Source organism: Rhamphochromis longiceps, linkage group LG12 (assembly GCF_057381845.1).
Source record: "Rhamphochromis longiceps isolate RC_006_pf linkage group LG12, R_longiceps_female_GT1.1, whole genome shotgun sequence".
Lineage (NCBI taxonomy): Eukaryota > Metazoa > Chordata > Actinopteri > Cichliformes > Cichlidae > Rhamphochromis > Rhamphochromis longiceps.
In genome coordinates, this window is record NC_140568.1 from 2,711,386 (window position 1) to 2,783,278 (window position 71,893).

At 41.0% G+C, this 71,893-nt stretch overlaps 1 protein-coding gene across 1 annotated transcript; it reads right to left on the bottom strand.

Annotated features, from left to right (window-relative positions):
• Window positions 1-29,265: 29,265 nt before the first annotated feature.
• LOC146656566 (protein crumbs homolog 1-like) lies at window positions 29,266-60,670 on the bottom strand. The gene is made up of 13 exons (XM_085424331.1): window positions 60,428-60,670; window positions 50,822-51,517; window positions 49,771-49,966; window positions 47,608-47,747; window positions 46,592-46,777; window positions 46,382-46,495; window positions 42,652-43,587; window positions 40,891-41,432; window positions 40,318-40,483; window positions 37,310-38,171; window positions 33,978-34,094; window positions 33,699-33,825; window positions 29,266-33,486 (listed from the first exon to the last, which is right to left on the bottom strand). Exons 1-13 carry the CDS (start codon window positions 60,525-60,527, stop codon window positions 33,265-33,267), a joined length of 4,404 nt encoding a protein of 1,467 aa, XP_085280457.1. The 5' UTR covers window positions 60,528-60,670; the 3' UTR covers window positions 29,266-33,264.
• Between the last annotated feature and the right edge of the window lie 11,223 nt (window positions 60,671-71,893).

Below are 71,893 nucleotides of genomic sequence, written 5' to 3' on the forward strand. Positions count from 1 at the left end.
TAGAGAACAATGGGCTGGGATGAGCCCGCCTCGCCAGGGGGACCGGCCCTGCATACAGCTCCAGTATTTGGCTCCCATATAGTCCCCACTATGGAGAACAATTACTTGTGTTAAAGGAGATGGAAAGCCTAATTGAGTGCTACCTTCCTCCTCAGCTCAACTCTATTTTGAGACTGAAAAAGAAAGAATGATGGAGAGATAGGAAAATGGTCTTTCTGGCAACCTGAATGCCATACCATCCCCCACATCTCCACTGCTACCACCACAGCATCCTGTGGTATCGGCGGGCCAACCGTGCCCATTGATCTGTCCGCTTCTGTAACTCCATTCGTCTTGAAATCATCAACAATAAAACGTGCACGTGAGCATTTTTCCCCCTTAAAAGAGAATTAAATGGATTAGTGCAAACATCAGTAGATTTAGCAGCATGTTACCCTTGCAACATGCCAAACGACAGATCGCAGTCAGGAAACTGGATTAGCTGGGTTCCTGCTCCCCGCCTGCTATCCTCTTTGGTTTGGTTTTTTCTCTCCGGCCACATAAAAAAGTTTTCTTTTCTTTTCATCTCCAAAAATCAACTTTGTTTGTAAAGCAGAGGAAAACTACTTTGGATCTCATGTGTTCTTTCAAGCTGCGAAACTGACGGTCGAAGCAATTTTTGACAAAACCTCTGTCTAGCCAGTGCTCCTCTGTCTTGTTTGGGAGGCATTGATATGGCCAGTGGCGAGTGGCCAGGTGCGCTGACACAGACTATTATTTTGGGAGCGAGCAGCACCATCTCTCTGCTTTTTGTGCCATTTTCAGGTCAGGCCTTTAGGTCATTTTCCCCTACAGATTCTACCAGTCTATTTTCTGGTCGGCTGATGGAAAGTAATGACTAAGAGGCTGATGGTGGTGTGCTGGCTGTGCCTGCGTGTGACCATGTCATCTCAGCTCAGTGACAGGGCCTGAGGTGGCCAGCGTCTGCCAGGAAAGCGCCAAGGAAGAGGCAGAGCCCAGCGTCTGGTCCAGGGGGTCAACGTGAGGTGGCCCCCGCACTGACTGACAGGACACCGGGGTTTGTTAGGAAGATTTGTCCCTGCCGCGGATCTCCTGTCGGCCCGGTTGTGGCATTCGTGTCAATTTGCACCCCACGCATGTCGGCAGTCTAGTTGACAGGTGAGCAGCAGTATGGCGTCCTGTCCACCTAATTGTACCCCGCAGTCCTGCCTGTGTGTGTGGGTGCAGAGAGGATGGAGGCCCAGGCCTGTTAAGCGCCCTGCTTGCCCTAGCGGCCAGGCCCAGAGCAGCCTCCTCAGCATGAATGCAAGGTGAGGGCCTGTCGCTCTGTCAGCTGGTTGTCTGCCAAGTGCAGAAAATGATGGATGCAACACGATATGTATTTTGAGCACACTGCCTGCATGCTTCCGTGCACATCGAACATGCATGTGCAACCGCACACACAGACCTGCTCACAGTGCCTGCACACAATAAATCAAACTGCATTTACATGAAATCCAGAGAGAGGCAGATAGATACAGAAGTGCATTTATGTCATGCCTGGTGTATTCTTCTGGGAATCTGAAGCTTTGAGTGCAGAAGTGGGGGGCTGAGGTAGAAGGTGGGGGGAGGCTGTAATTGTCAAATTGTCCGTCTTTGAATTCCCCAAAGAACTTTGTATGTAAATATGAATGTTTGGCAAGTCCTGTGTTTTTTCCCTCAGTACATGAACAAAATGAAGAAAATAAAGCCAGTCATTACATAATTGACTGTTTCAACTTCTCCCCTAAGATTGAAAAAAAAAAACCAACTGACATGTGTGACAGACAAACAGCAAATGAAACCTTTCCTAATCGAGCATTTGTTTCCTCCCACTGTGGCTTTTTTTTCCCAAAGTGAATCAATGATCTTTGCTTGTTTGATGAACAATGTGCGTGTGTGTGCGTGTGTGTGTGTGTGTGTGTGTGTGTGTGTGTGTGTGTGTGTGTGTTTGAAGAAAGGTAGGCTGTAGTTGGGGAGGTGTGCCATTTCCTGGCTCACGAAGACCTCGATGCCAGCTGCGTGGGGCTGGTGTTGCTTCCTGGGGGCAGATGCCTGCAGTGTTGCCTCCATGATCCCAGCTCTGTTCCTGCACCAGCCCCTGCAGTCTGCTTCATACCCTGGGGTGGGGGTGGTGTGTGTGTGTGTGTGTGTGTGTGTGTGTGTGTGTGTGCGTGTGTGTGTGTGTGTGTGTGAGGTGGTGGGGGGAGTAGTAGCACACATAAACACACATGTCTGTCAGATGCTTGTGCACGCACAGTCACACAGAGCACTTACAACAAGAAGTGCAAAACACACATACACACACACCTCCTAGGCTCTGGAGCATTAATTAGGCATAGTACAAGTCTGCCACACCGTAGTCTACCTCCATCACATGCTGGAAAAACAGGCAGAGAGGATGAAGAGGTACTATTCAGTGCAGAATTTGGAGGAAGTGGGAGGTGCGGCCGGACCTTGAAGAGAAGAAGAAAAGAAGAGATTCAAGATGCTTTTTTCGCATCTGAAAATCAACTCCTCCTCTCTTTCAACTGGCTCGTCTCTTGTTTTCATAGCCCCCTCTCCTCCCCTCTCCTCTCCTCCCCTCTCCTCCCCTCTCCTCCCCTCCCCTCTCCTCTCCTCTCCTCTCCTCTCCTCTCCTCTCCTCTCCTCTCCTCTCCTCTCCTCTCCAGGCACACTGTTACTGACACCACACTGGCATCCAGAGGCTGCTTCAGGTACTGCAGTGTCTCATCGTCAGACATTGTCTACAACAACCACAAAGTCTATAAATAGGCACTAATTAACCACTGCACTGTACCTTTGGAGATGTTGTTTGGAGTGGAAGTGTGTGTTTGTTGTCTTGTATCTATAGATGTGGCTCCTCTGTGGGACTGAAAGAGGTATGAAGGTCTCTGTGCATTTCGATAACAACACGCAAGTGTAAAGTGCATGCGTGTGAAAATAAAGTTGGGCAGTTCAGTTCAGTCTCTGAGTTTGGACATGAAATTCTAAAACACTTTTGATAAAATGGAAAGAACAGTTTCATGACATAATACATGTTGGTCAAAGGTCTGGAAGATCTAAAAGTGCACAAAATGTTCCTTAACACTGGTCCTATTACTCCTAGTTCATTATATTCTAACCCAGATCCTGTATTATTTAGCCTACACATGTATTTTTAGTACTTAGAAAAATAAACATGCAACGCAACAAATGGGAAAGTAAACAAAAAGTACAGACAACAAACCTATGAATGCACACTTTGACTCACACTGTAGTCAGCTGAGTTCAGTTAGTGTGCTGGAGGAGGAAAATAGTGGTGAAGTCTACAGTGTGGATGTGGACATTAGCTTGATTTTTATTGCACAAAAGGACAAGAATGAGATAGTAAAGTGCAAAACACATCCAGATCCAGCCACACAACTGTGGCTCTTTGCAAGTACCTGCACAGACTGCATCCGAATGCTAAGCTAGCCAAGAACCCAAAGTGATATTAAAAGCTGAGCGAGTGCCGACCCAGCAGCCACACTCTGAACTTCAACAGATAACAAACAGATGAGCAGTCGAGCCGCCGTTTCTACCTGTTCATGATTCTAAAGTAGAATCAATGTGGGGATCATTGTAAAGTCTCTTTGTGCTGGTTTTAATCTTTGCTTTGTGAGAGAAAGATCATATATGTGTCCTCATTAGGCTTAGTGTTGGTGTGTGGCACTGTAGCCTATAGGTTTATATTGTTAAATGGAAAGTAATGAATGGCATAACAAATTAGTAATTAAGCATCATACCGCATTACCTTTAAGTGTTCTGTGTTAATATGTGTAATGGAAACAACAGTGATCACAATAAAGAGGGAAATACATTCAACATGAACAAACCACGCAGCATCAATTAACTGGCACAGATGTAATGATGCTTAGTGACGTTGGTGACACTCAAGGGGAGCCGATGAGAATTGATAAGGATCAATAGGTGATAGATTATGGACTGGCTAAATTCTTATCAATTTCCTGTCCATCCTTAGCCACGGTCAAAGGTCCCTTTGGCTTTATCTTTATTTTCTCGCTTTATTATCTCACGTTAAACGGATTCTTCAGATTGTTTTACTTTATTTGAATGAAAGCAACAATAAGAAATTTATGATCAGAAGTTTATTTTATTAAAAAGCAAACTAAATGCATGTGAAGAAGAGATTTTATTGACAAATAATCATCAGCGAGGATGTGCTGCAGCAGTGACCTTTGGATGACAAATGCATTAATTTTATTTTTCAGTTTAAAGTTCAGAGTTAAAGTCCTTTGACTGGATCAGAAAGCCATTGTTGTCTCTTTATATTGTAGATTTGGTTTTCAGATTTATATACAGCTAAAAACCCGTAATGAGAAAATATGTCATTTAAAGAAACCTGGCATGTCTCTGTGATATTCTTGATATTTTTAATTAAGTGATTTTTAGTGCTATTTCTTAAATGTGTAATCTGTAACATGCTGTATTATTTTGATAGTCTGCTACTGTAACCACATAATCTCCTCAGGGATTAATAAAGTATCTGATCAGTATTCATCATTTTCATTCAGATTATTTCAGGAGGAAAGTACACAAAGTATGCAAAACTGCTACATCATTTGTTGTAACGCACATTTATCTTAAGTCACATTGTATTTCTTTATGAATACAATTTTTCACATTTCCCAGCAGATCTGGCCTTCATCTCGAGCAGTCTAATTGATGAAATCAATGAGAAGTGAGCAGAGTTTGCCTGCTGACAGTGTGGACGTTGCCTCTCAGCATGAAACAGGGCTGGCTAAAGAGGGCTGTGGCAGCTGTCTGAGCGTGTTGTTTTGCCCATGTGGGGCAGAAATGCTCACGGTGCACTGATTTCCAATAGGTCTTCACCTCCTCTGCTGCTCATGGCCTGCGGCTCCTTCCTCCTTCCTCCTTCTCCTCCTCCTTCTCCTCTACGCTCAATCAATTGACTGATGCCGCTGACCAGCTCCCACAGCACACCGCCGCGGTAGGAGTCATGTGGGTGTGTGTGTGAGATACAGATACCTCCAGTGGGGTTGTGCATACAGTCATGTTTGAATAATCTCTGAGTAATCTGCAGCTTCACACAGGAAAAATTACTCACACACTCACAGAGTCTCCAGTGAGCTGCTGTGGAAGGTTTAATATGGTAAGCACTGTATGTGAGTCGGGATATTTGTAAGCTTTTGTTTACATTTGTCTTTGGAGAATATATACATGCAACTCCTTTAAATTACTATTAATATTTATATTAAGGTGGGTACTGGGTGCATCTGTATCTAAGAACATTTTTATATGAATATTTTCTTATATAAATAGTCCAAGTTCACAGAGGTTCAAGGTTCAAGGTTCTTTATTTGTCACATGCATAGTTATACAAGTATAACACACAGTGAAATGTAGCCTGACACGCTCCTCGACATGTGCAAAAATTGGGGGGGGTGTAGAGGAAGAACATTATATATATATATATATATATATACACTGGGTGAATGTGCAGTAGTAGCAGCAAGCAGGTGAATTCTGTACATTAATATGAATAGATATCTGACTATTTTACAGAGACAGTTGTCTAAAGGCACTTATATATAAAGACTGTACAATGTCTCAGAGAGAGCTCTTTTTGAAAGTCTACATTGTGTGACAGTGGGGAGAACGAGCCTCATTTAAAGAGGAAGAGCACTCAGGGAGACATACCATGAATTCAAGGTTCAACTTATTAAAATGAGAACAGTGGTTAGAACAGTGCAAAAACTACATCATTCTGAGTATATACATACAATATCAAAAAAGTACAATATAAGAATAATAAATTGCTCAAATGAAGCAAGCTTAATCAAAAAAACATGACTTCTAAAAATTTATCTTGATAAATGATTATTTATCATCATAAATCATTTATGCAGGGTTTTAACTATACTTATTGTAACAATGTCAGTATAGGTTATATCCCAGGATTATTACATTTGAGAGGGTTTTAACATACAGTATATATACAGTTACATCTAAATACAATCTCCAATATGTCCTCAAATAAACGTATTTATGTACAGGTGTTTGTTAAGGACACGGAGATCAGAATGATGTGTCATTTTAGACTAAGATTGTTGGATTTGGTCTTAAAAGTGAGAAACACTGTCTAACCAGGTGCTTACTCTGGATGGCATCACTTTGGTTCCAGTGGTACTGTGAGGAAATCTGCAGTCCTGATCAGGATATAGCCAATTGTTGGTTGTTTTGTGGTTTTTATGGACACAGCTATCCTCTTATCCTTCACCCTGTAGTAGTAACAGGATCTCTGTGATAAGTTGAGCCGAAGGACTCCTCTTATTAAAAAAGTAGGAAATCAGATCTGAGGAGGTCATTGCAGTTATCTTTCAAATATTGTGGGGCCTTAACCTTCCAGTACTCAGCAGTCTTCACTCTGAGATGACTGTTGTTGTGAAGACGATCCACAGAAGGACTGATTTCTAAAACTAGGATTGATTTAGTTTATGTGCGTGTGTGTGTGTGTGTGTGTGTGTGTGTGTGTGTGTGTGTGTGTGTGTGTGTGTGTGTGTGTGTGAGAGAGAGAGAGTGTTTCAGGTTTCTTTTTCCCACAGTCTCAAGCCTTTCCAAGACAAAAACATATACACTGCTAGTTTGTTCACCTGTTTTGCTGTTGTGAGATTTCACCTTTGAGACAGGGGAGCTGTAGATACCAGGTGTGTGATAGAGAGTACCTTCCTCGGGGAGCACAAGGTGCCTGCTGTCATGGCCACCAGCACAGGTGTGCATGTGTGTGTGAGAGTGTGTTAGTGTGTGGCCAGCCCCCCGGGGAGCTGGTCAGCTGTTGTTTCATGCAGGAGATTACACAGCTTAATCAGGCAGCCTGATCAGGTACAGCTGATGCTGTAGCGTCCCACACAATGCAACACACACGCACACACGCAGACACACACACCTCCCTTTACACCCAATTAGCCCTGTTACTAGGCTCTCCACACCAGGGGACCACAGACACACCCACTATGTAGAGGTAAGCAAAGTCTCACTCATGCAGGCCCCTGCTTGTAATATAATTGTAGTATAATAGTGTGCACACACACTCACACACAGCACAATCAAAAGGTCACATGAATTTAAATGACTGCAGTCATTATATAGCACTCGTGTACAGCAGGTGATTCAAGCAGGACTCACACAGTCAGCATCATCATATGATCTGTGCCGTGGTGACAAATGTTAGTGTTTAATTGTTGAGCTATTTCATCGTGCTGCATCTCACTGAGTGGTGAACCGCTGCTTTTACTTCTTTAACACTGGGCTGCTCTTTTTCCATACCATAATGTTACTGACCTGTTCCCAGTAATATAACAGCTACGGACATGTGCCACCAGAGGGGCATGGGATTGTTTTCAGTTTCAGTATCTGAAGCTATTTTCAGTTTATACAATCATGTGCAAAGTCTCCGCTTTCCTGGAAGAATGGTTGTGGAGACATTTTAATTGGTGAGTTTTTATTTCCCGTTTTTTTGTGATCCACAGAAATAGCTGCAGTGTGTGGACAGGGGAATGTTGTACATAGGTGCAGCAACAGACAGCTTTTCAACCGCCACCGCCTGTGCACGACGACAGCGCTGAGTTACGGTTGACACGGCTATCAACGTTTACTTCGTAATGACAAGTTAAAGCAGAAAAAGTCACATGCCATTTTTTAACATATTAAAATCATTTATTTACCCACAGGGTTTCATCACCTTTGACAGAATGAGAAACAACAAAAAGAAAAATGAGTTGCCAGCGCCTGCCCTTGAACCCCCCACCAAACCGACTACCCCAGCACCCTTCCCCCAGCTCAGTGTACAGCCATGCTGGCACCCTTCAAACTTCAGCCCATTTTTCTGTCCCTCTGTATTCTATAAACCGAGACTTGGGAGTCCTCCACTGAGCCAGCGACGGGCCTCTGAGATCCAGAGCGTCACAGATTTTTGAAGACTCCTGCAGTGTGTCTTCTGATGTGTCCTGAGGGCTGACAGGAAGACAGACACAGCCTCTGCTTGGCTGTCGCTGCTTGTGCCTGTTGTCTTTATTTTCCTGATGCACTCCTCTCTCTCTTCCTGTCTCTCTTCCTCTCTCTCTCTCTGATGCCATTGTCTGTCTGGAGATTAATTAAACGGCTACCCAGCCAGCCGCCACCACATCAGCCATCATCAGGCTCTCCTCACCATCAGTTCCCTGCTAAACTCGAGAGAGTGCACGTATGTCCGTGTACGTAAAGCTACACTTGCCATTAAAATGTCTCTGTTTAGCTGTGCATATGTGTGTGTCTGTGCTTCCTCTTTGATGTATGAAAACTCACACATGCACAATTGATTAAATTTGTTAAAATGCGTTCATGTTTACTTGTAATCTCTGTATGTTCATGCATCAGGGTGTGAACGGAAGGAAAGTCTTTTTGTCTGTGTGCAAAGTTGGACAGTATGTAATCAGCTGCACATAATGTATATTATTTAGTGGACTTGTGCATGTCTGCCACTTATGTACATTATCTGTGGATGTGGTTTCTCCACAGTTTATTCTGTGAAATAGTAGCTCCGGTGCCGAAGCCGTCAAATCTGGCAGCAGAGGTGATGACAGTAGGTTGGTTACACGGCATGGTGTGCTGGGTTAGGGGCTGCGGTGGGAGTTTGGATCTGAGTGTTTATTATTTGCCATTATTGTTGTCATTATGGCTAGCACTGGCATCAGTCCCATGCATGATCCAGTCGGTGTTATCATTGCAATCCTGCCTCGCTGTGGTTTTCCAATTGTCAATTTAGTGTACAGTTCCCTCTCAAGAATTTCCCCAACTGTCACATTGTTGAAGGCTTCCTATTTCCTGCTCTATACACTTTCCCCTATTTTCTTTGTTCTTTGCTGTGCTTTAAGGAAGCTGGTGGACACAGTCTGTTTGTGTGTGCTGAGGCTTTCAGGAAGGGGTGGGTCAGTGAAGCTGGCAGCAGCTCTGCTCGGCTTTTCAGGCCTTAATTGAGACATACTGTCAGAGTGACACACGTATTTGCATGCAGTGTGTTTTTTTTTCTTTTCTTTTTTTTCTTTACTGGCCACTCACCACTCTGTTAATCACCTCTGCATCAACTACATGCAGAAATGTTCACACAGATGCACTTAGGTGCATATTTATACAGAATACATGTATATTCTTTATATACATCTGCATCAGGAGCAGCCAGGATGGACCATCCTGTTCTCCACACTGACAGAAGAAGAAACATTTACAGAGGATTGATTGAACTGATATATTAAACCAACACAGGTTAAACATTTGGAGATTGCATGCTATGTTCATTATAACAATGTCAACACAATTAGCACATATAGGACAAGATTTACTCAGTGTGGGAAATTAACATAAAGTCCCAATGTACAACTGTTGTATAAAAAAAAGGATCTCGTTAACAGCCACCTGTTTACATTGTGACACCTGAACATCATACATCACACTGTGTATTCAGAATCTATATCTATATGTTACTAGAGATAGTAACATCTGTGAGTGCACTGCTACGAAAACAGGCTTTTTGTGCTATTTTCATTACAGACATCTCTGTGCAGCAATATGTCTAAGAGCCTGAAACACTACAGGTTGTAAAAAACATAACACATCCATGGCTTGAGTGCATCTTTTATTGGGCAACTGTTTTAACTCTGCTCTTCTGTTTCCTGTTAAGTTCCATTCTGTTAATTTAAAGCAATCACTTGCATCAATGCTTGTTCTGTTCTGATTCCACATCCATCAACATTTTATTGTGTAGAAATTCACAATAAAATTCTTGCTGCAACCTTAGTAAATCACATTGTTTGATTCATTTAAATAAAACACATTTACATATATGGAAATACACATGGCAAAAAAACACTGTAACCTTCTTGATCAAAACTTTAGGGCCATCCATGTTTTACTATCATCAAATTGAGAAGCCACTCCCGCATAGATGGTTGGTGAAACGGATCCAAACGGAAGCAGATAAAGTGTTATAAGCAAGTTGGAACTTCACATAGCAGGGGAGGAGAGGAAAAATAAGAGCAAAGATGATGGCTACAAAAAAGGCATGAGCAGGTCTATTTCGTCAGGTCTGTTTGGGCGTGCCCATGTACTCCCCCAGCTGTGATCTGTTAGGGGAGCAGCAACATACTGAATAAAATGTCCAGTTTGCAGCCAGTCAAAGAGCCAGACCAGAGAGAGATCTGCCAGATGTATTAAGATATGATGATGATGGTGATGATAACATCCTCACTTCAGCTGATATGTGATAAGCAGAGTTTTGCAGTAACGCGTTACTTGTAACGCGTTACTGCAACGCGTTACTGTAATCCGATTACTTTTTTCGAGTAACGAGTAAAGTAAGGGATTACTATTGCAAAAACGGTAATTAGATTACCGTTACTTTCCCGTAAGCACGCTGCGTTACTGCGTTACTAAAACCGGGATTTTTTTGCGAGAATGTCTCACGACAGTGACGTAAGCGAGTGCGACATTCGTGACAACAGCTGTGTGCAGATCAACAATGGATCATATATCGAGTGCAGAGAGAGTATGAGCGTGCAGCGTTTAAAGCGTGGAAGTACTGACCTTACTTTGAGTTTGATTCCATAAAAAGTGACAAAAACATTAGTGTCCGCTGTGCGTGGGAAGAAAACTTCTTTTTACAGCGAAAAAAACCCCTAAACTTCCAACAAGCACCGAGTAGCTACGACGTGATGGGAAACTCACAGAGAAACTCACGGATTCTTCCACACCGCTGCACACCTGCACCAGGGTAAACCTCCGCCTACCCAACTCCTGCTTTACAGGTGAAAATAGAGCAACAGGACTGCTGAGTCTTTGACTTTATTTATTTTCTGCTGTGTTTTACTTGCATCTATTTGAAAGACTGAGTGTAAACACACAAAATATTTTATTTTATGTGCTGGAATGTGCAGAAAATAGGTTTAAATATTAAACAAATTTCTTCCAGTCAGAGAATGTTGCATATAATTAAATGTTTGCTTGATGCATAAAGTTAAAAGATTAAAACTAATAAAACAAGTTTTAAAAAGAGACTTTTCCATTTGATTACATTTTGTATGATGGATTATGTAGAAAAAGTAGAATTGGGCTGAAAGATCTATCACTTTATCACCTCTTCAGGTTGTAAATCGTGTTTTTAAAAAGTAACTAAGTAATTAATTACTTTTGAAAATAAGTAATCAGTAAAGTAATGGGATTACTTTTTGGGGAAGTAATCAGTAATTAGTTACTGATTACTTTTTTCAAGTAACTTGACCAACACTGGTGATAAGTAAAGTAAATGTCATTATCATGTTCTATTAATTCATTGAACAGCCAATTGTAAAACCTTCTGTTTGAAAAGGTCTGAGCAGAGTTTAGTATCAGGGGCTGATTGTCTGAATGTGAAGGCACCCATGTCTGCGTGTGACAAGAATTTAACCTGTTGGACATTTGAATACAATTGTTTTCCAACAGTGCAGCTGAAACATTAAAAATCACATCACATAAAAAAAAAAGGATTCATTAATCTTGAATTCTACACTTTGGCTTCCATTAGATTATTAATTTTCAGTGTACTCATTCAATCTGGCTGACAGGAAGGCATCGAATCTATCAAAGTTCTTAGTGTCTACGTCACTGTCAACATCAATATATTCCATGAAATCAGTGTTACATTGTAACAAACTATCAAGCAAACAACCTACTTGCTGAGCTCGACTTTGAGCAATGAGATCTTTCACATTGCTGACATGCAGAATTTTTCTTGCAAATCAATTTCTCTTTAAAAGTGTTGCAAGCACTTTGACAGAATCCATGTTGTCACATGTGCGCTGAAAAAAACAATACATGGCTAAATAAGCAAGATCATTTGCATGGTAATGACATACAATGTTGCTGCAAAGTCTTTTTTTAAATGGTAAATGGACTGATTCTTATAGAGCGCTTTTCTACTCTCCCGGAGTACTCAAAGCGCTCTATACAACATGCCTCATTCACCCAATCACACCCACTCATACAAGCACCTCTAAACTCAAGTGCAACTAATAAGCATTCACACATATTCACACACATTTACACACATTCACACTCCAATGAACGCATCGGAGGGCAGGGTTAGTATCTTGCCCAAGGATATTTGGCATGCAGACTGGAGGAGCCAGGAATTGAACCACCTGAGCCACAGCCACCCCATTAAGTGACACTGTCTATTACTTGGTCAAAGGTTCTGCATTTAAAAAAGAATCAATATGTCAGGATGTTGCAACAATAAGTCCTTAAAAACAAAATATACATAAACTTATGTATAGGTCTTAAGAAAGAAGGTTTTTTCAACAGTGATCATAAGGTGTGAAAAGCTTTTTTTTAATTTCTTTCTGTCAGTATGAGGTATATGATATTCATTCATGCATATTAGCTGATAATAAGTAATTACACCAAATATCACAAGACTGCTAACTGTAGTCTATTAAGCCTGATAGCATGTGGCAGAGGGGTAAACTGAAGTTAGTCAGTCTTTATACAATACAACACATAGTTGTGGTGATAACTAAATTTTCTACATTCAGAGATAATGTTTTACATGATATGGCTACGGTTGCATACTGGCACCAGGTTGCTGTGACACTGTGAGCTGCTGGCTCAGCTACAATACTGATTCCAAGAGCCTTGAATGTGCTTCTACTGACTGTCTAACCGCCAGCAGACGCTCTGTATTTCCAGTGGGAACAGTTGTTTCCAGATAACACACTAACCACTGTACTCATCTGTAATGTTAAAGCACAATGGCTCGGCGAAGCCTATATAATGCGTCCCTTAATTCAAAATGATGTGATATAATCATTATTGAATGAAACCGTTTTCCATAACTCTGCAGTGCAAGTGAAGCAACGTAATGTTACTGGAAACATTAATGTTAATGCTAACTACAGCCTGACAAAGAAGGGCAGTGACATCAGAAGTGAGGAACGGGTGATCAGCATTGCAGAGCCCAAAGCCCGAGTGGTGCTGAAGAGAGTGAACACCAGGACACCAGACTTCAACTAGTCCCAGGCAAAGTCCATGGTACCCACATGCTTCAAGAGATCCACCATGGTTCCCACTGCTCAAGAACAACAAGCCCTCATGCCTGAACGTCTACTAGCCAGTTGCACTGACTTTGGTGGTAATAAGGTGTTTGAGAGGCTGCTGAAGAACATCATCTCCTCCTCCATTCGAAGCACCACAGACCTGCTCCGGTTCGCCTACCGACCCGGCAGATCCACAGAGGACACCATCTTCCACATCCTGTACACCAATCTCCACCACGTGGACAAGAAACAGGGTAACTATGTGAGGTTGCTGTTTGTAGATTACAGTTCAGCGTTCAACACAATAGTGCCCAGTAGGTCCGAGCCCCACGAAAAAACCGTACATGCTGGACCTGAAAGCAAAGCTACACACTTTGAGGAGGTTATCACACAGAAATTTACTCTAGGCCCAGCAGCGGCAGCAGAGCCTGTACAACAGAAGGGCTAGACTCACCAGGAGATAATGTGCTTGTATTGCTCTCTTCTTCCAGCTCAAAATTACTCGCCAAGTGGCAAGGACCGTTCATGGTCACACGGCGGGTGGGCGGCGTTGACTATGAGATGGTATGGTCAGACAGGGGAGGAGCCACACAAATATATCACCTCAACCTCCTTAAAGCATGGAGAGAGGCTGGAATCGCATCTCTGGTGAGCCTGGTCAAGGAGAGAGATGAGTTGGGGCCGAAGGTGCCAAATTCCACGATTCCCACCTCCCTCCATTGTGGTAATCATCTCACAAAGGCCCAGAGAGCCAATGTTGCTGTATTGCAACAGCATTTTGCAGATGTGTTCTCCACCTTCCTGGCCGTACTTCGCTCATTGAGCACCATTTTAAAGAATGCAGCCGGGCGTGACGGTGCGTTCATGGCTCTACAGCAGGGGTGGGCAATTCCAGGCCTCGAAGGTCGGTGTCCTGCAGGTTTTAGATGTGTCCTTGATCCAACACAGCTGATTTAAATTGCTAAATTACCTCCTCAACATGTCTTGAAGTTCTCCAGAGGCCTGGTAACAAACTAATCATGTGATTCAGGTGTGTTGAACCAGAGTAATATCTAAAACCTGCAGGACACTGGCCCTCGAGGCCTGGAGTTGCCCACCCCTGCTCTAGAGGCTACCTGAACAGAACAAATAGTTCAGAGGGAATTGGCTGATATTGTGTTCATCAGCTGGGAGCTAACTGACCGGGAGACCCGGTACAGTATGTTAGAGAAGAAGTGCCTGGCCATTCGGTGGGCGGTTGACTCTCTTTGTTATTTCACCCTCTGCTGAGGCCACGCCCCGCTGCAGTGGCACCACTGCAGGAAGGATGCCAACGTCTGGATCACCTGGAGGTATCTGGCTCTACAGCCCCTTAAGTTCAAGGTCCATAGGCCGGGGGCGCAGGTGGTTGTGGCCAATTTCCTCTCCCACTCGTGGGCGGAGGAGTAGGTTCGGGCCGATGGGGCCCCGGCCTCAGTCGGGCAGTGGGGGTCTGTGGCAGGGGTGTGGTCTCTGGAGTGGAGGGGCGGTACAGTGAGCTCTTAGGGCGGCTTTGAGGTGGCAGAAGAGACAGGTGTGTGTGCTGGGACTAATGACTCTTTCTCCGAAGGAGCCGCTTTCAGAGTTACCTATGCTGAAACCAAAGTGAAACTGCTGAACAAGCAAAAATAAATATTCCCAAGCACGTCATTCCTGTGTGTGTTGGGTCCTTTTTTCACATTCAAGTATTTAAACTAGGGAACGTTTAAAAAACATTAACTAAAAATTTACCAAAAAAAGGAAGAAATCAGGAAGGAGGCAAAGAGTTTTTCACAGCACTGTAGGCCTGCTTATTTTCTTTTCAGACAGTGGAATCAAAAAATAATTACTTAGCTTAGATATTCATTGCTTAAAATAACATTGTAATAACAGGAAATATGAATCGCATACAGTTTTACTCCATTTCAGAACAACATTCTTTGTTTTTGGTTTTTCTTGGTTTTATGTTTTTAGGAAAGTGCATAAATCTGTATGAAAATTTTGAGTACAACAAAATCCTGCTCATATTAAATAGGAGAGCAGGTTTCCCCTTTATAAACATTAGCCATACTTTGCAAGTTGTTACCGGACAACCTAACTGTAATGCCTTTATTCACAATCTGCCGTCTCTCCTCCTTTGTCCACTGACCTTAACTGTGTGTCCAATAAAAAGCCTCCAAGGCACCAAATGTATTATGCCTTGCATGTATAATCACATTATATCTGAGCTAGCTTTATTCCTTGAACACCTACATTCACTGAGGTCCAAACTAAGCAACAGTGGGAGAATAAATTGTAATGAATGCCAAAGCTGAGCACTAAGAGGTATTTTGTTCTTGAGGCTCTTAAGGAATATGGATTATGAATGAGGGCGGGATCAGACCTGCAGGGGTTTCAATATGTATGAATCTTTTCATATGCACAGAGCCCAATCCTTTATCTGCCACAGCAGGTGAGGATCAGGCAGCATTTCTGACACCAGTGAAAAGCAGTCATGTGGGTTAGGATTTTTAGCTGTGTGCTCTGCTGAAAAATATGTATTCCACAGACCTGTTTTTATCCAAGAAATCATGTTTTTAGTTATTAAATGATGCAGCATTTTTTTAAAAGAGAAAGTATAAGTTCTTTTGTGCTATCCCCCAAAAAGGTAATAATTTCATCACAAACTGAAAAATACTATGGACAGTATTCAGTAACATTAATATGAAGAAAGGCAGTTCACAACCATCATAAACATTTAATTCTTGGTTTTTGCAGTCATATCACACAAAATACTTTGCATACCCTAGAGTAGTACTGAAGAAGGTATAAAGAATATACAAGTATAAAGAGTTACTGTAGCTGCTGTGCACCAAAGGATACACCTGGGGGCATAATTAAATAATGAGAAGAGCAATGTTTTTACTTTGTGCAAAAAAGAAGTACATATACAAAATTACCATTGGATGTATGAAACCTGTGCACCAGCAAGCTGCATACTGCCATGCCCTTTTATAGGAAAGTACATTTACCTTCCTCCCAAAACAGCCTGCACAGTTCTTTAGTCGGATTGAACCAAAATGAGCATGCAGCAATCTGCATGTTATGTTATGGCTGCTAATACCAGGTCACTAGTGTTTATTGATAATATGACTGCTGATAGCAGTAGCAGGATGAATTTGATAGGTGCAGGGCTATGCTTTATGCTCAGATTCAGCCAAATGCTGCAAAACTGGAGGACGGTGCCTCAGGGTGCAAATGGACAATGACCGTACTGCAGCAGCACCCCAGTACTTTAGCATTGTTTGTTCTGTTATTTCAGTTTGTTGGCAAGTGATTGCTACACAACATGGCAATATATCAGTTGTTCAAAGCTTAGCTGGTTTAGGACCTGGAGAACTTGCCATAAAATTGATGTAACCATGAATTTGATGTAAAATGAAATCCTCATCTAAAACCTGTCTAATATTCAGATTTGTTCGATTAACTGAAACATGTATGTGTGACAAATATGCAAAAAATAAAAAAAATAAATCAGGAAGGGGACAAATACTTTATACACTCTATTATAGTTGAAGAATAACATAAAAAAAAAGAATAGAAAGCCAAGCTGATTTGACAAGCTGGCATATAGTGGCCCTTTGAGCCCCAGCTTAATTAAACAAGCTTCTATGCTGGCTTGCCATCCCAGTCAGCCTATCTGTCTGTCCCTTTTTCATATGCTATTTCTAAAGTCTCCTACTCATCTAAAATTAAGCGATGTTTGGAAAATTTGGCACATTTGGACTCTTTCTTTTCCCACAGTTGAATCTGGAAGAATTGTTTTTGCAAATCTTTGCATTTTGCCATCAGCATGTACTTCTTTCTTTCTCTTAGAGATTCAAATGTTTTTTTTCCTTAAGCAAGTAAAACCAGGCATTGCAGTTCCATTCAAGAAGTATTCATGAATTTGTTTAGGTCTGCTTTTTATCATCATGACTATCTTTTCCTAACTTTGCCAGATAGATTTTGGTGCCTTCCCTTAATCAGCCTATAAGCACAGTTACACATCAGGCCTCAAGAACACAGTGTAGACCAACCATAACTGAATCATATGTTTCTCACTACATCTTGGATGTTTGTATATGTTGCTACATTTGCTGAGCAAGCTTGGATACTTTTTGCTGGAGTGCAGTGCATGATCCGGTAAGCATGAGCCCATCCTCTCAAAAACAAGACTTTGTGTCAACATCAGAGGGGGACATAGCGTTAAGAATGGAAACATAGTTAAATAGGAAACAAGGGTTCCAATAGACCTTTTATCACTGAATGAACTTGCAGACCATTTTAGTGTGCAGCTTCTTATGTTTTTTAACTGCCCCTGCAAGACCTCTTTCAAACCTGTTAACTTTTATCGACTGGAAAAAGCGTTCATCCTCCAGCTTCACTGTTTATATTATGCTAACATAGCTGTGTCGCTAGCGATCACGTAGCACATCATTATATACCAGCTAGCCAAACTTCAGTAACCCTACAAACGTCACTGCTGTTTAGTTTTCTGTCTTCATTTATGTTGGAAGTGATAGCAGAGCTGTACGTTTTAATTTGTTTCAGAAATCTCTCAGTCAGAACATGCTATATCATGTTTAGATAGAAGCTAGCGAGCTAACTTCCTGCTAACTTCTAACTCCGTTAAATTTCATAAATCCTGTTTTCATGGATGCCTGGATGGTAAACTTAATTGTTACACTTTGTAAAGCAGCAATGCTGATCATTTTATTAAAGATGAAAGAATTTAATCACCTCTGCAACTCATCTGCAGAACAGCTGTTTATTTTTTATTTATATATTGAAGTCAAAGCCTAAATGAATATGACCCTTCTGCACCCACCCCCAGCTGCTGACTGCTTTGAGGGGTGTGTTCTACTGAGCAGACTTGCAACAAAAGTTGTGTTTGTCATTAGCATCTGGGTAGACTGTACCTGTACATGTAGCCTTTAGGCAACGCTCAGGGAAGCGAGTTTTAATCTAATTACTGAATTGGTATTGTTAGTGCTTCTTCCAGTTACTGATTGGTGATCTAAAACGTGCGTTTATAAAAGTGTATACAATTTGGAACTTTCCAACAAAACGGTAACCTTAACATGCCCAGTGGAATGCATTACATACTAAGTGAAAAAAAGATCAAAAAAACAAAAAAAAGCAAAGAAAAAAATGTAATATCTTACATCGCTGATCGTCAAGACCAAATTTTAAAAACTTGCTTTCTGTCTTTAAAGATGAAGATTAAATGATTATGACTGCAATTGTGGCAACTGGGCAACAATGTAGCAATAAACAGCGGTTACTTATGTTGGCCTTAAATTCATTACCTGTAATTTCCAAGTTACTAAACAGTAGGATTGTCATCAGGTGATGTAAAAGGTCTCCAGCTAAAAAATGTGAAACTCTATTTGGCCTTCACAATGAACAAATCTGGCTCCTATAGCTCTATTTAAAATGATAAAAGCTTGACGCAAACAATATACAGCTGGTCATCTTCCTTGGTTTTCCCCGACCTGCTCTAAAAAAGATGAAAATGCGATAGTGTTGTAGTATATGTGTCTGGTTCCAGCCAAAACCATTTGTCATCCTATTTATTGCTGTTTTTTTCTGTCCACTAAATCTGTGTGATATGAGCTGCTGCTTTGTCACCAATGATGTCAATAACTGATTTTGAAATGATTTTTACAGTTTTATCATAATTTCTTTTAATTACTTAAATCTGGGAACAAGAGGACACAATCACAAAGCGAAGACAATAAATTAAAATATATAAGTTCTCTTTCAGCATTTACCTGGATGCTGTGCGTTGGGTGTTTATCCTTCTTGTCCAGTTATATGTTTAAAATGATAGCAGGATTATGTTGTGTGTGAGGAAACATGCCTTTTAGGTTGTGTATACATGCATATCTTCAGTGTGTGTGTGTGTGTGTGTGTGTGTGTGTGTGTGTGTGTGTGTGTGTATTCTGGGCTGGGGGATCCTCTCCTGCAGGTCTAATTACTTTAATGAGGGATGTCTCCCTCTCTATCAGCCCTACCCAGGGGTACACATTAACATTCCCCCCACATAGTCATACTCACCAACACTCACAATTAACCACAAATTCATCAGCAGAGTAAATAATCTCTCTTGCGGTGAGAAACTTACTTCTATCTTAAACCCGTGTTTCTGTGAGAAAGCAGCCCCCACCAGTCAGATGATTCAGTCCAGACTTCACTTGATTCCTGGGGTGCTTTAAGTCTGTCTGCCTCACATCCAGTAGACACTTAAAGGTGAGAAGACACCAGGGTGTAACAATTTTTTTCTTTCTTTCTTAACAGATCAGACAGTATGCAACAGAGTCATTATTTGGCTATGGTGTATCACTCTCATCCACTCATCCAATTTAGAAACCAAGAAAGTGGCTGACAGTTGGGTATCTAATGATGTTTCTGTTGTCATCCACAACTATTACCCGTGCCATGTGTATTTTTCTGGGTTTTTATGTGTGTCTGTGTATTTAGCTTCAGAGAGCAGCCTAGCGTTTCCAAGAGACGGTGCAGGCACCACTAAGGGCCACAGCTTTATTCATGAGAGAGCTGTAGAAGCTGGGATGGTTAGTTATTCAAACTGATCTGATGAGCAAAGCCCAAGGATGTGAAATAAACACGTTGAAACTTGGATGTTTTCCCACTGCATATCAGCAATCAGTCCAGGTTTTGTCTGCCCTCTTCTGTTCAAAGCTGGGAACAGCAACACTGAGTCCACTTGTGAGGATTCACAATTTAAAAAAATATATGCAGTAACAGTAATTTCCATGCATTTCATACTCACTCACATGTGTGTTTAGCCGAACAGCTTTTCCTGTCTATATGGAACACAACAGATAATTAATGATTAATGATCAATTGTGGCTCAGTTGTTCTTAAATATAAGAGCCAAAAACCTGTGTTGTTGTATAGATAGACAGATAGATAGATTACTTATTTATTGTTTAAACTACATTGAGAAGCAATATGAAAAACTAAGAAGAAAAACTTCTTACTTCTTCCAGGACTAACATCCCAAGCACTCCAGCAAATGAAAAAGAAAAGAATCGAGGTAATGGCCCGGCTAAAGTCCAGGCCTCAACCTGTCTGCAAACCCCAATGAACTGAAGCAACACTGCAAAGAAGAATGGGACAAAATCCCCCCACAAGATGCAAGAGACCACTAAAGACATACGGGAAGTGATGACTAAATGATCACACCATAGAAGTTAGCACTGTTGCCTCCATTGTCAGTGTCTGGAACTGTAGTGTGACAGTGCATTACTTTTAAGAAAAGTAATGAGTAATGTGCAGTACAGACTGATGATACATAAAAAATTTAAAGTTAAATTTAAAGCCTCATTTAGATGTGTTGTCTCAAAGTCTAATCCGGCCGTCTTGTAGAGTGTAACCAGTGTGTGCATCTTACTGTAAACCCTCTGTATTTGTATATGAACTTCATTCAAGAAGGTGAGTTAATGATGACACATCTATTTCCTTAAAAGTCTTCCTCACATAGCTTGATGTTGTGAATTTGTATTTCTAGGGGTGGCTGTAGCTCAGGTGGCAGAGCAGGTCAGCCACTAATCAGAAAGTCGGTGGTTCGATCCCAGGCTGCCTCCTGGCTGCATGCCAAATATCCTTGGGCAAGATACTAACCCCATGTTTGCCTACTGGTGGTGGTCAGAGGGCCCGGTGGCACCAGTGTCCGGCAGCCTCGCCTCTGTCAGTGCGCCCCAGGGCAGCTGTGGCTACAATGTAGCTTGCCATCGCCAGTGTGTGAATGGGTGAATGACTGAATGTAGTGTGAAGCGCTTTGGGGTCCTTAGGGACTAGAAAAGCGCTATACAAATGCAGGCCATTTACCATTTCTTAACCAAGAGAGGAAATTCACACTTTGATGATGTTAATGGGTTAAAGACTTCAGGCAGTTATTGACTGCAACAGATTTTCATGCAAGTATTGAAAATAATCCTTATGTCTGAATGTATGTTAATCTGCTCACTTACTTTTGTAGTAGTAGTTGACTATGTACAAAGAAGGCTGTAAGAGAGACTGTTCCACAGGACTGCTGATTCAGAACTTGGAGACAAGGATCACAGATTCAGTCACAGTTGGCTAGCTGTTGCTAAAAACAGAAAGTGAGGTATTTCTTCACATGAAAACATTGTTTGCATATTCTGATGTGGGGATAATCAAGCTAAGAAGAATACCCGAACATATTAAAACCAATGGAGAGGTTTAATTACTAGACACGTTGTTACAGAGTCGCCGATTGAGAAATGGATCAAGTTGAATGTTGTTTTTCTACTATCGTTTCAAAATGATTTGTTCTTTTAGTCTTTTATGAGCTATTTTCATCCAAACATTTTCTTCTACTTGTTCAATTCAGGTTTAGTGGGCGACCCATCCCTGCTGCCATAGGGTCAGGTTACACCCTGGACAAGTTGGCAGTCTGTCGTAGGGTTAACACAACTAGACAACTATGAATCCTTATATTCACACCTAATGGCCGGTTTAGAATAATCAGTTAACCCAACCCCACACATGTCTTTGGACTGTGGGAAGAAGACACAGTACTCAGAGAAAACCAGAGAAACACAGACACAGTTGGAACATTGAGGTACAAACAGACTGGATTCAAACTGAACACCTTGCTGTGAGATGACAGTGTTAACTAGGGGTCGACTTCTCAATTCAAATCGATTTTAGTTTAAATAATGTGATATCCATTCATTAAATCCTAAATCGATTTTTAAATATAAATATTTTTTGCCCAAAATGCCAGAATCTCAGGTTAAAGCTCAAAAACCTTTATGAACAACCACCAAACAGCTAAAACAGCAAATGAGAGCAGGTGAACATATTCCGCACAAAGATATAAACACAAAGCACTGATCCGACAGCACGTACGTGGACATCTCACAGATGCTGAAGCTGCAGGTCTCACCTCTCTCTAACCAAAATTCAATGAACGAGCAGCAAAAGAACATGCAAACGACACTTCATGTTTGATAAATATTATCATGAATTCCCTCTGAATTGGGCTGTTTGGCTTCTACAACTATAAAATCAAACTTCCTCCAGTCTTTCAGTGTGCTTCGAGACCAGTTTACCATCAAAAGTCTCTGTTTCCAGCATTGTTCGCTTGCTTATTGTGCGTTCATGCTTTTTACTCACCAGTCTACCATTGTGTACAGTGCTGTCACCTGCTGGGTTTTTTTTTTTCAAAAATGTCCTCCGACAAGAAAGCCTCATTTTTGCTGTTCGAAGTTATTTAAGCTTTTACACATTACAAAACGCTCAGCTGTGTCTCTAATCAAACCTCTGTAACTTTGCTTCATTTCAGCAGCATCAGGTAATCTTCAGATGTTGATTCATGGTTTTCTTCAATTTTGGTTCTACTGCAGAATATTTTTAAAGTTATCTGCTATAAAAAGCCAGAACAGGAAAATCTCCTTCATGTTGTTCTGTTTTATCCTCAGTTACTTTGACACAAAGGCATCTGTGATGTTTACACCTCTGATGAAATCGCATAAGTGTCAGCTTTCTTTTTATACACAGACATAAAAATATGGATCTGTACTGATAAATGATCAGAATTATAATATTTCTGTCTAAGTCAAAATGGAATCAGTCATAGGAATCAGCACCTCATATCACACCCAAAATATAAATGACAACAGTGATAATAAAGGTCCTGTTTTTTAACCTGAACATGATTTTTAAACATATGCAACCTAACCTGACCTAAACTTTTCTTCACCGGATGCTCCTGCAGATAACTGTGTCAACCATAAACAAGTAAAATATAAGAATAGTAATATAGTAATCGTTTTTAATGTCCAGCATAGGATGAATAAGCATAACAGATCTTCCTCAAAGAAGACCTTTTCTCATTAACTGACATGGTAAACTAACAAAATAAAGACCAGCAGGTGAGCATATATTTAATTAGCAAGTAAAATCAATTTTGTCTTTTCACACAACAATTTTTCCATAAAAAAATAAATAAAAAAATCATTCCAATAACATTTTACTCCTTCACTTATACACAGACCTACTCGAAGGATTATTTGGGATTAGACAGTTGCTCTGTGTACACCTCAGAGCAGTGGAGGGTCACATGTCAAACCCCACCAGGGACCATATATGGGAATCAGAACACAAGCTATGATCAAAAACTTAGCAAGTAGGGAGAGAAAAACAACTCCCTTTAAACAAGAAGAAACCAAGTATGGGCGTAGAACAGCCTTAGGTTACTTTTTGGATTTTACATGCAATAAAGGAAAAATCATAAGTGAGAAATATCTCTTGCTAGTACCTGTCAGTACTCTTGTATCAGTGGGAGGCTTTTAACTCCTGGGACATCCAGAGAGTAACTGTAACTGTAACACATAGTATCTGCAGTTAAGTGTGTGCACGTCATACCAAGGACCTGGATAAAATGATTTCTTGGCTACTATTACTTGGACAGAGGAAATATTCACAGGGAACAGCTACAGAACCCAGGAGAGTGTGGGGGTTTTACACTGAGAAAACATGGTTTAATTGATCCGAATGTGCTGCTTCAGTAAATTCTTTGTAAATGAAGGTCATTGTTATTTAAGGACATTTCGCCTATTAACAAGACAAATATGACTTATAGGGTCTGATGTATAATGAAACTGAACAGAACTGCACTGGCATTTTAAGCACCGCAGAAGACTGTAGACTACAAGCTACATTTAGTTCTTCACACACATGCACTTAAGTACTTTATCTACCTTGCATTCACACTTATGGTAAATTTAGAACTGACAAGTAACCTAAGAGCCATGTCTCTGGACTGTGGGAGCAGGCTGAAGAAGAACCCCAAAGAAAATCTTTCCTAGATGGGTATCACATGTTCACAAAAACCACTTATACAGAGTTTTACATAATTTCCTTAGAGATTATTAAAGTGTTCTGATTCTGATGATTTATAAAGCACATGATGCCTTTAATGTTACTATGTCCCACACAGGCAGCACAGCACTAGGATGCCAAAGCACACCAGAGACACCCAGGCAGGGGTGTGTGAAACAGGGCTGTACGATGATGAGTGGGTGTGCCCCACTGTAAAATCTAATTAGTTCCCAGAACTTAAAAAAAAATTGTAAAAAGGTGTTAATGTACAAGATGACTATGACTGCTGTTAAAATTGGGGCAGTGGGGGGAGCGACACAAAATGAACCAGGTGAGTTGTAGAAAAAGGCAAATGTGAAGTCATCGAAGAAAAGATCGATGGCTACGTGAGGAAAACTATAACAAAAGAAACTGTTGCAAAGCTTGATTAGTTATGCAAGAAACAGATATAAAAAACCCACGTTGATTAACTGATCAGGGACTGGTTGGGAAAAATAATAAAGACAAGAAGAAAACTAAGGAATAAACAAGACACACACACACACACACACACACACACACACACAGTGTTGGGATCCCAGTCAACAGCTGTCCACCCTCTCTTCTGGCTCCTTCCGGCAGGCATGTTTTTGACTCATTAGTCTGACTCCCTTCTGATTCCAGGCAAACACAAAAGAGGACAGAAGAGTAAATCATCACTGTGTGTGCAATGACTCAGCAGGGATAATTAACATTGCACAAAAAATATTAATAATTATTTGACAGCAATACAGCCTCACTGCATTGTTGTCTTTTCTTTACATAAATAAAGATATTTCCACCATAAACTGATGCAGAAAAGGTGCCAAATGTTGATATTTATAATCTCCTAAAACATCTCTACAGCCAGGGCGACTCTGGAGGTCATCTACTCATCATAGAGGTTGGTGGGTTTTTGTTTTGTTTCTTGTTTATTTCTGTAATATATTTTAATCTGCATATTTCCTGCGGTAAGTGGCAGTCTTTATTTTCTTTGCAGTGTTGTTTGAATACACAGCATTTGGTGTCACGCTGCCTGGCCATATAGGCTTATGTCACATTAATAAAACTCACAATCCTGAATGTAATATTTGTAGCAACTTGATATGTAGTGTTTGGATTATGTACTTATTAAAGTGATAATAGCCTCCAAAAAATTAATTAACAAGCAAACAATAGGAGCAAAAGGCACAGCAGAATACCAGATCGAATCCAGCGTTTGTCAAAGAGAGCTGAGATAGAGAGCTTGCAAAGAAAGCCCACCTGGCTAAATGAATAGGCAATGTTGTCAGGGTTTAGAGGAGTCAGTCGGCTGTGAGGCTGCCATATAATACAGCAGCTGTCAGCGCTGACAAGTCTCAGAAACACACACCTCTAATCTCAACACCCCACCCTTCCCCCCGATTTCTTCTCCCCCTCAACCATAAAAAATGACACACTCCACAAATATTAAACATCTTCCAAGGCCTATTCCAACATCTTCTTTTCTTTAACACAGTCCCCCTCCTGCTCCATCCTTCCTGCTCCCTCTCCCTCTCCCCCTCCACATCTCTCTCTCTCCCATCTTGTCTTGTCCTTGTCTCCTCAGAAGCCCTGGCAGCCGGATCATCTCCGTCTCTTAGTGTCAATTAAAAGTGAAATATCTGCATTTGTCAACATATCATTTGTGCTGGGCCCGTGATGCACTGCTGATTTGTCGGCCGATTCCTGACACTGGGGAGGGAATGCCGAGGCGGCAGTCTCCCTCATTAGACCTGGAGCTGGCACCATGATGGCTGACACTGCCGGGAGGCTTCGCTCCCCACCGACATGATACTAACCCAAGAACAGGCCTCGTCTGTCAGTCTTGTCACTTGCCAGCCAGCCATCCAGTCAGGGAGAGCGAGGGGCAGATGGGTAGAGGAGGAGGTGAGCGAGGGTGGGAAGAAGCTCCATGCACACTTCTGTGGGGGCCAGGCAAGGAGAGAGCTTATAATGAAGTTTATTTGTTTAGCACAATGTCAATAAATGTCATATTGTTTGAAAGATGTGTTCACAAGGGTTGACAAATTGTAAACAGTTCTAATAACCTCGTAACATCCACCAGGTCACCAGTGACCTGTTTAGCATTAGGGTTGGGTTTTCTTTTAGCTCCTCACTAAGATTAAGGTAATGTAAGGTATGATATTTGCATTTTATAGCTGAAGGTTTGTTTGTTTTTTATCAGAATTAAGTTTAACACATGAAACATATTTTAGATACGCACAGAAAACAGTAATCAGTTGATTTTTGAGCACGTAAACAGGGTAAAAGGGAATCCAGATTATTATTTCCTCTTAAATGTTCTTTTTAAGTACCGCCAGTGCTGTTTAAATTAAATGAAGTCATTTAATCTTTGTCCTTAGATAGAAGGAGGTGTTGGATTGATTGTCACACATCCAACAACATATCCATAAAGTCAGACCTGCTCGGGAGCAGGTTTATAACCTTTAATCCACATACAAAGAACAGGTCCTGGAAGTCTAAAGCTCCACAGCAAATGCTCTTGCATTTCAAATTTAAAATGAATTTTTTCCTCCTGGATGCAAGAATCTCTTCAGTAAATTTTAGCATCATATGCCCATTTTTGCTTAGCAACATGCTGCAGCTCACAATCTTTATACAACCTGATCCAGCTCATTACCAACATTTAATGCAATAACCTCAAGAAGTTCACCTGCCTCCACCTCCCTAGATCCAAACTACCATCTGTTTGATGGAAACAGGCCCAATACACCTGGTTCTGACTCTGTATCCTACTGGACCAAAGAAAATTGGTCCACAGGTCCTGTGTTCATACCTGCGATGGACAGAGCTGTTTTCAGTAAAGCTAGGTGGACCTGCACAATTATAAGCAGCTGTCTTTAATCAGTCCTACTTCTGCTGTTTTTGGACTGTGTGAACTGTTGTGTGGCTCATCCTGTGAAAGTCACAAAGGACACTAAAGGGGAAAAAACACAATAAAAATAAAACCGAATCAATTGGGTGGCAATGACCTACTTAAACAGGGTCTAAGCAAGTCGTTAGACCAAATATATTATAACTATACTTTTTCTTCTGTCAGGAAATACCATGACAGGACTGGACCAAACCCCCAGACCTCAAACAACAAGCCAAAAATAGATGTATTTTTATTCTTATTTCTTGTTTAATCAAGAAGCACAGTCAAAAACATCTCGGACAGCAAATGTGCATGCGACACTAGGTCTAATGATGCCTCCTGCTCATCCCAGGTTAAACCATCTATTTAGCCAAATTGCACATTTTGTAAAAGTTGCAAGAAAAGGCAGAAAGTGAAGACAGAATTAAGAAAACACATCCTGGTTAGTCAGTTAGTACATTTAAATAGAAAAGAGAAGCTTGGAAGCAGGTTAGCAGAACAATTAAGAATTGGGCAAAAAGAATAAAAGAGCAGTCAGGAGGTAAGACGATACACATGCGTGAGGCAAACTGACAAGGAACAAAGGCAAGACAGCAGGTGAAATATACAGCAGCTAATTGGAGAATAGAACGGGTGAGGTTTGTCTGTGCATATATGAATCAGGTAATTGGGAGCAAGTCAGAGGACATCTGCTGGGTGGAGCAAGTGTGACAAGCTGCAGAGCAAGAAAAAACGATATCAAGAGAAACTGCTAAAGCAAACAAATATTTTATGACTTTTTTACCACCTTTCTCTAGTGTTCTGACAGTTTGTTGGTTTTTAAATATTATTTTTATCCTAATTTCATATATCTGCCTCTGATATTTGCACCAACTCAACATAATGGATACCTAATAAGTTTGTGGTGCTTAATTCATTTTTTAAAAAGTCTCCATGTTGTGGTGACAGAAAAAATTGATACATCAACTTTCTAATGGCTTATGTTTCAGTGAAAGAATAGCTTTGCAAGCTGCCTGCTGAAGTGACTGAGACATACGTGATACCTTAGTTTTTACTTTGGATTGTCACAGCCGAGCTAGACTTTGATTATGGAATTCCTGGCTCCTCGGCCCCCACACTGCAGGAGCAGGGAGGAGGAGGATGCTTGCCCTGCTTAACTTGCCATCATTATGAGGAAAAGTACTGACCAAGCTAACAGCTACCCTGGGTAGGAGTCACTCAGAGACACAAAGGAATGCACTATTATAGCTTCAAAGAGTAGGGGGGAGAGGAATGGGGGAGGAAAATGTGAGAAGGCTGAGCAGCGCATAGTGGGAAAAGAAGATGTTTTTTTTTTTAAAAAGGAGTAGGACTGTGGACGTGGTTCAGTAGTCATATTTAATATATATTTTTAAATATACCATATTTAATAGTAATGTATTTTTACCACGATATAATTCATTTCAATTCAATTTATTTATACAGCATCAAATTGCAAAAACAGCCGCCTGAAGGTGCTTTATACTGTAAGGTAGAGCCTACAATAATACCTCCAGAGAACAATCATATGACCCCCTATGAGCAGCACTTTGACGACAGTGGGAACAAAACCTCTCTTTAAACAGGAAGAAACCTCCAGCAGAACCAGGCTCAGGGAGGGGCGGGGCCATGGGTCCATATTCCTGCAGACCGCCGTGTTACTGGGAGATTCAGTGTTGCAGCATTTTTTTTATGTCCCCTTCCCTGGATCTGTGCCTCCATGCAAACCTATCTCCAAGGTCCACACACAGTTCTTTGGGTTTCATGGCTTGGTTCGTGCTCTGACATGAACTGTCAACTATGGGACCTTATAATAAGTGTGTGCCTTTCATATAAGTTCAATCAACTGAAGTTACCACGGGTGGAGTCCAATCAGTTTGTAGAAACATCTGACAGATCATCTGAGCTCAATTCTGAGTGTCATGGCAAAAGCTGTGAATAAATATGTACATGTTCTGTTTTTGCCCTGCGACAGACTGGCGACCTGTCCAGGGTGTACCCCGCCTCTCGCCCTATGATAGCTGGGATAGGCTCCAGCGCCCCCCGCAACCCTGAAAAGGATGTTCTGTTTTTGTTTTTTACCTTCAAAGTGTATTCACTTGGTCATTATTTCGAGGTGAGAAATGTATGTAATTCAATATTGAATAATGCTGTAACACGACAAAATGTTGACTCAGTGAAGTGCTGTAAGCACTCTCCAGATGCTCTGTACTGAGAATGTGTTTAGCATTTAGATGAAATGCACCTGAAGCCTGACATGGTGGATCTTCAAATGTAAAATACACATCACTGACGTCACAGAGAAAAAAAGATCATCCATGTTATACATTTTGTGTTTTATTTTTACTTTAACACTGATTAAGACACATTTCAAAATAACCTGATCCCATATCCAGCCTCGTTTCTCTTATATACATAAACAAACACTGTAACCAGAAACATTGATGGGAAATATACATTTAGCTTCACACACACGAGCTTTGTAAGACCGTTACAGTCTCAGTGTGCTGACCCATTCATTTCACTCATAAACCAAATAACATTTCTAAACAACAAAACCAAACTGTCAGTGCTCTCTGAACAGACTGTAATCTTTTGGAGTCGGGTGCCTCGTGCACAGATCTAACATGGCACAGTTTCAGTAAAAACACCACCAGTGTAAAAATCATTATTATCATTCTGTACGTAGTTGAGATATTTACCTACCCTGTGCATATTCTGTTAAAAGACATTGTGTAATACTGTATGTATACTTTAATCAACATGTGATTAAAGTATTATATGTCATCTCTAAGATGCAAAACACCTAAACAGCTACAAATAACACAGGATCCTATGAAGGCACGTACCTCTACATTCACTTTAAAGGGGCCAATTAAGGATTTCAGGCTGTTATGAAACACTATGGGAGCCCTGCAGAAATATAAACAAGCCTGACTAATAATTACAACACAGTATGATTATTTCCACAGAAAACTTCATGAATAACCACATTTATCTCACCAGCATAGTCCAGCCAACACTTACATATTAAAGGGCATCCAGGTTGCAAGACTTGCAAATAAAGCCTCTGAATTTACAGTAAATAGTGCAGGAATATTTTTATTCTGTTAAATTTGCCTTGATGATTGGGATGTTTGCTTGGGGTGTCTATTTCTGCATTTACGATTAAACTCTGTGCATACAGAGGACACAAGGTAAACTGTAACTTAAACTCTAATGTTTTAAATCTTCAAAAAATATACAGATAATGAGCAGAATTATGTGGATATAACACTGCTTAAGATAATAAGAAAAACTCTGAGCATTAATGTGTAGGTGTAAAAGCTTCCCTCCCCGTAGTCCTCATTGCCCAGCTGATGTTTATCAACAGCATTTCATATTCAGGTCGAAGTTTTGGCTTCCACTTCCTTCCAAATGTGCTGTATGGGCGTGAGTTCTTCCACAAATCAATTAAGAACATTTATGTTTGGAATTAACATACAATGACATGTAAAACAGAGATTTATAAGCACATAACTGAACTGAAATGTTCCTTTAGCAAAAGAAAAGACCAAACCAAGAACAAGTGTAAGAGTTGTCGGAGCACCAAAACATCTGAACTATAACACAGTCTGCCAGCACGTTTCTCTTCTACACATCCTATGCAAAATAAAACTAAGCTATGATATATAACCATCACTTGGGTTGGTTCATCGTGTTTATTGTAACCTCACAATCGGAATAACCTTCCTTAAGAACTGTCTCGAGTAGAACAGCAGCTTTGCTCCTCAGTGGAAATCCGGCACCTCACTAACCCAATAAAACAGAAACGGATATGAATATACTTTTGGCCACCGATCTGTATTAGGGCAGATGTAATTGGCTGGATGAAACAAAATCAATGTAAACTTCAAACATGAAACATTCACAATATTCAGCTGTCACTTGTTTGTGTTTTTCCATGATTTTTAAAGTTTTACATGAGTGTATGACCTCTGCACCATCCATTAACTGTAAAGGTCAGCAGCACTGGTGAATACAGAGTAAAAGGCAAGCGAGCAGGTGAACAGGACTACAAATGCACAGACTTTCCAACTTTCAAATTTTCCTGTAAATGTTAACTTGAATGAGGAATTCTTTACATTACTCTCAAAGTCAAATTCAGTCTGATCAGTATTTATGAAACAATATAAAACAACAGGCTGAAATTAAGCGAAATGATTGGTCGTTGGCCACAGTGGATAAACACTGGAAGGTATAAACATGTAATAATGGTATGTGTGTGTTTCCTTTGTGTATTCACGTCCACAAATACAGGTGTGACCTCCTCGGACTACAGCAGTAACATTTCTACAACAAAACGCTCTGACACGAAAAATACATCAAAATAAACAAACATAAAAACAAATTCAGTGGTTTCAACTTTTGCAGCAAAGTAAACACAGCAAACAACAATGACATTATAATTACTCAATAATAAAGAATGGTGTGGTTGACTGTGTGGAGTCATACAGTGCACATTGACAATATAATACAGCAGTTAGTTTTTTTTCTCCTACTTAGGCCACAGCGACGTCTCGCCACAGCGACGTCTCGCCACAGCGACGTCTCGCCACACGCTCCGTTTAGAGTTCTGATCTCATTTTCCATCACACAAACTTTCCAGAGATTCTCATTCCCAACGCGTAACAGACCGACGATCTGTCACGGACCGAGGTGTCTCAATGTAGCGTGAAATGAGACGCTCCGGATTCTTGAATCCAACAGAATGACGCTCGCGGCGCTAACACACGCTTAGAGCAGAGGATCTAACCCAGGGGTGGGCAATCTCAGTCCACGAGGGCCGGTGTCCCTGCAGGTTCTAGATGTGTCCTCGAACCAACACAGCTGGTTTAAATGGCTAAATTAGCTCCTCAACATGTCCTGAAGTTCTCCAGAGGCCTGGTAACGAACTAATCATGTGATTCAGGTGTGTTGACCCAGGGTGAGATCTAAAACCTGCAGGACACCGGCCCTTGTGGACTGAGATTGCCCACTCCTGCTCTAAGCCTAACCCTATCAGACAGTGTTTTCTAAAGTGATTCATGGTCAGAATGTAAAACACATTGACATGTAGAGATTCATTCCAAACGGCTCTCATGCCTCTGAACATGCCGAGGATTTGTCACGTAGCGTCGGTATGTTACGTGTTGGAACTTTCTGTACTGTTTTATTCACACAAACCCGAGCCAGATGTGCTCCGTGAGTAATACTGCATTGTACTTTAACCTCTTAACATCCACCAGGTCACCAGCAACACAACTAAGGTGAGGGTTAGAGTTATGTTTGGGTTTTGTTTTCTGAAAAACTACGACGAAGTCTGATCAAATCCTTTGGCATTGCAGTTTTTGTTTGTTTGTTTGTTAATAGCATTTTCATTATTTTTAAATTGGAAAAGTTGCATAAAAAGGTGAGCATATATATCAACTTAGCCAATACCCAACGCCTGACTGTAGTCGAGTCGCTCGTAACCTGACTGATTTTAAAACGTTAACAATGCTCTTTTCCAGTGGGACATCGTTTATATTAGGCAAGTGGAATCCCTGGCAGCATTCTTGAATTAGAAATTTAACATCAAGGTAATTTAATTCAAAATGCATTCTTTCAGACAAAAAAGCTTCACTGTGGAAGGAAAGAAAGGAAAACCCAATATGGCAAAAGACATGACGGATATAAAAATGACGTCTGGCTCCAGAAAAATCTAAAACTTCAGTGTGTAACTACAACTACCACAAATAGTGGGGAACAAAGTAGTGCGCAACATGCACGGATCAGCCACAGCGTGAAAACCTAACGTTGGCTCTCTCAGTTAAAACATGGGGTCTGTCACTGGGACGAGCAGCAGACATTTTGGTCCGTTTAGCTTCTGATCACATCCCATAAAAGCTCAGACTCGATCTGGACCTGAGCACTTTGGAGTTCAGCTCCACGTGTTGGGCTCCGTGGTGCTCTCGCTCTACTCCCGAGCCCTTGTTGTGGTGCAGTTTTTTTCGTCTTTCCTTTTTATTTATGCAAAACAGATTTAGTGTGAAAAGCAACGCCCAACGAGAGCTAAACATCGAATGACCAAACTCTTTCTACCAGCACAGTCTGAGTTTGCCTCTGTCAGCATCCACGTTGAAGTCTTCACCTATAAGTTGTGAATGTCACAAGTTTTTCTAGAGAGAAAATGTGATACTGATTATTTTGTTACCTCTTTCCTTGTGTAAAGGATAACACTGAGGACTATTTGATCTCTCGCCCTTAATATGCATCCTTTGGATGTAAGTCTGTGAGGAAAGGCTTCAAGCCTTAGATAAGCCTCTCTTCTGGAGGCACTTTGAGGACGCTGCCCATTTCCAGTCTGGCCCCAGCTACCTCCTGTGAGCTGGGGCTGTATGTGCCCTCTGATTGACGCTTCTTTCGTGCTGTCATGATGAGAAAAAACACCACCAGGATGGCCAGTAAGACACATAGAGTGGTCAAAGGAATGGCCACTGCCAACCATGGAACTCGCTCTGTTTGTTCCTCTTTCTGCAAGAGAACAGCACAGACCAGCTTAGTTTGAAGTGTGGATAAAGACTGAAGCACAATTTCAAGCACTGCTCTGGAGGTTTAATCATTTTCTCTTGTAGCTAAAGGAAACCTGACTCAAATAAAGGCATTTCAAACTGCAAACCCATTGAGCAGAACTAAGCACATTAACTTACAACTAGTTTTGGTGAATGGAGTTGTGTGTCACTTACATTGCTATCGCAAAGCGTGCCAGTGTATCCTGACACACACACACACTGGAAGTGGTTGAGTCTGTCGAGACAGGTGGCACCATTGAGACAAGGGCTGGACTCACACTCATCTATTTCTGTCTCACACCTGAAACACATCAACAAGGTTTTAGCACAATACTGACTGACAGAGCAGCAGCTCACATGTGCCCTTCTGACCTTTCTACTTAGATGTGGTTCAGATGTACTTTTAAAAGTACAGGGTGTGGAAGAGGAGAGTGTGCAGTGTCGTACTCCTACCTGTCTCCAGCATATCCTGGCTTGCAGGTACAGTTGCCCCCAGAGTCACCTCCAATACAAACTCCTCCATTAAGACACTCAGTGTTCGCATTGCATGCCACAGGAGGAAAACGCCATCTATTAGACACACAAACACATTTTCTCAAGGAGGCTTTCGACAGCAGAGCTTCAGCTAATGATTATTTTTAGTAGCTGAAGCTCATCAGCTCTTCCGGTTATTGGATATTTTGTTCCGTAAAACACAGGACTGGAAAAACAGACTGGAAAAACAGACTGGAAGAACAAGTCTTTCAAAAGCTGGAACCATCAAATGTTTGGCATTTCTGTTTGTTTCAGATGACACTGGCAGATTATTCATGTTGATCACCTAGTTTACTAATTGTTAATTTTTTATAGAGTGTTTAATTCTAGTAAAAAATAATAGTTTTCAGGGCACATGTATATTGAAAAAAGGATAAAACACAACGTTAAATGGTAAGTGTTACCTGAAGCGAGCTTCAGTTATAACATGAGGCCAAATTTATGCAGCAAAGAGAAAAAAAATCACACAGCTGTGGGTGAAAATGAAGAATAGCTGTGAAGAGAAGCAACTTCTTTACAGTTGACAGAGAAAGTCCAGGCGCAAAAAGGAATGTAAACGATGGCCAGCAGGGCAGAGCACTTACACTGATGGTAGCTAATTCTAGCTTGTGTGCTAATGCAATTGGTAGATAACAGATGTAGCAATGTACTGAATGGCTAATAAAAGCTGATTCATCAAAACATCTTGGGTTTATCTTGCTTGCCTTTACTTGATAGGTGCTTTAGACAGTAAGGTTCTAAAAAAAAAAGAAACAATGCCCGCTTTGTGCTACTTAAAGTACAGCGAGCTAGCTGCTTTACTATCTTAATATTTTCAGACATGAAATATTGGTTCATACATTAGACCAGCGGTTCCCAAAGTGGGGGGCGCAGAGCCATTGTGGGGGGGGGTGGGGGGGGGGGGGGGTGGGGGGGGGGGGGGGGCAAAGTATGACTAAAAAGAAAAGACTGCTTGGACAATGCTAGCATAATGGACACGTTATTGACGGGGCTCCCACACAAACATGAGATTTTCTTATAAAACAAAGGGGGGCCTAGCAAAAAAAGTTTGGGAACCACTGCATTATACAATAAATGCTATAACAAACAAAAGCAACTGACAAACCGATCTGAAATAAATCTCTGCATAACGTTCAGGCAGCCTGTAATCATCCTTTGAAAGAATAATTTTAAATTCTTTAAGAATATAAATAAAAAAGTAACAACTGCAGGAGAGATTTCAATATAGAACCAGGCAAAGTTTTACCTGGTGCAGTTTTGCACATTTAACCCTGAGATGCACACGCGGGGTCGTTTTTGACCCCACGTGTTTTGATTCTTCAAAATCTTTAAAATGAAAAGTTGTAATATATTCATATTCCAGGTATTCTTCATAAAACATGTTTGGGACATGAGGCCATTTGCATTTGTATTTACTTTTTCATTATTTTTTAAAAATTGCAGTTCTTGTATCACTACCCCACTCTTCCACAAGTGGCGTCAAAAATGAGCCCAAGCAGTTCCTATGAAATCTTCTATGAGCTTTTCATTTTTAGCAACTCCGACCGTCCCACTTACACTTCTGATGTCAGCAGTCTCACCACCGAGATCATTTTTACACAGCAACATATACAGTATGTAAGTATTATCTCCATTTATGAACTTGTTTTTCATTGTACCGTCCATGTGTTTTTGGGAGTCCTCTGCATAACCCATTGTAAAAGGAAACTATGTCAATTTGAAGATATTTGCCATTTCTTGCGCTTTGATGACAAGAGGACCAGAGCCAACCGACTGAAACAGACCACATGGCAGCTTCCTGCTACATATGGGACCTGTTCCTGATCAACTGCAGGTAGGAATTCATCCCCAGTGATTGTGTCACAGTGGATGAACAACTTGTGCCTTTCAGAGGTATGACCCAGCTTCTACAGTAAACCGAGTAAGCCCACCAAGTATGGCATAAAAACCTTCTGGGTTTGTGATGCACGCATCCCATATGCAATTGATGGGATTGTGTACCAAGGCAGACAACCAGGGGATGACACCCAGAAGAATCTGGGGGAAAACACTGACAGTCAGTTGTGCAGTGGATTCAGACACACAGGCCACAACATCACCACTGACAACTTCTTCACCATCTTGCAGAGCATCTCCTTGAGAAGGTTCTGACTATTGTGGAAACTTTGCGACAGAACAAGCCAGACATTCTTCCAGTCATGAAGGCTTCCAGGTCCAGAGATGTCCACAACCTACATCCCTGATGCAACGGGAAGGTGTGGAGTGAAAAAAGAACGGCTGCAATCCAGCCACAGGAAAGAAGCACACAGGGCCAGCAGAAGAAGAAGAGGTGCCAGTTGTGTCCAAGAAACAAAGATCGCAAAGCCACTGATTGCTGTTTGAAATGCAATACCCCTGTGTGCAATGATCACAGCCAGAAGCAAGTAGTTTGTGACAGCTGCACGCAGTGAGAGGAGATAAGATGTTTTTGTTGTGTTATGGTCTCCGGACCTCTTTTCGTCCTCCAGACATAGGGACAAACATGTTTTGACACCTGATTGATTGACTGATTGTTCAGTGCTAAAATGTAAATGAAAAGTAAACAATGTACATGTCAAAAATGAAATTTCTCTTTTGTTTGAACAAAATATATAATCTTAATCAAAATTAGAGAAATGTCTTTCTCGTGGCTCAAGAGTTGGGAGCTCGCCTTGTAATCGGAAGGTTGCTGGTTCGAGCCCTGGCTTGGACAGTCTCTGTCGTTGTGTCCTTGGGCAAGACACTTCACCCGTTGCCTACTAGTGGTGGTCAGAGGGCCCGGTGGCGCCAGTGTCCGGCAGCCTTGCCTCTGTCAGTGCGCCCCAGGGTGGCTGTGGCTACAATGTAGCTCCATCACCAGTGTGTGAATGTGTAAAGCGCTTCGGGGTCCTTAGGGACTAGTAAAGCGCTATATAAATACAGGCCATTTACCATTGCAAAAGCGCTTTGATTTTGTGGAGGGGGGGGGGGTAGTGATACAAAAACTGCAATTTCTTAAAATTAATGAAAAAATAATTAAAAATGCAGTTTTATGAGGAATACCTGGAATAAGAAAATGTTACAACTCTTCATTTTAAAGATTTTGAAGAAAAACAACCCAGTTTATTGCAAAAACGCTTTGTTTTTATTTGGGGTCATTTTTGACCCCACTCGTGGAAGAATGTGGGTATTGGTAGGTTGTGCATCCAAGGGTTAAAAGAATGCGCTGTAGAGAAGCTGAAGGCTATACTCACTGGCAACGCTTTCCAATGTAGCCAGGAGGACACGAACAGGTGTGAGTTTCCTGTGTTTCCACACAGTCTCCTCCATTCTCACACTTGAACTCCAGACAGTTATCCACCTCTGCCCCACAGTCTTTCCCTTTGTATCCAGGCTCACATTCACACTGGAAGTCTGCCAGGAGGTCTTTACATGTCCCGTAGACACAAGGCGTTGAAGAACACTCATTTATCTCTGTTTCACACAGCTCCCCCTCCCATCCAGGTGTGCAGCTGCAGTTAAACTCATTAAACTGGTCCTGACACACACCCTGGTTGAGACAGGGCTGCGAATCACAAATAGGTGCACCTCGGCACCCAATGCTTGGCTCGTGGCCACCCACTCTGGTGAATCGGCTCATCTGAGGTGGATCTGCTACCTTTATGAGCGGTAGGTAGACCCCACCCAGCCTCACCTCTCCTAAACATCCTGTGTATTTTTCTGCCAGCCAGATTTTGGTGTCATTGAGAAAGTTGAGGTTGCCAGTTGTTCCAAAGCTGACACCAGCTCTCTGTCCATCTACGGTGAGGCGCCAGCGCGACTCTGACTGTGTTGGGTCAACCATGGTGAGCTGAATGTGATGCCATGCCCCATCAGCGATTGTCCTGTCGCTCGTGAAGGCCTGCAGCTCTGCACCATCCCCACTGTCCAGTTTGACCAGCAGGCTGGAGTTGAGCAGGCCCAGGCAGAAGACCTCGGTTGTGTTGACAGAACGCAGCAAGATCCCGTTCTCATCCCGTGTTCGTACGTTCATGGTGATGTTGGTTATGGAGCTCAGCAGGGAGCTTTGGGCAACGTACTGGAGAGAATTGTCCTGGAAAATGGCTTCAGTTAAACCTGTGAGGGGAAAACGTCATGAGAGTTACTGGCACTAACAAACAGGAATATTAGGAAACAATTTTTGAAAAAATAAATGCTGCTGGTTCAGAGACATCACGTTAATTTTCACCTCCACCAAGGAGGTCATTGTTTGATTTGTTTGTTGGTCTTTCCTGAAGGATATGGCTGAAAGTTTGATCAGAGTTGAGACTTCGCCCACCTTAGACGTCTTTTAGAGTCGAATCTTGACTCAGGAAGTATTGAATAACACTGTAAGACTGAAATAAGAAAACTTGGAAGACAGTGGCATCATGCTAAGAAAATAACTAATCCAGGCCCAGATATCCTTCTGGATCAAGGGACCTGCTTTATTCAGCAAGTCTTCTGTGGCAAACACTTTGTAAAAATGGGAGGAAAGAATTACTTTTAGAATTAGATGAGCACTAAAAATGATTCCTGCTAATTGATTAAGTCTCAATCAGTCACACACACTCTTAAAGTGCTTTTATCTAACTTTCACAGACTCGGGGTTCAAGTATTTTGTCCAAAGAGACTTGGACACATGGACTGGAGGATCCGGGGATCAATCCACTGACCTTCTGACTGATGTACCATCTGCTCTACCTAGTCTATCATATTTGATACATCAGATTTTTAGTCTTCTACATCAGCAGTGTGATTTCTTGCTTTCCCTCCAAAAAACCTAAATAAATTGCAAAATTCATTTTTAAGCACAAAAAGAACCAGAAATATCAAAGATTATATAAATTCATATCCAGATTATTTTGATTTTTTAAAGAGCTAAATGATTAGCTGTAGCACCAACAAAGTAAAGAGTAACACTTGATAACTAAACAATATAGTTCTGTAGAACCATTGTCATGTTGCTCTCTGTGCCACTTCAATGCTGCTACACAGTAAAAGCCATCTTTCAGGTCCAGATGACCTACAGTGTGACAGATTGGGTGTGATACAACCATTCCAACCTGCACCTCTGGCTAACCAGCATGCCTGTCGCCATGACCTAGCAAAGAAGCGCCTGAAAAGTGTTTCAGTAAGGCCTTCTAGCTATCCGCTGGGCTCTCCTTGTGTAATGACTCGAAAAACATCTGGCTGTCACTCGAGACACTATTTTGAGGGAATTGAGCCAACCCCATTCAGTGTTTTGGACCCATCGAAAAGGTCTTGGCAGATTTGGGAGGCTATGCCTAACCGTTATTATGGTGCATGGTAAGTGATATGTTTAAAAGTTGGGTAGGACGTTCTGTGACAAACCACTGGTTTGTATTTATGGGAGGGGGTGTTACGGCCCTAGCTGGGCCTCCTGAAACTGCCCTTGTGTGGGCGTGGTGTTTTTCTCCGCCTCCTCCTCTCTTGCCACGCCTACCCCCTCTGTTTCTCTCACTCTCCTCTCTCCCCAGGACACAGCTGCTCTTAGTTAGCCTCGTTTGCCACCTGAATCCAGTCAGCAATCACCTCTGAGGCTATTTAAGCTGGGGATGAGCTGTGAGCAGTGTGGTTTTTTCTCTGGTGTCCTCACATTGGGTGTTGAAGTTGTTGGGAGAGATCCTATAGTGTGGAAGCAGTGTGCAGTGTAACTGCTTCACGTGAGTAGTGTGGGCTTGTGGGCCTCGGCAGCAGTAAAGCTAGCTGCTGCTAGTGACAGGGTGAGCTTGTGGGCCCCTGGAAGTGCCTCCTCGTGGTGTGTTTTTGTTTGGTTGTTGTGTTCTTTGTTGTTGCAACCTTTTTTCCTTTTTCCAAGTGTTATTGGTAAAACGGCGTTGCCGGCTCTTTATGTTAAGATTATCTAAAATAAAGACTATTTTATTTACTAAAAGCCTCTGTCTGTTTTCCTTTCATTCTGTTCTGGACTCATTTCTTACTGGTCCCCTCACTCGCATGCCTAGACCCCTTCGGGGGGAACGTAACAAAGCCATAAAAAACTACTTCAATATGATGCAAAATAATGTTTATGCACCTGCTACAGAGCTGTTAAGGTCACCGAGTCTCTCTGTCAATCTCATGAGAGGTCCTCCTAAAAATCTAATGTTAAAAACTTTAATACAAGATTCCTGATTTAAAAGAAAAAGAGCAGAAACAAATAAACCTGAATCTCTCTGGTTTGAAAAAACACAGTGCCAATCACTGCTCAGGGATTACTCACACTCATAACCATCCTGCAGCTCCATGCAGCGCACTCCCTCGGGGCAGGGCTTTTCGACGCACCACAAGCGAGTCTCGCATAGCTGACCCCGGTAATTGGTGGAGCAGTTGCATCTGAAGTCATTCCAGGTTACCTGACACTGTCCACCATTGAAACACGGTTCATCCTGTGCACAGACAAACACAGATGGATGGATTAGACCATCGCTTGTAAAATCTCTCACCTGATGCGACCGCATAGGTTAAGGCTACTAAGAGGATTGAGCGCTAACTTACAGATCAGCAGGATTCTCAACCAGATGAATGATAATAGGGTTATCACAACCAAGCTATTAGACAGTCCTGCAATTGCCATGAGATACAAGAGCCATATATTTTCCCATAAATCAACTTTGCAGCGTATATTAATCTCTCTCATTTCATTTTCATTTTGTCTGTAGTCAAATAGAAATGTTTCCAAACAGGAAACCTCACTGTGAGGGGACTGTACTTACCAATCCATCACCATAAAAAATGATTATAAATAAAACTGTAAATCATGAGAAATTAAACAGGGATGCACCGCATCCTTTACCTTGCACGTATCATCACTTTGGCATCCTGGCAGCAGGTTATCCTCGGTGCTTGCCTGGTAAACCTCCATCCCCTCTGGATAACCTTCAGCAACCAGATGCTTGTGATCCAGTCGAATGTCCTGCAGACAGCCCTTGAAGTTTCCACCCCAGGCATTCGTGCTCTTGCCTGCAGGGAGCCCTCCAACATATGCCACATCCCCGGCTTCTACACTCACATTTCCTAAGGCACGATTATTGCCCGCTTTGGGAAAAACCACATGGCCACAATGTACCTTTACAATCACCAAATTATTTTTCCCATCAGTAACTGATCTCGCTTCTGAGAGAAGCGTGGTGTGAGGACTGTAGAGAGCAACAGTGCCTTCTTTCAGGTAGATAGTCAGGTAGGCGTCTCCTTCTCGATGGAACTGCAGGAGCATGCCACTGTGTTTGAGAGAGCGCATAAAAAACGAAACGCTAAAGTTGTCACCGTGAGTTTCTGATATGTTGAACATAGAATAGCTGGTGCTGTTTTCATGTCCAAAGGTCCAGGAAGGGTACTCTGAAGTAGGGGGAAGAAGGACAGAGCTTTAGTATTTTATCTCATGAACTATTAGATTTTATTATATTTATTATGCAAATGTGTTAGTTTTTATTTTCATATTAAGATTTTAAGTACTAAACAAATGACGAGCACTGTGACATGTATGAATCAGGCTGACTGCAGAGGTTGGTTAGTGAGCTCTTCAGTAGCATCAGTAGCATTTACTATTACATTCTTTCTTTATGATATTATAATTTCATTATGATTATTTGTGTGATATATCATATAAGATCCTAGAGCAAATAGTAATTTCTTTCATTCAAAAACTAAATGTAATTGGCTAAATTAGTTTAAATTAATGCCAAGTTGTGCAGAAACCACAACTGCACTCTAAGGTCAAATAAAAAGGTGTTACTCAGTTTTTAACTGATGCATTTTGGGTCATTTTCTGCTTTTTTATTACTTTACTTTTATTACTTTTTCTATTATTTTATTACTTTACATTCTGTAATCAGTATTTTTGAAACAATTTCATTCAATTTTCTTTTATTTCTATAGTGTAATTTCACAACAACAACAATCCCCTCAAACAGAACCTACTTTGAACAATGAGAAACCATTTTCAAGACTTGGCCTGGGCTTGAACATTATTAACAGATTTTGACCGATGTTATTATTTAAAAGGAAGCCATAGTCTGATAAAACATTTTTGCTTAGTTTCACTGAGCTGTTGAAAGGTGCTTTGCCTTTATCAATCATTAGTTTGAATTTTCCCTCTTACAATTCTAGTTTTGGTGGAAATTACTCTTAGCTGGTAAGAGGTGATTTTGCTTAATATAACCCTGGAGTCACTTTTCAGTGCTTCTGGTTTGACTGGAATATCTGCTTCTTATAACATATGGCTGTTGACGCAGATGCAGCTAGCATTAAAGCTGTTACTTGTAACCTCTTAACATCCACTAGATCAAACCATGTTTACAGATGGTGTTGTGTTAAGGTTGCATTTTAAGAAGATGTAACATTTGAATCAAGTCTCTTTTTGTGACCTCGCAGTTCATAGTTATACCCAACAGGTAAAATTTCCAAATAAAGGGAGAGCTGTGAATCTAACCATAACTAGGACACCTGGGATTTTGTGTGTTGGGTTACTAAACCTAAGAAGTTTTTCCCTGTTCTGTTAATTTGTCCAGAAAACCCTTTTTTTCAGTCGAAGCAGAGGTGAGATGTTTACTCCTACCTTTTCCACAGTTTTCTCCATAGTACGGTCGATGGCACTGACAGCTGGCACCGACCCACATATCCACACACTGTCCACGCTGCATGCATGGGTCCTCACCACACCAGTCTGGTTTGGTACATCCCAGTTCCAAGCCCGAATTCTCCTCCCTGATGAGATCTTGAGGCAGCAGCAGCTTATAGTCAACTTGAAAGTCTTCCATGCAGCCGATGAATGCCTTTCCACTGGACAAGTTGCCCACATATTTCTGTGGTGCCCCTCCTATATACAGCTGTTGGAAGGAGCTGGATTGGAGGAAGATCAGATGGTTTCGACCCTCATTCTTTACTTGGCATCCTTCCTCACAGCCGGGTCCTTTTACAGCCAGAACCAATCTCTCATCCATGGTCACGGTTACCGTGTGCCATTCTCCATCATTGACTGGGCCTGGGTAATTGGCCCACAGTAGCTTCCCTGATTTTACCTTTGCTTGGAGGGAGCCTTTGACAAGCTCGAGAGAGACAAAGTTCTCCACGGTGCCCCGGTAGTAGAGCACCATGTCAGGAAGAGTACTCCTGAATCGAAGCTGCATGTGTAGAACATTTGGCTTTGTCTTGTTCTTGAAAACAGGCAACTGCATATGGACGTAACCCTCTGAGTTGAAGGAGAAGGTGGTGGAGGTATTGCAGTGATCTCCTGTCCAGCCAGCAGGACACACACAGGTGTAGCCGTGTTCACCGTTCTTGATCAAAACAGGGACGCAGCCTGCTCCATGCTGGCACTGGTGCTGCCGGCAGCCGACGAGCCTGACGTCGCAGTCTGGCCCCCCCCAGGGCTCATGGACGGGCTCCAGCACAGGGCAGTGACACCTGTAGGAATTGGCAGCATCTTCGCAGGTGGCGCCGTTCTTGCAAGGGTTACTGTCACACTCGTTGATGTCTACCTCACAGTGTACACCTGCACGAGGAAACACTGACATTTAGTGTCACTGCAACTTACTCCAGCAACACTCGTCCAACTTTGCCATGCTAAAATACATTCACATGGATCATATTTTCACTACAACATCTCTTAGATATCAAGTCAGTGAAGCACACATGTAGATGAAGACAAGGGATGAGCTTTCTGCGATTAACAGATGAGGAAATGACCTGAGGAAATAGCTGTTAATTTCACAATTAGACAACAATAGGATCTTCAGTCTCCCTAACACAATTAACTTAGTGACTGTCTTGTTGACTGCACCAACTGAACCTTTAAATATTGCATTTGTTAGCTGTGTATGACACACCCTCTGTGTGATCGGTGGTCAGCGCCTTGTCAAACTCTGTTCAACGTTAATTCTCAACAGCAGCAGTCAACTTGCATTAACCTAGTCCTCTGAAACACTCTAAACCCGAGGTGTCCTAAAGCTGCTCCTTCAGGCTGCCAATGCGCCACTCTCATAAAAACCTTGCAACTCTATGCAAATCTCTTCTATGCAATCAAAGAGTGCTGCATCATACCTGTTACCCACCAGGGCCCACAGCAGCAGCACAGCAGCAGCACCAGCCTCTTTTCTTCCATGACCCACTGAGGCACTGGACGACACACAGCTCACACTGGATGAGTGAAGTGACATAACCAAGTCTTCTCTCTCTCTAACATACGCACACACATAAACCAGAGGTGCCTCCTCTTCTCTACTCTGTACCAGGCAGACAGGCAGAAGTGATTACACCAGCCCTGCCCACCTTTCCTTCTGCCTTTTTTCTCCCTCCTCCATCAGTCTGTGAATTCCTCCCTCCCTTCTTCCTCCTCCTCCTTCCTCACTCACACCCTATACTCCTACTCCTATCTGCAGCTCAGTCCTATCAAAGCGATTAGCTCCCAGCCTCCAGCTGGCTCCTGTCAGTGTATGACAACAGGAATGCTGAGCTGCAGTCCCCTCCTTGCTCCATGAGCTGGTTTGTAGTTACTCACCAGTGCCAAGTACTTCCTGGAAAGAGCCAGCAGGAGGTGCTGCATGTTCAGTGTTTAAGGTGTGTGGGCCAGGTTTGAAAAGCACCGGACTATATAATAATATATACAATATATATCTATATTTCATTTTGTTTAGACCCTCTGCTCTTGTATGAATTAAATCCACAGCGAAATCATTAGTAGCAATGAACTGCACGTGCTTCTTACTGAAAGCTGGATTGATGACACTCACAGCATAATGAAGAGCTGATCGAATAATCACCCGCTGCAGACACTATAGTTTTGAACACTGCGCCAGTAAAAACAGGAGCGGTGGTCAAATTACTGTGATATGTAAAAATTATTTTATTTGTAAATTTTTGTCATGTAACAGATATTTGATTTTTACATTTCTAAGCTTTATTAAATATATAAAAATGTCTCTATGTCAACATTTTCTCCTATAATTTGAAAAAAATGATTCATCAGTTAGTCTTGCACCTCTTAACTTGCAACAAAGAACATATGCATGTAGCACGTTTCTACCTAAGCACTCAAAGAGCTTTATACATGTCCTATTCATCCATGTAAGTGCTTTCTAGCCAACATTCACACTCCAATGAACACATCAGGAGCAACTTGGAGTTCAGTATCTTGCCCAAGGAGATCCAATTAGTAGACGCCCTGCTCTACCTTCTGAACCACAGCCAGCCAGGATACTGTCTGAGATACCAGGGGCTTTGACAAAATAGCAGTACTTGACATGCTGGGAACAAGTATAGGATGGACCATTATTTCAGCCACAGTCATTTTCAACCACTACAAAAATAAGAAGTCCTTCAACAGATGATCTAGCATCCCAGTTCAAAAGAAGGAAGAGTCTAAATTCAGGGAAGAACCAAAAGAACATTAAGTGTTGCAAGAAGCATGAAAAACCCGGCACACCAAGGAAAAGTATACGCATAACATGTTTGATATAATCTTCAGATTCTACAAAATAAGAGTTTCCTTGTGCATCATTGTGCTGTTCTAAGTACACCTGCTCCTGGATATAGTGCAGGATGGAAGACACATGACATATGTATCATTTGGATAAGGTCCTTGTTTATTGTCCTTTATTCATTGGACTTTAATTAGGCTACTAAGCAGCTTTGCTGTAATCCCCCCCCCTCCTGACAAGTTTCTTAGGAGACCCACATTTAATGCCTGACATATGGCACCTTCTATTGGCTCTGTTGTTTTCAGCTATGCTTCTCTATATCATGTGCGCTCTCATCCACTCCTTTCCTCTACTGTCATCATTTTGTTAGCAAATACGCTCTGATTTTCTTGATGAGAGCCTTCGGCTGAACTCATCACTTCCAGAACAGATTTCTGGGCTTCCAGATTAGTGATGTGGGTCAGTTTGTTTTCAGTAGTTTGGAAGCACTTTTGTTTGGCATAGCAGATTCTTAGGTAATCCATCTACACTGACTCCTAATGAAAATGTTCAATTTTAACTGTTTAGTTCAAATTGTCACACAAACGAGGACCTTGAGGTAAAAAAAAACAGAAATATTTAAAAGGAAATAAAGAGTTTTTTAAAGAGATACTGTCGTTTCTGCTCCAGCTGACGGTGATTTTTTAGTGCAGGCAAGGCTCAGCACACACTTCACCACTGTGACACCAGATCAGGCTACATCACTGATTCTATATCATCTGTCCTGGTAGATTATATAACAGCCTCTACTTTGTGACACTGAAGGAAGAGAATAGAAAACACAACTTGTTAGGGGGTAAAATTAAATAGCTGATAAGAGGTGTCTCCTACCTGTAAAGCCATCTGGACAGACACACTGATAAGAGTTGACGAGGTCCTGGCAGCTTCCTCCATGCTGACATGGAGCAGACTCACACTCGTCCACATTAACAGAGCAGTCGTCTCCTGCAAGAGGATTATATCAGTGATATTTATATCCACGTCACCTTCACATCAACGAGGCACATGCAGAGAAACTCAAGTGGTTTTTGTCTGGTTTACCAATGAATCCTGGCAGACAATGACAGATGAAGCCGGCGGCCACATCATAACTGAAGTCAGCAGTGCTGAGTTCAGGAAGCTTTCTGTAGTTCACGACATCTGAGCGTTGAAAACACTTTCCACCATTGTGACAGGGATGCTGCTCACACTCATCTATATCCACCTGGCAGTCGTCTCCCTCGTAACCTGCTTGCACATAAACACAAACACATTATATACTTATTCTTATAATAATATTCAGTCTGTCAACATACTTACATGGTGGTAAGAACATCATGCTATATTGCCTCAGTCCTACAATAACTACAAAATAAGAAATATTCAAATATTAAATATATTAAAAAATACTTTCTGAGGAGGATCAAATGTAACCAAAATAAACATTTTACTGAAATATTCAAGCCCCCCAAGACTTTTCTAAAGCTGTTTCTTTAGTTACTCCCCAGAACGACTGTTTCTTTCTTTAGCAGGACATCGTTTCCACTTTCCTCCTTCCATTAGATATGAGATTGATTGTTTCTGAGCAATCAAAGCAGAAAACGGCGCCAGCATGTCAGTGTTTTAAGTGTGCTGAGCAATGCAAAGTTAGAAATAATCTCTGAATTTGTTGTTCAGAAGCTGATGTGATGCGTCCAACACAACAGCATGTTTACAGTTCGTTGGATAGTTTGATTTTAATAATTCATGTGATTTTTAAAAGGCTTTAAATTAGTGTAAATAATCAGACTCAGGGACACCTGCTAAACACAGCTTAGCTTTTCTCATCTTCAGCCTGCGTCTGCATCTTTGTACGTCCTCCTACGTTAAAGAATGTCCCTGCTTTTGAATGGTGGCTCTGCTCTTTATGCCCTCAGACTCAAGAGTCCTTAACTGCTTTGTTCAGTGTGATTCATGCATGGGAAACCCCGCAGCTTTTCTTTTTTTCACTTTTTAGCATTTTTGGTGAGTAGTTATATAACACAAGCCCTAAACCATGGTGAGAGGTGGTTTAGACTTTAAGTTGAACCACAGCGTACCTGGCCAACACAGGCACTTGTACTGATTGGTCCCCTCCAAACACGTGGCTCCGTTCTGGCAGGGGTCAGAAGCACATTCAGGAATATCCTCTTCACAGTAGTCGCCTACAAAGCCTGTCCCCTCACAGTCACAGACATAACTAGAAGAGACAAGATAGGCAGTCTTAGACTGATTGAGCATGTCTATCATACTACACATTAGATTACTGTTGCACTGTTGTAGCTGGTTGACATAGAGTGCATTTTAACCTCCTAGCACCTGCTGTCTGTGTGTGGCATCACATTTTGGGGTGTTTAGACCAAAATACATTTTGCTCTACAAGGGCCTGATATCCACTTACAAGGACTTTACACTGCCACTGTTCGATCCAAGTTTAAAGCCAATGTCCTCAAATGTGGATCTGATTTTTCTCAGAAACAAAAACCAGGTTAAGAAAAATGTTGTAATTCTTTGTTTTTACATTCATCAGGTTCCAATCAACCCAAAAAACAAAGAGAAATTAAAGATGCTGCCATGGAAGAGTTTGGGTCTTAGGAGGTTAAGACGAAAACTTCCCACTGGGCTCCAAGTATCTTGTTATCGCCGCTTGACCTCAACATTGTACACAAAACACAAATATCAGTGAAATTGTAAAAGATTAAATTTTTAAAAGTGCATCCTCACATGTGACAAGCTGAAACAATGAAATGTTATGTTTTGATTTATTTTTATTTTATTTTTTTACAAAAAATATACAAATGGAAACAATGTTTTGCTGTGTAATTCATAATAATTCTACTTGAATAATACTACAAATGCAGACAGATCAAAGAGTTTTAGTATCAAAGCCACTGACTTGATTTCTTATAAATCGACTTTTTTCAGCTGTAAGAAAATTCCTTTTTTTATTACACTGACAAAATAATGGTTGCAGCTGTAAACAAATAATAAACATGTACTTGTGATGCTAAATGCAACTTAAGTACAGGCCAGTAAAGCAGCTTCTCATCAAAAAATCAATTAATTTAAATAATGATTTTTCTACGATTTTGTTTCTAAATGATGTTCACTCATTTGATTCTGACTCAGTGTAAGATTTACATACTGATGCTTATAATGTGAAACTACTACATCCTTTATCTTCTTCACTCGATGCTGTTAAAATACATTTTACTGTCCCAGGCATTCACAGCACCTACAGCTGTGTGAGGACTATGACCGTGACAGACAGTAAGAGGATTAATTCCTGTCCTTGATCAATTTTAATGTCTGCCGTGCAGTCCTGGGCAGACACAACACAGACTGACACAGTGCACCTGTATGTTAGTGTACACTAGTCTCTTCCTAACACCGATTATCTTCTGTTTTTCAGTCCACCTGACTGTTAAATATTCTGCTCATTACCTTTATCCTGCTAAATTATAAGGTTTGATTACAGTGATTATGAGGATTATGAGTCGTGTTGTTGCACTGATGAATTCCTTCTATTTGATGTACTACTACTTATATGTACTACATGATTGTACTACACATGTTTTTATCTTCAGACACAGGTGATGCATTTCAACAGTACAAAATGCTGTCAGTTTGAAAAACAACGAATAATTATTTCACTACAGTAAATATCACTACATATCAAAACAGTTTGATTTGCTAAAGTTTTACTTCGGTTTTTGATGCTTTGAATCTGTTGTATTTCCTTCTTCAAACAGCTCATTTGCACAGTAAACTATGAGGGTTACATTTTTTACATGTAGAAAAATTAGGCATGTCAGGGACACCCCCACCCCCGACTCTAATCATTCAATTCTAGTATGAAGATATGGTTCAAGTTTAAGTTTAGGGAAACAGCCCCGTATGGAAAATATATTTATAGGTCTTATAAAGTTTGTATCTGTCTTGTGTGAAACTTGTATGAAAAGCATATAAGAGTGAAAACAGATATAAGATCCCTTGAAAAATTATATAAATAAAACTTGTATATGGATACTTCCTAAAACAATATATGGAAGTAATGAGAAAGTGGCCACTTTCATGAGTGAAGCATATCAGCCTTACATGAGTCACTATATGAAGAAGGCCACATCTGATGCAAGTCTTTTAAAAGTTTATTCTATTTCTTTTCCATATGGGGCACATTAATGACATCCAGGGTATATTCAGTATATTGAAAGAAATACTACCTGTTCACTCCGTCTATGCATTTTCCTGTATTTAGACAGGGCCAGCTGGCACATTCATCAATGTCGACTTCGCAGTCTTGCCCCTGGAATCCAGCCACGCACTCACACGAGTACATGGCAACATGATCTCGGCAGGTGGCGCCATTTTGACAGGGACGAACCTCACACTCATCGATCTCCACCTCGCAGTTAATCCCTGCAGAGGACACAGGCGGGATGGCAGAAGGCCAGCGCATGAGATTTGGCGATGCATTGTCATATATGTCCACAATGATCACATTTCACATTTGAAATAATCAGATGTAGGATTAGCAGTTTGAGGATAGACAGCTATCTCGGGGTTACTCACTGGAATTATTTTGCAGAGTTTCAAGAGATCATCTTTAGCTGCCACTGTCATGTGGTACAAACTACATTAAACTAAACAATGCCAGCTACCTGATTCACACTGTGTCACACTGTGATATACACAATGAGATGTTTTGTTCTCTTTACATCATATTCCAAAATATACCCTCCCGATTAAGCTCTTTTTAGCTCTGCAGTCTCAAAACTGCAGCTTCCTGTACCACTGCCTCGTATTTCTACCAGCCCAGCATCCTTTTGTAGGTTATTGAGGAATGTTTACGCATGACTTACCAATTTTAAATATAGCTTATTTTTGTTGAGCGATAAGCTTGGAGCAAATCAATAATCTGAAACCTGAGAATTTCCTGTTGTCCACAGCAACTTGTTCTCCCATCTGACACAATGATTAAACAGTACCTGGTCTATGTTACACCTACATGTTTGCTGGGAGTGACAAAGGTTATTTAAAGATGTATGATTATAATAAGACAAGAATTACAGACTATACACTGCTACTGTTAAATGAGCCAATATAAGTGTAATTAAATCTTATTGGACTTATTTGGGAAAGTATTCTAAACCTAGAACAGCCAGTTAAAGCTGTAAATTTAAAATATGTTCATATGAAGCTCGGTACCTTACAGTTCCTGGACTATGCTGCTCTGCCTGTTGTAAACACGACCTGCTTCAAATACCTGCTCACCTTTATAGCCTGGAGCACAGTCACACCTGTAGTGATCTACCTCATCCCAACACGTGCCATTATTCTGACAGGGTCGGGAGGCACACTCGTCGATGTCCAAATGACAGCGGGAGCCTTGAAATCCTGGCACACAGAAACACTGGTATGCATTCACTCCATCTTTACAGATGGCTCCATTCTGGCAGGGCTCCGACTGGCACTCGTCTACGTTCTCCTCACAGTTTGTCCCCTGGTATCCTGCAGCACACTGGCACAGGTGCCCAGTGTCAGGGATGTCCGTACAGGTGCCACCGTTCTGGCATGTTTCCTCTGAACATTTGGTCACATTATCCTGGCAGTGCTCACCACCAAAACCAATTGGACAGTGGCAAGAATAGCCATTGACTCCATCGACACAGTAGGACTTATTACCCTGGCAGGGGTTACTCTGACATTCATCAACACCCTGGGTGCAATTGAGCCCTGCGAAACCACCCGGGCAGAGGCAGCTGTACTTGCCAGTTCCAGGTTTGCTTGTGCAATTGCTGCAAGTTGCATCGATGCAGGCATCATACAGGTCCTCACAGTTTTTACCTGTGTACCACACTGGTTCTTTGGGGCAAAGGCACACGTAGTCGCCAAAGTGGTCAAAACAAGAGCCGCCGTTGTTGCAAGGAGACGATAAGCACGCATCTTCTGCTGCTGTGCACAGCAGGCCTGGAAATGAAAGACAAACTTCCTGTTAAGAACACATAAAATCATGTTTCTTTACTGTCACTTTGTGATAGAGGTTTCTTCACTAACTCAGCCCTTAGAAGGGCTGTTTAGTCCAATTTGCTTACAACTCAAACATATAAAGTCTCTGTTAGCGTTGCACGTCGTGGCGTTAGTGTTTGTCCTAGCTCATCACTTTAACCCAAACTGCAACATTTACCATCCTCAGTAGTTTTAGTAACTAAACCAAAGTGAGACAAACGAAGCCAAGCGATGAGTGAAGCAGCTCGTTTCACAGTGTTGTGATTTATTGAGGCCCCTGTTATATTAACACAGTCTTTAAAGCACGTATTATAAACACTAGTCAACATAATGGATGTCCACACTACACAGTATTTAGTAAACATTTTGAAACTTTACAAAAACTATAAAGATATTGTTCATATATATTTCTAACAATTAGTAAAAATTAATAGTAGTTTATTTATGTATTTTTTTGTGTGTAATTTCATTTATTTGAATTTATCTGATAAAACTATAGATAATTATGATAAATACCACATGGATCATTTACTGGAGCATGGAAATGTTTGTCAGGTTAACTGATCTTTCTACATTTGCCGCAGGTGTAGCTGCAGGAAGGATTCACCTTTGAGGTGCAAATGAGACTCACCCCGTCTCCAAATGTACGAAGCATCCTGCAGAGATGTTCATTTAACCTCAGCCTGTATACGCAATGACAAGAACAAATGTGGGCACTGCAACAAAATACCCGAGAAGTCATTTTATATGTTGAACCTTGCATTATAATAGGCTCTTCCAAAGTTTCGGTCTAGCTGTAAAATTACTCTTTATCACCCCTAAAGCAGAAGAAACACCTGTATGTCAAGAAAGCCCATTGTGACACCTCCCTCTCCTTCCTCCACTAACAAAGTGTTGGATTTTCACTACTGACATCTACACTCACAAATTTATGGAATTACTGTAAGATGTTTTGAATAAAATCACCCCAATAAAATGGCAGCCACTGTGTCCCACTGCTAACAACCTCCCAGTAACAATCTGTTTATATCTTCCCTGCAACACCTACAGTCCTCATTTCCCACTGTATCCACTTTAACACCCCCAGTTCCTCTCACATGCATTTGCTATCACCTTCTTTATCTGCTCTTACTTCCTCCTCACATGAGTGTCTCACATCTCCATGCACCACCTTTCTGCTTTCCAAACCTGAGAAGTGCTGCATTGTTTGTTTCCTCTGTTTTAATTTCATAGTTGATAATAAGCCTCAGCATGCTCACTTATGACCAATAATCACACTTATGATGACAGGAAACAGGAGGAAAGAGAATGAGACTGAAGATTAATGGCTGTAGTGAAGGAGTAGACCGAATACAACGCTGAGGCCGATAATCCAACGTGGAGACTCTTAAAAAACAAAGAATAATAGTCTTCATGTTATATTATAGACATATTATAGTCTTCATATTATATTATAGACATATTATAGTCTTTATGTTATATTATAGACATATTATAGTCTTCATGTTATATTATAGACATATTATAGTCTTCATATTATATTATAGACATATTATAGTCTTCATGTTATATTATAGACATATTATAGTCTTCATATTATATTATAGACATATTATAGTCTTCATGTTATATTATAGACATATTATAGTCTTCATATTATATTATAGACATATTATAGTCTTCATATTATATTATAGACATATTATAGTCTTCATATTATATTATAGACATATTATAGTCTTCATATTTGAGTGTCTAAAGTGAGCCCTGATATAATTACATCTTTTGAGTTTGAAATTAAAACAAAATGTCAATCTAAGAAAAGAATAAAACTTAAATATCTGAAAGTTACTAAATATTTATATATTTCTTATACTGTTTACAGCAAAGTGGTGAGCACTATAGTCTCTCTGCCATCTGGCTGAAGCCTGTCTGTGTGGCGTTTGTTCTCCCCGTGCCTGCATGAGTCCTCTCTGGGTACTCTGGCTTCACCCCACAGTCCAAAGACATATTAGTCAGGAAACACTTGAGCTGAGGACAGTTTACTGTTCAGTGTTCATTATAAGCAGCAATGTGCACTACTAGCCAACTAGATCAGTTAAATGTTTGTGCGCTCTTTAGCAACACAAATGCCTGGTTAAAGGACATTATTCAGAGTTCATAGATAAAACTAGTTAATTGTTGGTCCTAAGCACAGTATGTAGGCTGTATGAATAATACAAAGCACAACACATTTCAGCAGCACCTAAGACATAATTTATTTATTGACAAATGCAATTAAGGAAATCAGATAAAGGAAATCCACCACATCCAATAATTTGTCTAGCAGAGAATCATCTACTATAGATTATTATTATTAGTAGTAGTATTGTCATTCTTATTATTACAGGTGTTACAGAACACAGAGGTCCTGAGGAGCCACCACAGCAGCTATTAAACTACAGATGCTTTAATATTTTATCTCTAATTCGGATTAGTTAGACAGCCTCCTGTTTAATGAAGTAGATCTAATCAAGTGATTACAACTGATAATGGCCTGCAACTGTGATACAAAATGCATTATGAAAATTACACTACTAAATTTGAATATGAAAGTGTGATATGTATTTGATAAAACATGGACTATATTGGTTTTGTTGTGTCATGATGAGCTGTGTGGCAGGCTAGGTTAGGACGCACAACTCTGAGACTCTCTTGACTTAAAGCAGCAGCTTTGCTAAAAGTAAAATACATGAACTAAACAAAAGGTGAGCTAGAACTACAACCTATACATGACCCGACCAGAACCGACAGCTAATTCGGAGATCGGGACAACAAACAGAGGGAGACTGAAATACACAGGCAGGATAAGGATGACGGACCAACCACAGGAGGAGAACTATGATTATGAAGCGCAAGAAACTAAACGATGTAACAAGAACACCAACCGTACAATAAAAACATAAACCTCCTTTTAAACCCAATTAAACAGTCCAAAACCTGAAGATTAAACGCTAACATAAGCACAAAAACTAACTGAACAAAACCAAGAAATATTAACAAAATCTCAAAAACACATGAACACTGGGTCACCAGATCCAGGACCATGACAGAAATGCAGCGAGTCAGATATTACGTTGTGTAGTCTCTCTTACATCAACATTTTTCTAGTTTTCTTTTTTTAGCCTCCCTCCTTCTCACCCCCTCCAACCTGCCTCCCCAGACTAGTATGGAAAGCTGAACTCCATCAGAACTCTGGGCTTTAACCCGCACTGGCTCTAATTCTCATCAGCACTGTAGAAGTGGGCAAACAGGGACAACTGCTGTCCTCACTCCTTCATCCAAACTCAGTCAACCCCTCACACATTCCAGGGAGATGATAACAGCTCCTCCTACACACACAGCCCATCAGCCCCCGTGCCATTACAGAACACATCATAGATCACGGCCGCACAGAGTCGATCCCTGACACTGACTGGTACCAGCCTCTCGATCCAACAATAACACTAAGCAGAGACGTGGACTGTTAGCAGGTAGAGTGATGTCAAACTGCCGACGCTCTCCAGAGACCTCAGCGTGTCTCTTTAGGGAGTCTTCACTTTAACATAGACCATGACCATTCCCTCTGATGAGAAGAAGGATATTGACTCAGTGTAATGCTCTTTTTTAAATCCCTCTTTTGGATAATAGTCAGATTTTCATTTGATTTGTATTCGCAGATTTCCTAACACTGAACCTAATCCATACTTTGAGCTCTAAAACATTGGGCAATGAGCTCAAAAAATACTTTTTTACTAGTAAAATACAAAATAATAATAGTGTGTCCCAGTCAGAATGTCTCTACTTTGTTGTTAAGACTTTGTAGAACCATTATTATATTTTTATATCAGAGAATCAGGGAATAGGGGTACATAGACCTTAACAGCCGAATACTCATGCATGGTTGTTACACACTTTGTTCCACAGGTAAACTCACTTTGTTTTGTTTCTAATTCTAGCAATTCATAGAAGACCTCCTCCTGTTCACCTGGATGTTCTGTAAGGCAGAGGTCTCCCATATGGAAAAGATATGTATAAATCTTATAAAGTTTGTATCTGTCTTGTGTGAAACTTGTATGAAAAGCATATAAGAGTGAAAACAGATATAAGATCCCTTGAAAAATTATATAATGAAACTTGGATGTTTTGGATACTTACTAAAACAATGTATGAAAGTAATGAGAAAGTGGCCACTTTCATGAGTAAATCATATAAGTTTTTACTATTTCTTTTCCATATGGGCTCCAACCTTTTTTGCGCCACGGACCGGTTTATGCCCGACAATATTTTCAAGGACCGGCCTTTAAGGTGTCGCGGATAAATACAACAAAATAAAACTAGTACTGGTACCAAAAAAAAGAAGATTTATTCATAACACACGTGAAAAGACCCAGGAAAACCGAGTAAACGATAAAAAGGATAACAAAATAACGCTGGAAACCGATAAAAACCCTGAAAACCAGACATTTCACACCTGAGCCTCAACTCTCGCGGCCCGGTACCAAACGACTCACGGACCGGTACCGGCCCGAGGCCCGGGGGTTGGGGACCGCTGTTGTAAGGCACAAGTAGAATTTGAGCAAAGCAGGTACATGTTCAACACAAGAGGTCCAACGAGGGACTCTTGAGGAATTCCACATGTTGGCTTTTCTCAAATTCATCGTTATCAAGTGACATGAAGTAGTGTCTATCATGTAAACATGACCTGAACCATCTTTTCCGCTCTATCCAGCAGTATCACCTGTGATCATTTAATACCAAAACAGAAGATTTTGTCTCATCACTATGCTGTGGTATGGACAAATCCAGCCTGAAGGACATGAAAAAGGATGTTTTGCATTATAAAGCATGTAGTTGTTGCCTGAAATAGAGAGTTATTAATTATCTGAAGCAAATCTGGGGCTATTCTAAATGTGCATAATTCAAGATAACCTTAAAGACAGAAACTTCAGTTCGAGTGTGATGTACTGTAAGCAGTCAGTAAAGTTCATGTACAGGCATACTTTAGCCATTAGATGTAATATGTTGTAGCAAAATGCATCATTTGAAATAAAGTCTGCTCTGCCTGTGTGTTGTTTCAGACATATACAGCAGAGTAATACTTACGTCATCATCTGTTCAAATATTATAAAGAAAACAAAAAGCATCCTGATGTCTCAAATGCTAATTAGAATAGATTTTTCCAACTTTGTCCCACATAACAAAAAGTTGTCAAAAGAAGCTGAAAATGTGCAGAAAAAATCCTTTAACAACAGTCCTGGAAAGAGGATCTGATTTAAGAACCTTATTTCTATGAGGCACTAGTGCCATCCAGTGCACCAACATGCCCACTATCACAGTGGGGAAAAAATTAACAGTCAAGACGTTTGACCACAACCGAAAGACACCAATACATTTTGTTTAAAACAAAAACAAAGGTAGGTGTTTTTTATTTTATCATTTTATCTACTTTTTGGATGTCTTTTAGACAAATGCTCCATTTGTCAACAGGAAGTGGTGAATTATTTCAATTAGCTTGAACCATCTGCAAAAGAATGGTTTATTTAAAATAAACTGCCAGATGTTTTCTTCCCCTCAATTCAGTTTAATTACATTGAATCGAATAGAAATCCAGCTTCAAAAATCAACTTCGTTTTTCACCCAAAGTTGAATGAATATAACCAATAATGATATTATTACTAATAATAATGATATAATCCCACCACTATTAATGATAAGATGAAGAAAAAGATGAAGAGGGGGAGAAAAAAATAATAATACCAATAGTACTAGTAAAGAAATAAGGGTAAACAAATATATAAAAAAGGGAACAGATAAATAAAGTTATGCATTATTATAAAATAGAGAGAATAATAAGGGGAAACTGGGAAATCCTGGAGCTAAGAAACTGTATCCGTAACCTTGGACTCAAGGGTTGGTTCTGGATGATCCTCATTAAGAGTAGCCATGGTGATTTTGAGTGCATCACCCAAATAAATGTTATTATTGTTTTCTGTTCATTACTGTATATGATTCACATACATATCTTCCCACTTAACAAGACCAGCTGGCTAACACAGTGGATACTTCCCCGGGTGGAAACAGCCCCCACACCCTAACGAGGAAGTTTATTGGAGGAGTGGACATAATGGTCTAGTGGGTAGCTGGAGAATAAATATTAGTGACTTGGCTTTCCTCCCCACAACACCTGATCCTGGGGATGTCCAGAGTGATGATGGTCAACCAGTAATCAAGGAGAGAGCTGGTAATGTTATACATTTGCCAGTTCTAACCCAATGAAATGTTGGCATTAAAAATAGATTTCTGGAGTTATTTCACTAACTTACTAAAAACAGCAAAACTAGAGCTAAGTGAATCAAATAGGTGACTACACATTTGTGCACAGATGGGTGCATTACAAAGGATGTAGATAGAGGTGTGTTGCTAGAAAATCAAATTCACTCTTGGCAGATGTAAAAGGCAGTCGATATGTGTTTACCCTGAGTCACGGCAACAGCACCACAGAGTCAACAGAGAGTACTGCTGCAGGGCTGAGGAAACAGCAGCGCTGTGAATCATAGATAAAGGGAAGCCCCTGGCTAACGCACGAGTTGAGCTCAGAGGAATTTTATTGAATCACCACAAGAGACTGGGCTCCGCTTTGGGCTCCTAATGCCCCACAGCAGGTGGCTGCTTTACTTTATACAAAAAAAGCACAAATCTTCTCTGACTCAACTAGCCACAGACATGCATTCTTTTGTCTCCTCCGTGAGTTACTGTAGAGGCCATGTCACTTTAAACTCACTATTTGTGTCTAGTCTGGAGGGAAATTTGTTTCTTCGTATAAGCTACACCAACTCCAATTATTTTCCGGGGAGTCAATTTGTCAGCTAGCTGCTCACAGACGTTTAAAAGTATAATACAAGGCTTCTATATACATCTTAGCCCCCATGTTTTTCATATTGTTAGTCACCAGTTTTCTATCCGCATTTCACAAATTCTTTTGGAATTAGACACAGCTCGTGTCCTATAGACGGGAATGGCTCTGACAAATGCACTTGTCTCCATTGTGTTCATCATCTGCAGAAGACAGCACTCAAGAGACCAATGGGTGAGTTTCAGGACATGTTGGTTTTGTATTTTTCCCATTTCCTAAAAATACCAAATTTGTTTTAAAGGTAACAGTAAATATATTTGTGAACAAACTCTATGTTGTTCAGCTTTTTGAGAGGTTTTCAAATGTGCTCATTGTTAAAAACTTTTTCTAAATACTTTTACTTTCATGTGAACTCTTCCAGTTTTCCAGTCTCTGTCATCCTCGTGTTCGTCTCTTCACCATCGCCCTGTCTCCTCTGTCTCTTCTCGCCTGCCTTCTTCTTTAAAACTTGCTGCGTGCCAGACCTCTTGCCATGCTCCTTAATACCCATCACCCCCTCCATTCATAGCCGAGACAAAAAAGCTGTGCAGCAGTGCAGCCGGACGCTCAGCTCGTTACCATAGTGATCTTTAACAATGCCACCCACAGCCAATCCATGCCGCCGTTCTACCACCGTTTAAATGAGCTTCAGACATTTCACACAAATGAAGGTTGCGGGAAAAATAGGTCAGTAGGGTTTCATAAGGTTTTGAACCCCCCCAACAGTACACACCCAGACACACCCTGCACACATTTAGGAGCCATAAGGAGCACACCTACTTAAACCCTGTTATATCTCTTGGTTCTCTGATAGAGTATGGATTCAGGAGGTTGAAGCATAAGCTCATTCGAGTTAATCTTGTGATCTCATGAGCACAGTATGATGTAAGTAAAGAAATGATTGTGCTAAACCTCCAGTTAAAAGATATATTTCTCACTTGTAGTTTTTAGCACAGACAAAAAACACAAAAGAAAAAACTAAAGACACTTTGTAACTTGGTGCCATTTCCATGTTCATTAAGTACATTTGATCTTTTTCATAGTAACACTTCCCTCTAATAAAAAGGTGGATTCAAATCATAATAGCAGAATATGTCACAGAGCACAACAGAGCGTCCAGATCCCCTCACTGCAGGCGTCCTTTAATTTGGCACCAATATGTATACATTTGTTATACAATATGTAGTATATCTGTAACATCCTTTACCTTTAAATGAAAAACTTACCAAACTACTCTCACAGTGTGTCCTGTTAGTTTCCGTTTTTATACATACACACTGCAGCATAAGTCTAGTGTTATTGTTCTGTTTTGTCCACATATTAAATGCGGGCTTTTTTGTAAAATGCGGGATATTACCTTTCAAATTAAGTCTCATACACCAATTTTTGCACAGCAATGTTTGCTGTTAAAAGGACTTTCCATTTAAATGTTGTAAATGTTCAAATGTTTTATAATAAAATGGCCCCAACCCTAATCTTGGTGGGGTTGGGGTAGAGTTTGTTAAAGAGTGCAAAGTTATTTTAATAACAGGAAACAATATGTAGAGCTCCACAATTATAGATCACAACATTTGGATAGAACAGGATTCAATACCCTAAATGTAAATCATATTTGTGATTCATCAGACAACTTTAAATATGTACTTTCTGTTGATGATAGCACTATTTTCCGGTCTGGTGATAAATTAAATCCATCTTTATGTCCTGTTAGGTCAGCAGTGGTCTGCATGTTTATTTACTTAAGCACTGACGCGAATATGTACATGTGTATGTCTGCACAGAGCCATCGTGCTGTTGTAAAATACCTTATTAACTATTTGCGTTGTCGGAAAAGGGCAGCTTTATAAGATTTTCTTCTTCGTGCTACACTTTGGTTCGCTTTGATGTAACTGTGGAGGTTATTGCGATTTTATACATTCAAGACGAAAAAAATCAAAAACTCAAAGTTGGGAGCTCACCCAGTTTGAACATCGTCATGGTGATGAGCAGCGTCCTCTGATATCTGGACCAAACCTTTCCAAACTCCATGGTAGAGCAGGCTGCTAATGTCAGTCTCATGCGATGCTGTCAGTCCACAGGTACTCCATTCAGCAAGATATGCGCTCCAGCTGCTCCAAAGTTAGCTGCTCGGAGCAGGCGCCTCCATGCTGGACCGCTAAGTGTGTATGTGCGTGTGTGTGTTTGAGAGTTTGTGTGTGAGTGTCGCAGGGTCGAAGTTGGAGTAAGCAGAGCATAATCACCCCAGCAGAGAGTGAAGAGTGGAAAACGTGGAGTGGAGTCATGGATCAGACTGAACGGGTCACTTAACTCCCTGCTCGCTGTCTGCACGAGACAGCTATCAATGATAAAACCTGCACACAAGACAGTCTAAACACAGTGGTGTGGATTCAGCGGCTTGTTTTATGCTGCAAATAATTATTATTATGCTTTTTAAAATAGCATAAAAATTATTTTTCCATCAGTTGATTGGCTGATATGTCGTTTCTCTTCCATTAAAATTTCAACTTGAAGAACTTGGTGAGAATAATTGCAGAAAGGGTATTTTGGGTTTGAATAGGACAAACCAAAAATGAACAAAGACTTTTATGAGGTAAATGCAAAGTCTAAATGCAAAGTCTGGAGCACGAGAAGTCCAGAAATTAATATAGTTCAGAAAAGTATAAGAATCAAGAAGAATATTCAATTCAATTCAATTTTATTTGTACAGCGCCAAATCACAACAACAGTTGCCTCAAGGCGTTTTATATTGTCAGGTAGACCACCACAATCATATGACCCCCTATGAGCAGCACTTTGGTGACAGTGGGAAGGAAAAACTCCCTTTTAACAGGAAGAAACCTCCAGCAGAACCAGGCTCGGGGAGGGGCGGGGCCATCTGCTGTGATTGGTTGGGGTGAGAGAAGGAAGACAGGATAAAGACATGCTGTGGAAGAGAGACAGAGGTTAATAACAAGTATGATTCAATACAGAGAGGTCTGTTAACACAAAATGAGTGAAGAAGAAATACTCAATGCATCATGGGAATCCCCCAGCAGCTGGCACCTACTGCAGCATAAATAAGGGAGGATCCAGGGTCATCTGACGCAGCTCTAACTATATGCTTTAGCAAAAAGGAAAGTTTGAAAGTAGAGATAATGTCATCATAATATCAAAAGATGTCTGGAGAAAAGACAAAAGAAAAACTGGGTTATAACTACACTGAGGACAGGTGATCAGCAAGTGAAAACAATTAGCAGAGCTCGCAGATTAAAATCTAATAAATTAACACTAATTTTGGCCTCATTATTCTGAGGATTCCAAATGCAGATTCCCAAACCAACAAATCACTGGCCATGTCACTTTTCTATAGTCAGAGGTTTGTGTAAACAATGAAAATCACAGCTGTAGCAATATTTTAATCAAACAATGATGCACCACATCGTGCCCTAGACTGACATGAGCACTGACATAGGCACTGTGGGGATGTATACCAGCTTTCTATTCTTCTTCTATTGGCTGCTCACTTTTCTGCTTATAGCACCAAATCACAACAACAGTTATCTCAATTATCTGTCACAGATCATCTGCCTCAGTCTCACCCCATTCCTCACACCACCCTCTTCATATCCTCCTTCATGAACTTCCCTCATGATGTCTGTGTTTTCCTCCTTCCTGGCAACCCCACATTGAATGTCCTTTGTCCAATATTTCCACCATCCCTCCTTCTGAAACATCTCAGCCTTACCTCTCTCCCTGAGCTGTCTCTCTGTGGGATTTTCTGATAATTAAGAATAAATGAAGAATACCTGGGTGCACTCAGATGATTCTCTTTGAGCAGATCGTCACAGGTCAACTGTGATCAGTGAAAATATAGCAGAAATATTAGCTGAATCCACACATCGGGTGTGAGTCAGACTCTTGACGCAGTGTTACAAGTTCTTTCTTATTTCTCAGGTGTCAAACAGTAGTGTTTCATCACATGTAAGGTGTACTTTTCCATAAAACTAAGACTGACCTCAGACATTTAATGTTCTTGGTACATTTGAGCTTAAATTTTCATTGTGCACATGGTTGTTAACATAAACTAAAAAGATGGATCAAGCCATCCAATGGATATCACCCACTATTAGTTACAGCCCATAGTGCCTCGAGCTGAACATTTTTACTGTTATCATATTTATGTTTTAAACCACGGAAGAGGGAATTCCTCTCTCTGAGAAACTTAGTAATAGTGCAAGCTCACTGGCTGCGATTTATCGTCCACGACAAAGCCCTCCCCTGCTTTGTCATCATTTATGATCCAATGACTTTGTGACTAATGATACAATAACTAACAAAATAAAAAAAATGTTATTTTGTATTCACTGTGACTTTAAGTTAGTTATTGAAACCTGCATCTCATCAGTAACTGCTGACTGAGGTCATAAATAATGGGAGCTGTGTGCACTTCTGTACTAACAGTTAGCAAAAGTAAAAGCAGCAGTGAAACAAAGTAGCTAAGAAGAACAGGCTGATTACGGACACAGACCTTGAAAACTCAGTCAAAATGTTTGTAATGCTTCTCACTTCCTTCTCGGATGAACACGGTGCCAACATGTACAACTTGTCTGGCACATCAACAAATAGGGAACAAGGTGAAAATGATCACTTTATGTATTATTTTTTGGACAGAATATCCAGAACACTATTTGTCAGATTTGTTCTTTCGCATTATTTTATAATTTTTTATTGTTTGTTATTTTATACAAGAAATGACAGATTCCATCTGAATAATGTTTGTGGCACGTTGAACACACCAGTGGAAATTCTGTTAATGGATAAAGTCAAACTCAGATTATCAGTTGTGGACATTTAAGTCTTGTGATTTATGTGTTCTTCTGCTTGAAGAACAAAGAACTACAGTGTGTTGTTATTATTAACAGGTAAACAGAAGATGCACCAAGCACAGTGCTGTGAAAAACTAAATTGCCTCATTCTGACTTGTTATTTTGTCTATACTTGTCATTAACATGTCCGTGATATTTCGTATCTTTGAAATAAAAAAAGTAAATATAAAATTCTGTTTTTTTTAATGATGATTTCATTTATTAAGGAAAAAAATATCCAAACTTAACTGGTTCTATAGAATTCGTAGTTTCAACAAATACTGCAAGTTGTTCAGGTCCTAAAGGGACAATCGTACTATCAACATCATGTCTGACTGTTGGTATGTTTTTATGGAATCAGGTGTTAGTTTTACTATAACAGGATGCAAATCCTCCAGAAAGTTCAACTTTTGTTTCATATCTTTGTGTTCTTTTTGGTCAGCAGTGTTGTTTTCCTTTGAACTCTTCCCCAGAAGCTATTTTTGCCTAATCTCTTTCTTAATATCAACTCATGAACATTAAGCTTCAGTGAGGCAGGTGAGGCCTTCGGTTCTGGGTTCTTTTGTGACCTCCTGGTCGGGTCGATGCTCGATTACAGTACTTTTGGTACGCTGCTGGGAAAATTCCCCACTGTTACAAGTTTTCTTCATTTGTGGATAATGACTATCACTGTGATTCACCACAGCCCCAAAGCCTTATATTGTCTTTGTAACGCTTTCCAGGCTGATAGACGTCAGTGACTTTGTTTCTCATCTGTTCTTTTGGGGATTGAATCTGATTGAGATGCTTTGGCGTGACCTTAAACAGACCATTCATGCTTAAAAACCCTCCAACGCAGCATAATGAAAACAATTCTACAAAGAAGAGTGGTCCAGATTCCTCCACAGTGATATGAAAGACTTGATAGATTGCCAGCTTTCACAAATGCTTGAGCGCACTTCCTGCTGTTAAGGGTGACACAACTAATATTAGGCTCTATTTTTTTACATAGGGCCAGTTTTCCCCTATTAAATCAAATATTCTTAAAATAGATTTGTTGCAGTCCCATCAGTGTAAAACAGACTTGGGCACAGACCAGTGTCAATAATGGAATTAGTGATTTTCTGCATAAACAACTGAATTCTTTTCAGTATTTGTCTCAACGTGTACACAAAACATTCCTGATGTGTATGACACTGCAAAAACAGAAAAAGCTGCTGTGTTGACTTGCCAATGTTGAAAGAGAGCTACATTCATGACACTGAGAACGTTGCCTTTATCTCAACATGCCCTGAAACCCATTAATTTTGCTCTGTAGGATGCTTTATATTAGAATTTGATGATTTAGTCTTTCATGCTGACCAAAAATATCAAAAATGGACAAGCATACATGGTAGAGTTTGTAACTCCTGCATTGAAAGTGTAAATAAATATGTCTTTAAATATGTCTTTCCTGCACAGATTAATATGTTTCTTGCATATTTGCATAGAAAAATACGTGTGAATGACCATTTCATCGACTGACACTTTACTAGGAGCAGAGCCTGAGTCCAGTCCAGATTATTATTAGGGTATTTCTGGGATCAAGAGGATTGTTGCTCCCATTCCTCTCAACATCCACCCCCACCATGACACTGGAGGTGGAGGGAGCTTATCCAGCACCTATCTGGTTGGTGGAGGGCTATGTGACAGCTAGACGAATGCCTTACCCCTTCCAAATCCACCACCCCCGCACACATGACCCACTCCCACGTATACTACCAACCCCCAACTGGAACCCCGTGCGGCCCCTGAGCCTAATGTCAGGCTTAACTCCAGCCTTTTCAACAACAAGTAAAAATTTTAATTAAACACTTGGCAAAGGAAGGAGGGTGGGCGTGTGGAGGAGAGAGAAAGGAGGAGTTAAGAAGACAGGCTCGCTCTAGCATCTCCAACAAGCAACACCCACAGTTTTACATTCCTCTGTGACTGGATGCTGCTTTCTTTTAAGGTGCCACACAATAGACACAGACAGCACACTCACATAGAGTCTCAGTTAGGTCACACAGAGAGCAAGCACAGAAGGCTGACAGCATAAAGTTTTCTTTTGCTTGATTTTTCTTCGTCTTGCAGTCATAAAAAGAATCAGAATGCTTTTTAGGAAATTATGTGGGTTACAGTTGCTCCAAGACAGAAACAGTAACACACTAAATGCTTTAAACTAATTTTTAAATAGTTTAACTTAGATAATTAGTTGTTGTTGTTTTTTTATTTGTTGTTTTATTTTATTTTCAATTGTTACACACGGGACAGACATGATTAGGGGAAAGGAAAGGGAGAGGAACGGTGATAAAGGGCACAAAAAAAATACATATCAATCACCTGGATCACCTGTTGAGGAAAAAAAAGAAGAGAAAACAAGCAAAAACAGAGCAACATAATAAACAACATCATCGTGATGATCTATGTGAATATAACAGTAAATATTAAATATTAAACATTATTGTGCAGCACGTAATATCGACAGAACACAGTGTGCTTTGAGGTAGGAGCCAAAAAGGGTGTAGTTTGTGTGTGTGAGCACCCGTGTGTACACCTGTGAGCATGGACGCGCTTGTATTTAAAAGGTTCCTTCAGGTAATGATCTGCTAGAGGGTGTGGGGGGGCCACAGCCCCGTCCTCCAGGGCATGAAGCAGGTATGGAGGAGATCAAGACTCCAGACATCCAGAGGCCCCCAGAACACAAGAGACCAAGGAAGACCAACAGAGGGGCAGCTGCGCCACTGTCCCGGAAAGAGCTGAGGAGAGTCCCAGATGAGGGCTCACTCAGCAGCCGCGGAGCAGAAGCCAGGGGGAGTTGCAGTGACGCGCCCGGGAGGTCCGCCGGCGGCCAGCTGTGCCAGAGTGACCGAGCCCCAGGCCCAGAGGCCGAGGGCACCCCACCCCCCGAAGTGGCCCGACTGAGTAAGTATGTAAGGAAGTAAAATTTATTTATATAGCACATTTCACAGATAAAAATCACAAAGTGCTTCACAATAAAACCAGAAATACAAATAAAATAATATAAAATAGTGAAAAAATTAATTAAAAGCTCGTTTGTGTAAAAATGTGTTCAGCTGCTTTTTAAAGGAGTCAGTGGAGTCCAGACAGCGTAAACACAATGGCAGGAGTTCCACAGCCTTGGTGCCTGAAAAGCCCGATCACCACGTGTTTTGAACCTCGTACGTAGGACCACCAGTAACCTCTGACCTGACGACCTAAGTGCTCGGGATGAAGCATGAGGTTTCAGCAGGTCAGACTGTGGCGCTTCACCGTGGAGAGCTCTAAACATTACAACTAAAATTTTAAAATGAACCCTAAAATTTACTGGCAACCAATGAAGAGAAGCCAAAACTGGAGTAATGTGTGACCTTGTTAGTGCCTGCCACAGGTGCCAGGCCCTGACAAGCAGTCACTGGGAGTGAGCTGGTGCATACATGAGCACCCAGCCCCGGACACCAAGAACCACCAACGCACCGATGTCTGAGAGCGTCAGAGTGGGAGGGGGGAGATAGGCTTCCATACCTTGGAGGGCCTGAGATGTCCTTAGAGAGGTGCGATCCTCTATGCTGTTGCATGCTGGGGGAGCAGGCTGAGGGTTGCAGATGCCAACAGACTTAATAAACTGATCCGTAAGGCCAGCAATGTTGTGGAGATGGAGCTGGACTCCCTCAAGGTGGTGTCGGAGAGGCGGATGCTGTCCAAGATAAAGACAATGTTGGATAACACCTCCCACCCACTCCATGACATGCTGGTCAGTCACAGGAGCTCGTTCAGTGAGAGACTGAGATTACCGAAAAGCACCACTGAACGACACAGGAAATCATTCCTGCCTGTGGCCATCTCCCTGTACAACGCATCCACTTAACACACTGTTTGCTGCTACAGCTACACATGTTTCTTTTCCAACTATTTATTTATGAGTGACTTATGTATGTATGTATGTATATATATGTATATATTGTACTATTCTTAGTTAGCGTATTGTCTGTCTTGTCTTAATGTTGGTTTAAAATGGAGCACTGTAACAAAAAATAATTTCCCCCAGGGATCAATAAAGTATTCTGATTCTGATTCTGATGTCCTTAGAGAGGTGGCGTCTGATACCCGACCTGACATATAGACACAGACAAACAGGCACACACAGATACAAACATCCATTCCCACCCAACCCGCCCGGGGGTTGGGGATCGCTGCTCTATACCCCAGGTCTAGGTACCCTTGCCCCTAGAGGGGGAAACTGCACCCAGACCCAGGAGGTGTTACCCTTTTCCCTGGGGTGGAGGCAAGCAGACCGCTCCTGACTCCAGAGTAGCAGGGAGGCCCCACATTCCAGACCCCAATCGGACGGCCAACTCCTCCTCCCAGCCCCCCCCACCCTAATTAGTTTAAAAAAATAAATAAATAAAATATGTGAAATTTATTCTTCAGAAAAGAAAGAGAAACTCTTTAGATGGTCTGTACCGCCACATATCTGTCAGATAATTCCAACAAATAATTACTAATAATGAGATTCTATAGAAAAGATTATATTCAGTTTGCCTCGACCTCAGCCTGTGCTCTTCAGTGCTACAGATGGTGCAGTTTGTTTTAAGCAAAGCAAAACTGTAGCTTTGACCGCCTGCTCTCACAGCAGTTCATGAAAGAGTCTTGTAAAGTTTTTTGCACATTTTTTTTCATGGACATTGAACTGTTACTTTTTTCATGTCAGTGAATAGAAATTTTAGTCAGTAGCAGGTATTTTTGCTAGAGAACGCAGGGCGATGAAACTGTGGCAAACTAAGACGTTTCAATGGAAACACCAAATAGGTGAAAGTTCTGTAAATAAAGCTAGGATTTTGGTGGCCCTGAATGAGATTTCATGTAGCCCAAAAACACGTTCACTAATGTGTTCAGGGCTGTTTTTATGGCTTTGCAGCAAAGTCCCAATGTTAATCCATCCAAGACTTTCTGTCTTTAATCAACTTTTATGTCTTGTAGTTTATTCCTTCAGTTTGCAATAAATCATAATGGGTTGTGTGGACCCATAATTCCAAGACCAGCCCTGGGTTGATGGCTTCTTGTACTGGGATTTCTTCCACTACACTTCCATATGCGTCACGGTCTGTGGAGACAGGCCGTGTGGTGGTGTGTGTGATGGACCCAGGTGCGTACACAAGTGAGTAGACGGGAGTGAACTTAACAGAAAGCGAGCCTTTATTATGGCTGAAGACAAAGTGTACAAACAAAGCAGGGATAGCGCGACTAAACTAGACTATAACTAAACTGGGAAAACTAGTACTGTGACAAACTAAGAAGACTCAGAGACTATGGTGATAACTGCAAAGACTGACCATGAAAACATTGAGGCGAGAACACAGACGACGCGACACAGACTGCATGAAACACAGAGACTAAATACACATGAGGGATGATCAGGGGAAGAGGCCACACATGGGAGCACAGCTGACACACATGAACCTAAAAACAGGACAGGAGAAGTGAAACTGAATACACTGACATTGAATACAGACTTTCAAAGTAAAACAGGAAACATGGAGATTAGACATAACCACGCAGACATGACTCATGACAGGTAGACGCACGAACCAGGGAGACTGAGTACAGGGGAAGATGACAGAAATGACAACATGAACTTGGCAACATAAGACACACAGACATAAACACATGAAGGGCAAGGGAGACCTAACACAAGGGTGATATAATTACAAATGAGCTAGAATAACTTAATGAACCTAAACAAACAATAAACATCAAAATAGACTAACTCAAAACACTGGGTCGCACGACCCAGGACCATGACATATGTCTTCCTTGTCTTGGGATTGACCCTTCAGACCTACATTATCATAGAGTTTATGAAAGGGAAAACTGGCCAGTCTATATGAGAAAAGGTGATTTTCTGAGGAAAACTAACACCACAAGAGATACCGCATGGCTACAGTCTGGACAGTAGAGCTGGAGATCGCACATCAGCAGTCCATTAACTCCCTAAAAGTCATGAGCTCAAACTATTGGTAGGCTTGGATAGCTTTTCTCCTTGACCAAATGATGTCACTTACAAAGCATGTAATATATAATATATAAAAACAAAGAAGCAATCAGGAAGGGAAAATACTTTTTGCAGCATCATATTTCTGCTCTGTAAGTGATATTGCATTACAATAATATTTTTAAATGTTTGAGATTGTGTTTGTAAGACAGTTTGTTTGTTGGACAGATAAATCGGGTTTCATCCATGCCAGACACAAACCATGACAGGGGGGCTGTCATGTCTACAAGCAAATACTTTACAGATTACAACAAGACAATGTGTCCACACAGCTTACCTCCAGCACCATATGGAGCAATGATCTGCTGGAAGCTGCAGTAAATGCTCTGTGGGTAAACAACCATGCTTGCAACCACAACACAATCAAAGACAATAATACATTTGGCAAATTACAGCTGCAGCACTCACACCTCCTTTACACCTGCATTGTATGGTAATGCAGAGGAACTGTCAGTGAATGCAACAGGTAGACGGAGTTCACAGACTAACACCACAAACATCTAAGGCTGTCAAGATAAACTGAATGTCATCTAACAAAGGAGGTTGTTAGTCTGTAAACCTGCACAGGAATGAACTGCCAAGTTGTAAACCAGGAAAAACTCCACACCTTAAAACTTTCCTTTTTGCTAAAGCATATAGTTAGGGCTGGACCAGGTGACCCTGAATCCTCTCTTAGTTATGCTGCAATAGACGTAGGCTGCCGGGGATTCCCATTCAAGCTACCTTTATCTCCACCACCAGCATGTAGGCTCTGGGGGGACCTGCTGTAAACCCATCACAGTGCCATCAGAGTCTAACCTCTGTATAGTCTGTTCATCAAGAAGTCATATTCTTCTTTCTTCTGACCTCTTCTTATTGAAATACATACAGTAAGGGGTATGGGGTATGATCCAATAGTTTTTATGTTTATATTAAATTTGTTTTTGTTATTATTTTATTTTGACATCTCTACATTGTTGTTGATTTGTTTTAAGGGGAAACATTAAGTGGGAATCTGTGAAATCCCTCTCTCCAAGGAACTGTTGATCCCTTCGTTTCCTGCATTCTGTTTAATTTGTTTGTACACAAATGAATTTGTGAATAATTTTGAATCAGATTAAAAAAAGAAAAGAAAAAGAAAACTAGTGAGATATCAGAACATTTTCATTTATTAAGTTGCCTACAGATGTTTGAATGAGTAATCGGTGGACTGGTTTCACGTTGGCACTGTCAAATCAGGCAGTGAGCAAAGGCTCCCTGTGCAAATTCACCTGTTAAGAGAGACTGTGATAACTACAACACTACAGCCTGCCTTTTACTACCATGACTACTACTACTACTCGGAGGAATTAGTGGGACTCTCAGTAAGAAGATTCTGGTCTGTTCAAGCATCTTAAACAGCAGTGGCACTAGATACATGACCAAATCTCCAAGCTTTCTCATTCAGGGAGAGAATGTTGTTCCCTCGCTCACCAAAACAAATCTCTGTTGTGATTTCACTAATTGCTCTGACCTAACAGAATAAAGTGATTTGCACACCAACTGGAGCTTTTCTCTACCTGTCTTTGCAAGGTCTTTGTTCTCTTCTGGCTCTGATTAACATGTCATTAGGTTGAAAGCCTCAACATTCTGCAATGTAATATGTTTACAGTAAGGTATGCAGGTGTGTGCAGCTGTCCTGGGTTCACTGAATGTCTGCGCTAAACAAAACCAGCTATCCTCTCCTGTAATGATCTCTTTCCTGTATGGCTGACGGAGCATGTTAGCCTGTTGCCCTGTACTCGGGCCTCCTGTCTTTTAGAATCTTGATGAGTAGCTAATAAGACCCCAGCAACCCCGTGGGATCCCCAGCCTATGAAACCTTTCAGCACCATGGCCTGAGGTATGCCCAGTCAAATGCTCAAGTAATGAAAGGGATCTGAATAAAGCTGGGAGAGATCAAAGCAAACGTCCTCCTGTAATATTTGGAAGGTAAATAGAAAAGTCAAACATTACATTCCTTTAGCTTTTAAGATTGTGTCTGTCTGTCAGCTTAACTCTGACATTACTACCAGGAATACAGGGGGGGAGTAACTAACCCAGTAACCCAACCTAACCAGCTGTTTAACATTACAAAAGCATTACAATATACCATGAATGCCATTATGTTCTATGAATGATGTTGGCATTGATAGTAAGGAGGCTTTGTTACTACTATGCAGAATTTATTTTGGAGTATTATCCATGTGAATCAAGTGCCCAGTGCTGAAGTTCTTCTCATGGCCACATGGGTTTGACAGCAAATGCAAATCAGTCCCAGTAGATCCCCGTGCCCGAGAAAAGTAACTGGAAACAATGTTGACCAGCTGGTGCCTACGGTGGCTACATCTTTTATATAATCTGACCACTTAGTGAGCAAATCATATGGAAAGTTGAAATCTACCTACCAAGGAATCCTTGCTATTGTAATCTAAACATTAAATTATCTTCAAACAATATGTGTTTTGCAATTAAATTTAATTTATATAGTGCAACTTCAAAACAGCCCTAACGACAGCCTTCTTTAACCCTCT

Bases quoted from the DNA above. Each gene is read 5' to 3' on its own strand.
- LOC146656566 (XM_085424331.1), bottom strand. From the start codon at position 60,527: ATGAGACTGACATTAGCAGCCTGCTCTACCATGGAGTTTGGAAAGGTT. The intron at 40,484-40,890 runs GTAAAGGATGCG...GTCTGTGCACAG, and splicing joins AAAGTGATGATACGTGCAAG to GATGAACCGTGTTTCAATGG. The intron at 33,487-33,698 runs GTAAGTGACACA...GTTCTCTTGCAG, and splicing joins GCACGCTTTGCGATAGCAAT to AAAGAGGAACAAACAGAGCG.